At 47.1% G+C, this 56,601-nt stretch overlaps 3 protein-coding genes and 1 long non-coding RNA gene across 10 annotated transcripts; 2 read left to right on the top strand and 2 right to left on the bottom strand.

The window, feature by feature from the left end:
• Window positions 1-6,250: 6,250 nt before the first annotated feature.
• On the bottom strand, window positions 6,251-15,509 carry ARMC6 (armadillo repeat containing 6). 4 transcript variants are annotated; one of them, XM_066340136.1, is made up of 8 exons: window positions 15,383-15,509; window positions 14,489-14,645; window positions 13,987-14,069; window positions 11,814-12,384; window positions 11,207-11,352; window positions 10,867-10,998; window positions 9,812-9,949; window positions 6,251-7,396 (listed from the first exon to the last, which is right to left on the bottom strand). In XM_066340136.1, exons 2-8 carry the CDS (start codon window positions 14,607-14,609, stop codon window positions 7,184-7,186), a joined length of 1,404 nt encoding a protein of 467 aa, XP_066196233.1. In that variant the 5' UTR covers window positions 14,610-14,645; window positions 15,383-15,509; the 3' UTR covers window positions 6,251-7,183. The 4 variants fall into 4 exon arrangements, with proteins under 4 accessions (XP_066196233.1, XP_066196235.1, XP_066196237.1 ...); XM_066340138.1 differs by having other exon boundaries at window positions 14,489-14,642; window positions 15,383-15,505; XM_066340140.1 differs by lacking the exon at window positions 15,383-15,509 and adding an exon at window positions 15,090-15,206 and having other exon boundaries at window positions 14,489-14,642.
• Window positions 15,316-34,359, top strand: SUGP2 (SURP and G-patch domain containing 2). The gene is made up of 10 exons (XM_066340141.1): window positions 15,316-15,400; window positions 15,806-16,012; window positions 17,674-19,317; window positions 21,388-21,505; window positions 25,602-26,050; window positions 27,580-27,691; window positions 29,242-29,768; window positions 31,285-31,349; window positions 32,682-32,818; window positions 34,242-34,359. The coding sequence occupies exons 2-10, from the start codon at window positions 15,898-15,900 to the stop codon at window positions 34,357-34,359; spliced, it is 3,285 nt and encodes a 1,094-aa protein (XP_066196238.1). The 5' UTR covers window positions 15,316-15,400; window positions 15,806-15,897.
• Window positions 34,360-40,842: 6,483 nt separating this feature from the next.
• HOMER3 (homer scaffold protein 3) lies at window positions 40,843-56,482 on the bottom strand. Of its 3 annotated transcripts, XR_010745965.1 has the most exons (9): window positions 56,325-56,457; window positions 55,212-55,343; window positions 53,422-53,529; window positions 49,664-49,785; window positions 47,831-47,987; window positions 45,403-45,513; window positions 43,562-43,642; window positions 41,444-41,745; window positions 40,843-41,362 (listed from the first exon to the last, which is right to left on the bottom strand). XR_010745965.1 is itself a non-coding variant. In XM_066340135.1 (8 exons), exons 2-8 carry the CDS (start codon window positions 55,311-55,313, stop codon window positions 41,557-41,559), a joined length of 870 nt encoding a protein of 289 aa, XP_066196232.1. In that variant the 5' UTR covers window positions 55,314-55,343; window positions 56,325-56,482; the 3' UTR covers window positions 41,372-41,556. The 3 variants fall into 3 exon arrangements, 2 of the variants coding, with proteins under 2 accessions (XP_066196231.1, XP_066196232.1); XM_066340135.1 differs by lacking the exon at window positions 40,843-41,362 and having other exon boundaries at window positions 41,372-41,745; window positions 56,325-56,482; XM_066340134.1 differs by lacking the exons at window positions 40,843-41,362; window positions 43,562-43,642 and having other exon boundaries at window positions 41,371-41,745.
• On the top strand, window positions 48,143-49,011 carry LOC136374742 (uncharacterized). 2 transcript variants are annotated; one of them, XR_010745967.1, is made up of 4 exons: window positions 48,143-48,357; window positions 48,478-48,508; window positions 48,578-48,597; window positions 48,658-49,011. It is a non-coding gene; the product is annotated as an uncharacterized lncRNA (long non-coding RNA). The 2 variants fall into 2 exon arrangements; XR_010745966.1 differs by lacking the exon at window positions 48,143-48,357 and having other exon boundaries at window positions 48,429-48,508.
• Window positions 56,483-56,601: the final 119 nt, after the last annotated feature.

The raw sequence follows: 56,601 nt of genomic DNA on the forward strand, positions 1-56,601 counted from the left end.
GCTCTCACCTCTGCTGGGATCCGGGCTGGGGCTGGCTCCACATCCCTCTGGAATTGCACTGGACCTTCTCTCACACCATTACCCATACCAGTCACAGTCCCACGGGGGCAGGAGAGCTCCAGCTCCTGAGAGGAACCCAAAAATCCAAAGGGAAAAGGTCAAAAAGTGGGAAATGTCCCATGGGGAGGTGCAGTAACCCACCCCAGGGGGGTTTTCTGTAGGAAAAGCCTCTCCCAAGTCACAGGAAAAAAAAAAAAAAAGGGAATTTTCAGGATCCTGCTGGTTGTTTTCTGATTATATCAGAGGGTCAGGATTGGGGGGTTTTTTTTGGGGTTTTTTATTTCTTCTTTGGGATGTCTAAAGCTCCAGGGCAGAGGTTATGGGAGGAGGGATCACCTTGGAAAAACCCTACAGGAAAAACCTGTGAATTTTCTGTTTTCTCAGCCCAAATTTCAACCTCCAAAAGAGAAAAGTTAAACTTCAAAAAATAAAAAAAAATTAAACCTCCAAAAGAAATTACCCTAAAAGAAAATGGACACCCATGTGTTAAAAATGTCTATTTTATAGTTGGCTTTTCCCAAATATTAACATGACTGCTGTATGTATAATTATAATTATGCTTTATTAATGAGAGTTTAGAAAGGAAATGGATGTGTATTTTCTGATTATACCAGAGGGTTTTTTGGGTTTTTTATCTCTTCTTTGGGTGTCTAAAGCTCCAGGGCAGAGGTTATGGGAGGAGGGGTCACTTTGGAAAAACCCTGCAGGAAAAACCTATGAACTTTCTGTTATCTCAGCCCAAATTTCAACCTCCAAAAAAGAAAAATTAAACCTCAAAAAAACCCCAATTGAACCTCAAAAAAAAAAATCTAAACCTCAAAAAAAAATTTAAACCTCAAAAAAATATTTAAACCTCGAAAAAAAAATTTAAACTTCAAAAAGAAAAAAAAATTAAATCTCAAAAAAAATATTTAAACCTCAAAAAAATATTTAAACTTAAAAAAAAGCCACAAATTACCCTCAGAGGAAAATTTACCCCCGTGTCACCAGACTGAGTGGAGCCACCCACAAAATGAATCTATTCAATAAAATGATGGAAAAGACTTAAAACTGTCCAAAAGAAGAATGTTTGATCACCACCTACTGAATATTCCACAGAGCTCTCCTTAAAGACAGAAATCCCAAAAGGATGAGGTGGGCAAAAGGTGGACCTTGGGGCTTATTCCATCTCCTAATTTATCTATTTCCTTAATTTTTTAAATGAAACTTACTCATTTTTAAATATATAAGGTATATTTAAAGATAATATTTTTAATTATTATAAAAAAAGAGTAGAACTCGTTTATTCCCCACTCTTTAGGACCTGCTCAGCACCAAGCCACTGGAACAAAAAAATAAAAAGAGGAAATTTAAAACCTCTCTCTGGAAAAAAAAAAAAAACCTTCCTAATGCCAGGAATGAATCCTGGGCAGGGCCAAGGAACAAGTGGAGGTTATTTTTGGGCCCAGGGGGATCCAGTGGCTCCACGTGCCACAGAAGCCACGCTGGGGGTTGTTCTGGAGCTTTTCAGGATTCTCTTTTCTGCCCAGGATTTGTTCCTGCTGGGAGCTGGAGCCTCCTTTGGGGTGGATCAATTGTCAGGGCAGGGGGAAAACGCTGCAGGAAAAATCTGGGAGATTTCTGTTTTCTCAGTCTGAAGTTTAGCCTTTGAAAGGGGAAAGTTAAACTGCAAAAAATAAAAAATTAAAAAAAATAAACCTAAAAAAAAAAAAACACAACAAGAAAAAATAAAACAACAAACAAAAAAAAAACCCCAAAAAAAACTACCCAAAAAACCACCCAAAAAAACCAAAACAAAATACAAAACAAAAACAAAAACAAAAAAAACCCACCAAAAAACAAAACCCAAAAAAACCCCAAAAACAAAACACCCACCAAAAAAAAAAAAAAATCAAAAAAATTAACCTCAGAAGAAAACTGACACCCATGTGTTAAAAATGTCTATTTTATAGTTGGCTTTTCCCAAATATTAACAGGACTACTATAATTATAATTATGTTTTATTAATGAGAGTTTAGAAGGGGAATGGATGTGTATTTTCTGATTGTACCAGAGGGGTTTTTGGTTTTTTTTTATCTCTTCTTTGTGATGTCTAAAGCTCCAGGGCAGAGGTTATGGGAGGAGGGATCACCTTGGAAAAACCCTTCAGGAAAAATCTGTAAACTTTCTGTTTTCTCAGCCCAAACTTCAACCTCCAAAAGCCAAAAAAAAAAAAAAAAAAAAAAAGGGATAAAAAACACAGAAACCCCAAAATTCTGCCACCTGCAGCTCAGGTTTAAGGTCACCAAATGCTCAGTGGAGCAATTCCCCAGGGCTCTGAGTGACCCTACATGGGAATTTCCAACATTTCCCAACAATTCCCAACATTTCCCAACAATTCCCAGCATTTCCCAGCTCTCTTTGCACGTTCCAACCCTCAAACCAAGAGGTTCCATCCATTCCTACATCTGAAGGGAGAATTAAGAATTCAATCCCTGCTCTGAGAGGGGTTTTTTGGGGTGGGAGAGGCAGATCAGAGTTTAAAACCTGAGAGGGTTTTTTTTTTATTTGGGATTTTTTAATTTGGGGTTTTTTTGGGGTGGGAGAGGCAGATGAGTGTTTAAAACCTGAGAGGGTTTTTTTAATTTGGGGTTTTTTTGGGGTGGGAGAGGCAGATCAGAGTTCAAAACCTCCTGTGGAACCTGGGATTTGTCCCTCAGCACAGAAATGTCCCCTCGGTTTATTGTCACCTCCGGGTGGTTTAAATTAAGGAGAGAAAAAAAACAAAAAACAAAAACGGATTTTGCTTCTGGAGTTTGGCTGAGGCCAGTTTGGATCAGGAAGGGAAGAGGAGCAAAGAGACTGGCAGGGAAAGGGACACGGGGACAGGGAAAGGGACACGGGGACAGGGAAAGGGACACGGGGACAGGGAAAGGGACACGGGGACAGGGAAAGGGACACGGGGACAGGGAAAGGGACACGGGGACAGGCTGAGAACGGACACAGGGACAAGGCTGGAAAGGTGGCAGGGAAAGGGACATTGGGACAGGGAAAGGGGACACTGGGACAGGGAAAGGGGACACTGGGACAGGGAAAGGGGACACTGGGACAGACTGGGAAGGTGGCAGGGCAAGGAAAGGGACACTGGGACAGGCTGGGAAGGTGGCAAAGAAAGGAAAAGGGACACTGGGACAGGGAAAGGGGACACTGGGACAGGGAAACGGACACTGGGACAGGCTGGGAAGGGACATTGGGACAGGGACACGGGAACAGGCTGGGAAGGTGGCAAGGAAAGGAAAAGGGACACTGGGACAGGCTGGGAAGGGACATTGGGACAGGAAAAAGGACACTGGGACAGGCTGGGAAGGAACATTGGGACAGGGATAGGGACACTGGGACAAGCTGGGAAGGGACATGGGGACAGGGAAAGGGACACTGGGACAGGCTGGGAAGACACTGGGACACGTTGGGAAGGTGACAGGGCACGGAGCAGGGATGGCAAGGTGGGAGCAGGGCAGGCTGGGGCCGGGAAAGGGCGGAAAAGCAGGGAAAGCAGGGGCTGGAAAAGCAGGGAGTACGGCAGGGAATACGGGCAGGGAAAACAGGGAGAGCAGGTGGGTAAAGCAGGCACGGGAAACAGGGAAAAGGAGCAGGGGGAAAGAGCGAGGAAAACAAATGGGGGAATAATCAGGAAAAATGAGCAGGGGAAAAATGAGCAGGGGGAAAGCAGGGAAAATGAGCAGGGGAAAAGGAGCAGGGGAAAAACAGGGGAAAGGAGCAGGGGAAACACACAGGGGGAAAAGGAGCAGGGGGAAAGCAGGGAAGAGGAGTAGGTGAAAAGCAGGGAAAAGGCGCAGGGGAAAGGAGTAGGGGAAAAGCAGGGGCAAGGAGCAGGGAAAAGGAGCAGGGGAAAAGGAGCAGGGGAAAAGGAGCAGGGGAAAAGGAGCAGGGAAAAGCAGGGAAGAGGAGCAGGGGAAAAGCAGGGGAAAGGAGCAGGGGAAAAGCAGGGGAAAAGCAGGGGAAAAGCAGGGGAAAAGCAGGGGAAAAGCAGGGGAAAAGCAGGGGAAAAGCAGGGGAAAAGGAGCAGGGGGAAAAGGAGCAGGGAAAAGCAGGGAAAAGCAGGGGCAAGGAGCGGGCAGCCCTCCGCCAGCCCGGGCCGGGCCTCCCGCACCGTGCCGCAGCCCGGGGCCGACACAGCCAAGGCCGGCTCCGCTCCCCCGCGCCTCAGCCCGGCCCCGGATCCCGCCGCTCCCCCGCGCCCCGAGGCGGCCGCGACACCCGGGGGCCGCGCCACAGCCCGGTGGGCCCGGCCGGCACGGGGTGACCCCGGCAATGTCACCCGCAGCCTCGCACCGCCGCACTGCGCGCCGCTGTCCGGGCCTGCGGAGCCGGGCCAGGGCGTTGTGGCCCCGTCAGCGCCCGCGGCGGGGTCGCCCCGGGCCGGTCCCGCACTCACCGGCTCCGCTGCGCGTCCGCCGCCGCCGCCGCCGCCGCCGCCAGGCCGCCCCCGCTGCGCCGCGGCAGGCGGGGCCCGCCTCAGGGCGCGGCCAATCGGCGAGGCGGGGGCAGGCCCCTGCGCGGGGATTGGGCGAGCGGTGAGGATTGACAGCGGAGGTGGCCAATGGGATGAGGGAAGGGCGGGGGAAAGGAGAGGGGCGGGGCGCCGGTGGAAGCGGTACGGGGCGGGTGGGAGCGCTCGGTGACGGGCGGAGAGCGGCGGGGAGCGACCGGGGAGTGACCGGGGACTGACCGGGGGCCCGGCCGGGACTGACCGGGGAGTGACCGGGGGACACGGCCGGGACTGACCGGGGGGCACGGCCGGGACTGACCGGGGGGCACGGCCGGGGAGTGAACGGGGACTGACCGGGGGGCACGGCCGGAGACTGTCCGGGGAGTGACCGGGGACTGTCCGGGGACTGACCGGGGACTGACCGGGGATCCGGCCGGGACTGTCCGAGGACTGACCGGTGACCCGGCCAGGACTGACCGGGGGCCCGGCCGGGGAGTGACCGGGGACTGTCCGGGGGGCCCGGCCGGAGACTGTCCGGGGAGTGACCGGGGGGCACGGCCGGGACTGACCGGGGAGTGTCCGGGGAGTGACCGGGAGGCCCCGCCGGGGAGTGAACGGGGAGTGACCGGGGACTGTCCGGGGGTGACCGGGGATCCAGAACAGCCCCTACCGGGACTCACCGAGGTCCAGAACACCCCCGAACGGGACTCACCGGGGAGTGACCGGGGATCCAGAACAGCCCCGACCGGAGCTTGAACTCCCCCAAGGGGAGCCCGAATAGCCCCACCGGGAGCCCCACCAGCCCCGACCGGAGCTCAAAGAGCCCCACCGGGAGCCCCACCAGAGCCCCGGCGAGTGCCCAGCTCAAGGAGCGACAATCCCGCCCGGTTCCACCCTGCAGCACCGGTGCGGGGTGAGGAGATCCCGCCCGATCACACCGGGGATCCCGCCCGATCACACCGGGGATCCCGGCCGATCACACCGGAGATCCCGGCCGATCACACCGGAGATCCCGGCCCGGGGATCCCACCCGATCACACCGGGGATCCCAGCCCGGAGATCCCGCCCGATCACACCGGGGATCCCAGCCCGGGGATCCCAGCCCGGGGATCCCAGCCCGGGGATCCCAGCCCGGGGATCCCGCCCGATCACACCGGGGATCCCAGCCCGGTGTCCCGCCCGGTCCCCTCGGGGCTCACAGCCCCGGCACTGGAGGTGGGAGCTCCGCTCCGGCAGCTCCCGGTTAAATGAGAAGTTAATTAAACCCCGCGGCAAAGCCCCGGTTTGATCCTCCCCCAGCCTCTGCGGCCGCTTTCCCCCTGCCCAAACCCACCGCGAAGGCAAAGCTTGGCAGCCACAACAATCCACCTCTCCCCAAAATATGTCATTCTGCATCTTTTTCACCAGTTCTTGTCCATTTTACCGTGAAGGAGCAGGGCTTTTTCACCCACCCCGGGCTCAGAGCAGTGCACAAACCTCTCCCAGAGCAGGCAGAGAGGAGCCAGGCTCCTCTCCTCCTCCTCCTCCTCCTCCTCGGGGGTAGGAAGCTCTGAAGAACACGCTGACCTTTGCAATCTGCTGGCAGCAGGGCTGCAGGAGGTTTTTACTGACAAACTCAGGCATTTCTCACCTTGCTTTTCCTGCTACAAAAAAAACCCCTCAAACTACCAAAAGGCTCCAGGAAAGAGCCAAGCAGGCCTGGCAGGTTTGTATGGTTTATAAGGTCACCATTTCTTACAGAGAATTATCACATTTAAAAACATCCACTCACAAAAACGGCGGCGGCACGGGGAGGAAAGGCTCAGCCCCAAAACAGGGCTGCCACAAAAGCCTTGAGCTGAGACTTCAGAGCCTTTCTGGGGGCCTGCCTTGCCCACAGATCCCTTCAGTCCACCAGGTTCTTGGCCTCTTTGATACAATTAAAGCACTCCTGGATCCAGGGAAGTCCCAAGAGGTGACAAAGGTTGGGATTCCCAGGGCTTCCTGCAGCTTGGTCCCATTCTGGAATTCCCACCCCCCGTCACCAGTCCCTGCCCTGCTCCTCTCACTGAGGGACACCACGAACGTCCCTCCTGGATGCCAACAATTCCTTTGGACGTCATCCCAAATCCTCACTTCACTCGTTTCGTTGGGTTTTGTTTCCTTTTAAAATGTTCACGCCGGCGGGGAGGAAAAAAATATAAATAAATTAAAAAAAAATCCCAAACGAAGCGGCGGACATGAGAGTGGGGTCAGCAATAAAACAACAGGACAAACGTTGGGAGATTCCTCCTCCTCCAGCCCCTGAGCTGGGACAAATGGGAACTGTGGGCAGGGGAAAGCAGCTCCTGCTGTCCCCACGGGGAGTAGAGCAGCAGGAACAGCCCCACGAGGGGACCACAGTGGGGAGCAGATCATCCTCAGCCGTGAGATGACCCAGGCAATGAGCACTACACACAGTCGGTTTTGCAGCCTGTGAATGCAGAAAGCCATTTCCAGCTGTAGCTCCCGAGGAAAGAAGAAGAAAAAGAAGATGAAAATTCCCTCTCGAGCCCAGGTTTGGTTCGGATATTCCGGAAGGATCCACGCCAGCCGCTCTTCCCACGGGATTCCAGGGCTGGAGAGACGCTTTGGATCTTCCCCACGGGGTGGAATTCACTGAGCCAGGCCTCCCTTCTGGCCTGTCCACAGCTCCCTCAGCTCCACTTGGCAGCCCAGGTCCCTGAGGGCAGCCCTGGCCACGTCGTCGCAGTCCCTGTGGGCTGCCCGAGCCTCGGCGATCAGATCCTCGGCCCCCATCTCCAGGATGGGCCGGGAGAAATCCCGGCTGCGAGACACCAGGTTCCGGATCAGCATGCACGCCTGTTTCTGGGGACAGGGACAGCTGTCAGGGGGCTGGGGACAACCACGGGGGTCAGGGGGTTTGGGGACAACCACGGGGGTCAGGGAGAGAACCAAGGGGTCAGGGGGTTTAATCCGAGGGGTCAGGGGGGCTTGGAGAGAACCTCCCTGACCCCTTGCAGGGGGCTTGGTGAGAACCAGAGGGGTCAGGGGGATTGGAGGGAGCCAGAGGGGTCAGGGGGATTGGGGACAACCACGGGGATCAGGGGAATTGGAGAAAACCACGGGGATCAGGGGGTTTGGGGACAACCACGGGGATCAGGGAGAAAACCAAGGGGTCAGGGGGTTTAATCAGAGGGGTCAGAGGGATTGGAGGGAACCAGAGGGGTCAGGGGGCTGGGGACAACCACGGGGGTCAGGGGGACTGGAGAGAACCTCCCTGACCCCTTTCAGGGGGCTTGGAGAGAACCAGAGGGGTCAGGGGGCTGGGGACAACCACAGGGGTCAGGGGGTCTGGGGACAACCACGGGGGTCAGAGGGTTTAATCAGAGAGGTCAGGGGGGCTTGGAGGGAACCAGAGGGGTCAGGGGGCTGGGGACAACCACGGGGGTCAGAGGGATTGGGGACAACCACGGGGGTCAGGGGGCTGGGGACAACCACGGGGGTCAGGGGGCTGGGGACAACCACGGGGGTCAGGGGGATTGGGGACAACCACGGGGGTCAGGGGGCTGGGGACAACCACGGGGGTCAGAGGGATTGGGGACAACCACGGGGGTCAGAGGGATTGGGGACAACCACGGGGGTCAGAGGGATTGGGGACAACCACGGGGGTCAGGGGGATTGGGGACAACCACGGGGGTCAGGGGGATTGGGGACAACCACGGGGCTCAGGGGGGCTTGGAGAGAACCAGAGGGGTCAGGGGGCTGGAGGGAAGCCCAGGGATCTCGAGGGAAGGACAGGGGTCAGGAGATTTTGTAGGAAAACCCAGGGGTCACTGAATTTTTTATGGAAGCCCCAGGGGTCACTGGATCTTTTATGGAAGCCCCAGGGGTCACTGGATTTTTTATGGAAGCCCCAGGGGTCAGTAGATTTTTTATAGAAACCCCAGGGGTCAGTGGATTTTATATGGAAGCCCAGGGGTCAGGGGTTATTTTTTATGGAAGCCCAGGGGTCAGTGGATTTTTTATAGAAACCCCAGGGGTCAGGGGTTATTTTTTATGGAAGCCCAGGGGTCAGGGGATTTTCAGGGAAGCCCAGCCATGGAAGGTTTTGGCACACCCAAAGCAGATCAGCTAAAGAGCATTTCCTAACAAACCCAAATGTGAGATGCTACAGAGAGCAACCAACTGTTCCCTGGAGGAACAAAATCCATGGATGTTATTCCCTGCTGAAGTTTACTCTGGAAAGCACAAAAGTGGACACAAATCCTGCTGAAACCTGCATTCAGGTGGATTTAAAACCTAAATCAAGCTTTGCTCTGAGCAGATCAAGGTGACAAACTGGCAATGCAGGTGGTTTGTCTGATTTTGGAAAATGGATGGCACAGGCTGGGTTTGCAAAGAGCCAAACCTGCTCTTCCCAGGAGGAAAGGGAATGCCTGGAAAAAGAGTTTGCCATTCCAGAGGTTTAAAAACCTGCATTCAGGTGGATTTAAAACCTAAATTAATTTTTCTCTGAGCAGATCAGGGTGACAGACATAATCAATGCAGGTGGTTTATTTAACTCTGGAGAACAGGCTGGGTCTGGAAGGAGCCAAATCTGCTCTTCCCAGGAGGAAAGGGAATGCCTGGAAAAAGAGTTTGCCATTCCAGAGGTTTAAAAACCTGCATTCAGGTGGATTTAAAACCGAAATTAATTTAAAAACCGAAATTTCTCTGAGCAGATCAGGGTGACAAACAGGCAGGGCAGGTGGTTTATTTAACTCTGGAGAATGGATGGCACAGGCATGGGTTTGCAAAGAGCCAAACCTGCTCTTCCCAGGAGGAAAGGGAATGCCTGGAAGAGGAGTTTGGCGTTCCAGAGGTTTAAAAACCTGCATCCAGGTGGATTTAAAACCAAAATTAATTTTTCTCTGAGCAGATCAGGGTGACAAACAGGCAGGGAAGGTGGTTTATTTAACTCTGGAGAATGGATGGCACAGGCTGGGTTTGCAAAGAGCCCATTCTTGCTCTTCCCAGGAGGAAAAGGAATGCCTGGAAGAGGAGTTTGACATTCCAGAGGTTTAAAAACCTGCACCCAGGTGGTTTTAGAGACTAAATCAAGCTTTGCTCTCAGCAGATCAGGGTGACAAAGGCGCTGCACTGAGTCACCACCTCCAAAACCAAACCTACCAAAACCCACTGAAAAAAGAAAAAAAAAAAAGCCCCAAAAAATCCCCAAAAAACCCAAACCCCACAGAACAAGAGCTCCAAAAGCTGCAGTGACACGCTGAGGGGCCATACCTGCACAGCCACCTCCCGTGGGTGAGCCTTCATGGCCTGCAGAGCTGCCAGGGCCCCGCCGCCCTCCATGATGCGGCCGCAGTTCTCGGGTTTGCGCAGCGCCAGCGCGCACAGGGCGGCACAGCCCTGCTCACACACCTGCAACACAGGGACAGCACCCTCGCTGCCTGCCACACCTGCCTTCCAGACACCGAAAATGGGGGGTTTTCCCCTCTTTAGGGGGTTTGGGGTGGGTTGTTTGGAGGGTTTATCCGGTGGTGGTGTCACACTGCTCTGGAAGGTCAAAGTAAGGGGAGGGCTGGAATAAAGATCTTTATTCTCTAAGATCTTAAAAGTATTTTCAGCCTTTATGGTTCTGTGTTTTGGCCTGGCAGAGGTGTAAAAATGATCCTAGAGATGTTTCTAGCCTTTATGGTTTTGTGTTTTGGAATAAAAATGATCTTAGAGGTATTTCCAGCCTTTATGATTCTGTGTTTTGGTAAGCCAGAGGTGTAAAAATGATACTAGAATTATTTCCAGCCTTTATGATTTTGTGTTTAGGTAAGCCAGAGGTGTAAAAATGATCTTAGAATTACTTCCAGCCTTTATGATTTTGTGTTTAGGTAAGCCAGAGGTGTAAAAATGATCCTAGAGGTGTTTCTAACCTTTATGATTTTGTGTTTTGGCATGCCAGAGGTGTAAACCCATTCTGCAGCTCCAGGTGAGCTCCATACCCATCCCAAAGGAACCCCCAAGGCCCTGGGAGGTACCTGAGGGTTGCCCAGGTGGTGTTTCACACAAACACCTATCCTACAGCTCCAGGTGAGCTCCACGCCCATCCCAAGGGAATCCCCAAGGCCCTGGGAGGTACCTGAGGGTTGCCCAGGTGCTGGCTCACACAAATACAGATCCTACAGCTCCAGGTGAGCTCCATGCCCATCCCAAAGGAATCCCAAAGGAATTCCTGGGAGGTACCTGAGGGTTGCCCAGGTAGTGTTTCACACAAACACCTATCCTACAGCTCCAGGTGAGCTCCACGCCCATCCCAAAGGAATCCCCAAGGCCCTGGGAGGTACCTGAGGGTTGCCCAGGTGCTGGCTGATGGCCAGCACGATCAGGTCGGTGGCCCCGGCGTCCACGATGGCGTCCTTGACGTCGTCATTGCCGGCCACGGCGCGGATGGCACCCAGCACCTGCCTCACCACCTCCTGCCCCGGGGGGAAAAACACCATCACAGGTCAAAGCCACAGCTCAAAAAGCACCACGACATCTGTCTGAACAATAAAGCCATTCCTCGCTTTTTTAAAATTATTATTATTAAACCTATTTCTTAACGTTTACCAAAAAAGCGAACTCTGGGTTTTTTTTTTTTTCACACAATTCCTGAACAATTCCCAGGTAATCCCCACTGCTCACCGGGTGCTCCATGCAGTCAGCCAGCAGGGTCACCATGAAATTTAAGCCTCCCAGGTCCACGATCTCCTGGCAGAACTCGTTCCTGACCGAGAGGCGGGACAGGGTGGCACAGAGCTCGCTGAGGACCCCCGAGTTATCCCTGAAGGCTGAGGAGGACAGGGGACACCAAAATCCATTAAAGTGGTCTGCTTTGGTTTATTCAACAGGAAAAAAATCAAATAAGAAAGTAAACAGGAGATGAAGATAGGGAATTAAATAGGAATCAGCGTGTTTTGTTTTGTGTGTTAAAACAGGAGAGGTGACAGCTGCTCACTCTGCTTCTAGCCAGTCTTCTCTGGGTAAGAAGCACCTCAGCAGAGACAACAGACCCCTAAAACTATAAAATCCTTCCTGAATACAGTGAAGAACTGCTCTGATAACCTGACTGCTCCACTGGGGCACATTTCATGGACAGAATTAAACCCCATTGGGAACGACAAACTCCTGGATCACCTCCGAGGTGAATTCCAGTTACAAATCACAACAAGAGAAGAAACCACAAGGAGAGAAGAAATCCCGAGCGACTCCCCCATTAACACCAACATCCCCGGAGGGGGTTCATTCTTACCTTTGGCAGCTTCAATGAGGACTCTCAGCCCGTCGTTCTCCAGCACGATCATCTTGGCGTGGTCATGGGCGTGACCGAAGGGCACTCGGATGTCATCGTCAAAAGTCATCACCCTGAGGGCCGAGGCCGCCGTTTTCACCACATCTGCGCTGTCGCCGTGCTGGATGATGGCCCCGGTGAGGAGAGGGAGGATCCCAGCCTTGACAAAGCCCTGCCTGTTCTGCTCGTGCTTGAGGCAGGCGTGCCTCACGCAGCGGATCCCGGCCAGCGTCATCTCGGCGTCGTCCCGCCTCTCCCGCAGGTTCTGCAGCACCAGCTCCTGCCCGGCGCCGTCCAGCAGGTCCGGCTGCCCGTCCAGCAGGGCAGAGAGCGTGGAGAAGGCTTGGAGCAGTAAATCCCGGTCTCCTGCAGCCAGCTGGCAGGCCGAGAACACCACGGGGTAGGCGCCGTTCTGGGCGGCCAGGTAGCGGAAGGCGAGCTGCTCCTTGCACTGGGCGGAGAAGGTGGAGAGGTGCTCGGGCAGCTCAGCCACGTCTGCCTCTGCCACGGCTCTGCTCAGGGAATCCAGGGTCTGTGGGACACACCAGGGGTCAGTTCTGCACCTGAACTGTGCAGGAATCTGTTTATTTTTAAGTTAAAAATCAGTTTGGTTTTATAGGAGCGAGCTGCTCCTTGCACTGAGTGGAGAAGGTGGAGAGGTGCTCAGGCAGCTGGGCCACATCTGGCTGTGCCATGTCCCTGCTCAGGGAATCCAGGGTCTGTGGGACACACCAGGGGTCAGTTCTGCACCTGAACTGTGCAGGATTAAGAGCAATCTGTGTATTTTTTAGGTGGAAAATCAGTTAGGTGCTGCTCCTTGCACTGGGCGGAGAAGGTGGAGAGGTGCTCGGGCAGCTCAGCCACGTCTGCCTCTGCCACGGCTCTGCTCAGGGAATCCAGGCTCTGTGGGACACACCAGGGGTTAGTTCTGCACCTGAACCGTGCAGGAATCAGTTTATTTTTAAGTTAAAAATCAGTTTGGTTTTATAGGAGCGAGCTGCTCCTTGCACTGAGCGGAGAAGGTGGAGAGGTGCTCGGGCAGCTGGGCCACATCTGGCTGTGCCATGTCCCTGCTCAGGGAATCCAGGGTCTGTGGGACACATCAAGGGTCAGTTCTGCACCTGAACTGTGCAGGAATAAGAGCAATCTGTGTATTTTTTAGGTGGAAAATCAGTTTGGTTTTACAGGAGTAAGCTGCTCCTTGCACTGAGCGGAGAAGGTGGAGAGGTGCTCGGGCAGCTGGGCCACATCTGGCTGTGCTATTCCCTGCTCAGGGAATCCAGGGTCTGTGGGACACATCAAGGGTCAGTTCTGCACCTGAACAGTGCAGGAGTAAGAGCAATCTGTGTATTTTTTAGGTGGAAAATCAGTCTGGTGTTACAGGAGTGAGCTGCTCCTTGCACTGTGCTGTGAACACCAAGAGCTGCTTGGGCAGCTCAGCCACATCTGGCTGTGCTATTCCCTGCTCAGGGAATCCAGGGTCTGTGGGACACACCAGGGGTTAGTTCTGCACCTGAACTGTGCAGGAATCTGTGTATTTTTAAGTTAAAATCAGTTTGGTGTTAGGGGAGGAATGGTTGTGCTGAAGCGTTTGGGCTTCACGCACAGAACCCTTGGAGGGACATTGTCCCTCTGTCACCACTGGCACCTCCAGTGGCCACCAGTCTGACCAGCAGCAGGTGAACTGGGTCCAACCAGCACGTTCCAGCTCTGCAGGGGCCCACAGCCACACTGGGCTGGTAAATGGAGCTGATCCTCACCTTGTCCCCAACCCGGAGCACTGAGTGCCACATCCTGTCATTCCTTGGGACACCTCCACGGATGGAGACCCCAAACCTCCCTGGGCAGCCCCTTCCACCCTTTCCATGAGGAAATCCCTCCTGATGTCCCACCTGAGCCTCCCCTGGCACACCTTGAGGCTCCTGTCCTGCCCTTGGGAGCAGAGCCCCAGCCTCATCTCACTCCTCCCCTGCAAAAGCACAAAAACCTCTTGGTCTTTTTTTTATATTTGCAGAATAAATGGGATTAACTGCTTGAAGAGCTCCCAGGGAAATGGGGCAGAGGCAGAAGTTGGCCTAGTACTTATATTATTATTATATAACCTTGATCTTTCATTATCAATGTGTGCTCTTACCAGCAGGATCTGATGCTTCTGTCTCTGCCCGTTCTCAGAGGCAGGAGGTCGCACAGCTTTCACAATATTGCTCAGGTCCACACCTAAAAGGGGAAATAAAACCAAGTTTAATATTGGCCCCAGGGCGATTAGAGTCAAATAAACAGTGTCAGTTCCAGTCCTAGGGAAAAGCTGCCAAGTGAACCACAGAGAACAAAGATGAACTTGTAAAGATGCTGAAAAGTTCAATTCTGACTGAAAGGTCAAATTCAGCCTGGAACAAAGCTAGATGTCAGTTGAGTGAAGGGGGGGAAAAGAAGGAAATTAATTTCACTGACCAAATTTCGCCCTCCAGCCTCCCTCTAAGCAGTTTTTTGCAGTCATAATTAATCCACAAAACCAGGTCAGCATTAACGGTGTCTCTGTGTTCCACTTCACAAAGGCTCCTTTCCAATGCTGCATGATCCACCTTTGCCTTTAAACCTCCGGATTTGTCAAACCCCAGCAGCAAAAAGCACAATACCTTGGGACTCGAACTGCTGCACAGCTTCTCTCACGGCCTCCTCCGGATCCATCTCGAACTCGGTGATGTTCTCCTGCACGGCATCGTCAAACGTCTCCTGGGCGATCTGTTTGGACCCCATTTTCCCGGGATGGGCTGGATCCAGCCCCGTGCCCTGCTGCCGAGAGAAAAAGCTGCTCGTTTCGGTGCAAAACCTTCTAAACTCGCCCACCAGGAACAAAGGGAAGGGCTCGTCCTTCCTCAAGACAAAACCTCAGAGCTCTGATCAAAACTATACAGGCCGGTTTTCTATCTAGTGAGGAAAAATAGGGCAAATAAGAGGGATAAGGAGACGTTTCAGGGTTAAGATGGGGTTTCGGGACCTGTCACCGTGGCGGGGCTCTCGGTGCAGCACGGAGGCACCGTGCCCCTCACGGCGCTCAGCCCGCCCTGCCCCGCTTCCCCCGGGCCCGGCGCATCCCACACGGCCTCAGCAGGCCCCGCCAGCCTGCGGGACCGCACCGCGCGGCTCCCAGCGACGCGGAGAGCGCCCCGAAGGAAGGCGGCGGTACCGGAGGAGCCCCGGGCCGCACCCACGACCCCGCTCCCCCTCACGACCCACCCGGGCTCCCGCCGGCCGCCCCCGGCGGACAAAAGGCGAGGGCGGGACGGCCCCACTCGGCCACCGTACTCCGGCCCCGCCCCTCTGCGCATGCGCCGCCGCCCCAGTTCGCGCCGCTCGCCCTCACGCCGAGCGAAAAAGAACGCGGGGCGCCGCAGCGCGCATGCGCAACGCTCCCGCGCCCGGCCGCTCCCACGCACGCCCAGTACGCGCAGCGTGCCCGGGCGCGCCCGCAGGGCAGCTGCCGCTCCCTTAGAACGGGAAGCCGCTCCCCTCGCACCCGTCCCGCTTACCGGCAGCGCGCTCGCACCGTTAGTACCGCCCCGCGCCCGCACCGCCGGCAGGGGACGAGGCAGCTCCGCGCGGCGCAAGCGCGGCGGGGCTCGGGGGCGTGGTTAACGCGTGAGGGGGCGTGGTCATCGTGAGGGCGGGGCGTGATCAGAGCGATGCGGGGCGTGGCCTAAAGGGGGCGTGACCACCCGCGGTCTCGGTGAGGCCCGGGAGCGGCGGGAGGGGGCGTGGCCATTAGCGGGAGGAGGCGTGGTTACGGTAAAGGGGGCGTGTCCAGCGGGAGGCCCCGGTGTGGCGGGAGGCGGCGGCGGGCCCGGGGCCGCCTCAGTGAGGGCGGACCGGATCGGAGCTCCGCTTGCAGCTCCTCCTCCCGGCTCTAGGCGGGGGGGCGGCGGGGAAAACGTGAATCTCCCCCTCGGCTCAAGGCTTCGCCTCCCCTCAGGCCGCGGCGGGACCCCGGGCCCGCGTCAGGCCGCGCCGCGTCCGCGGGCTCCGTGAGGGGAGGCGGCGAGGGAAGATGGCATCCCGGAGGATCAGCCGCGAGACGTTCGAGGCCGTGGTGCAGGACAAAGTTAAACGGTACCGCATGGAGCGGAGCGATGCCGCGGGGGACTCCATCCATCATTTCAAAGGTAAGCGATGACGGGAGCAGCCTGCCGTCAGCATCGCCTGCCATTTGTGTGCCTGCTGCTGACGGCTTTCTACAGCCGCTTTAATTTCGTTTTATTGTTTTATTATTTTTTTTTTTAATGGAAGAACAGCTGGAGGAAGGAGTGACACCGTAATGAGGGGAGGGAGAAAAAATAAAAATGGGAATTCAGACAAAGGAATTGTGTTCTGCCTCAGAGAGTGGGTCCGATTTCAGCCAGGGATGGATTGCTGCAGGATGGGATTCTGGCCGTGGCTGAGAAGTTAAATAAATGGAAGATAAATAAATGTGAAATAAGTGTTGGAGCCTTTGGGTCTTTGTGGTTGGTGTTATTTATTTTAGGGGGAAAAATAAAAAAGCTGGAAGCAGGGCGCTGACCTCATGGACATAACACCAAACGTGGTCCCCAAATTCTTTCACCTCCTAAATTTGGGATATAAAGTGTCCATCCAGAGGCTTGGGTTACATTTACAAAGATGGACATTCACAGGAGAGCTTTAAAACCAAATCTGTTCTTTTTGAGGGTTGTGTGAACCCTGAAGAAATAATTTATATTAAACACTTCCATTATTCCCCCCCCCCCCAAAGCATTCTTTGCTTTCTGAATTAAACTGCTGGGATAAGGGCAATGAGAAAAACTAGAATTTCCTGCAATAATGAGATAATTGGGGTTGAGTTTGGAGCAGATCCGAGTTTCTGCCCAGCTCTGCAGTTCCTCCTGGAGATCCTGGTCTGGGTGACAAAGTGGACACTGCCCAAAGCTTGGAGTCCATGGCCTTGGAGGTCTTTGATAATTTTAATTCTGGCAAAGCTGAAAACTCAGAGGTCTTTGTGCCTCAGGGACTCCAGGAGAAGGTCCAGAGTTGAGAAAGGGGCGAGCAAAGAAAAATTGGTTTAGAGATCTTGAGCTTCTCTAGAAGGTCCAGACTCGAGAAAGAGAACAGCCAAGAAAAATTGATTTAGGGGAGAACTTGAACTATGGAAGACCAAGATTTGAGAAAATGAGGAGAAAATTTTGATTTAGGGGAGAATTTGAGCTTCTGTAGATGCTCAAGATTTGAGAAAAGTAAGAGAAAAAACTTGATTTAGGGGAGATCTTGAGTTTCTGTAGATGCTCAAGACTTGAGAAAGGGAGGAGCCAAGAAAAATTTGACTTAGAGATTTTGAGCTTCTGTAGAAAGTCCAGACTTGAGAAAGAGAACACACAAAAAAAATTTGATTTAGGGGAGAACTTGAGCTTCAATGGAAGACCAAGAATTGAGAAAACAGAAGCAAAATTTTGGTTTAGGGGAGAATTTGAGCTTCTGTAGAAGATGAAGACATGAGAAAATGAGGAACAAAAATTTGATTTAGGGGAGATCTTGAGCTTCTGTGGAAGATCCTGACTTGAGAAAGAGAACAGCCAAGAAAAATTGATTTAGGGGAGGTCTTGAGCTTCTGTGGAAGATCCAGACTTGAGAAAAGGAGGAGAAATCAATAAAATTTGATTTAGGGGAGACCTTGAGCTCCACAATGTCTGTAGGGGTTGGGACACAGGGATGGGGAATACCCCAAAGTCAACCACGTGGCTTCCCATCAGCAATTCGGACATTTTGACCCTTTTAAAACCTCGGGAATGTTTTTTGTTTCTTTCCTTTTCCCCAGCTCACCCCAGGCCTCCTCCTCGGCCCCGCTACAGCGACGGCAGATTCCCTCACGCCAACTCCCAGCACCAGGAGTGGAACCAGGAACCCCGGGAGGATTATCCTGGAGAAAACTACCCTGGGGAGAATTATCCGGGGGAGAATTATCCGGGGGAAAACTTCCCTGGCCCTTCCTACAGACCCGCCAGCCCTTTGCTCCGCAAGGAGAATTATTTCCACGGACAATTCGCCCGCCGGGAGCGGGAATTCGGCCGGGATTTCGGCCGTCCTGCTCCCCAAAACAGGGAGTTTGGGCGTGGAGCTGCCCCAAACAGGGAATATGGGCATCACCCAGCTCCTCCCAGCCGGGAATACGGACAGCAGGAGCGGGAATACGGACAGCAGGAGCGGGAATACGGGCGGGATTACGGCCACGAGCAGGATTACGGCCCCACCCAGGATTGTTGGGAGGCCCACGAGCCCGAGTTTGGCTCCTCGGATGTTTTAGGGGATTTCAGGTCGCCTGGGCTGATGGAGGAGGAGTACGGAGGGGTGGAAAACCAGGAGTACGAGGGGGAGTTTGGGGACGGCGAGTTCCGGCCGCCGCTGCGCCGGGGAGGAGGAGTGGGCAGGGGGAGAGTGCTGAGGGGAAAACGCCTCACCAGGGGGGTGGCGAAACCCAAAATCTTCAAAGGAGACCTCAAGAGCCCCCTGAAGAAGTGGAACATGAAGAAACCACAGCCAGGCCTGGATCCCAAAGCTCTGGATCAAGCCCTGGATGTCGCCAACCAGAGGCCGGTGCCCCTCCAACAACAACAACAACAACACCAACAGCACCCCAAGCTTCCCCCACACCCTCTGGCAGCACAGAGACCCATCCTGAGGCTGCCCAAACCCACCCAAACCTTCAGGAACCTCAGCTTCGACCTGGTGGACAAGTCTGACATCTTCTCCACCTTCGGCGTGGAGATCATCAAGTGGGCTGGCTTCCACGCCATCAAGAACGACGCCGAGTTCTCCAGGCTCTTCGGGGCCCTCTTCGAGCTGGAAACCGAGACCTGTGCCAAGATGTTGGCCTCCTTCAAGTGCTCCCTGAGGCCGGAGCACAGGGATTATTGCTTCTTCACCATCAAGAGCCTCCAGCACGCCGCCCTCAAGACGCCCAAGGTGGACAACGAGTTCTTGAACATGCTGCTGGACAAAGGGGCGGTGAAGACCAAGAACTGCTTCTTCGAGATCATCAAACCTTTCGACAAGTACATCATGAGGCTGCAGGACAGGCTCCTCAAAGGGGTCACCCCTCTGCTGATGGCCTGCAACGCCTACGAGCTGAGCGTCAAAACCAACGGCTTCGGCAACGCGCGGGACATGGCCAACGCCTTCGAGACCACCGTGTCCCTGTGCAGGAAATCCCTGGCTCTGCTGGGCCAGACTTTCGCCCTGGCCTCTGTTTTCAGGCAGGAGAAGATCCTGGAGGCCGTGGGGCTGCAGGAGATGGCGCCGGCGCCCACGGCGTTCCCGAATTTCGACGATTCCACCCTGTTTGGGAGGGAGTACATCGAGAACCTGAAGGCTTGGCTGGAGAAGAGTGGCTACCCCATCCAGATGAAGAGGACGGAGGTGGAGGGCACGGAGCAGAGCAAAGGAGCCTCCCCCGACAGCAAAGGTGATGGCACGGGTTTGGCAGGGCGGGATTGGGGTTTTGTGGTGTCCTTAGGGCAGGAATTCCTGATTCTGGGAGGGTCAGGGGCATCCAGACGGGAATGGGACAGGGAGGGAATTCCAGGGGGATCCAAATCAGGGTTGGAAAAAGAAGAGAATTCCAGGGGAATACACATCAGGGATGGGGCAGGGAGGGAATTCCAGGGGGATCCAAATCAGGAATGGGGCAGGGAGAGAATTCCAGGGGGATCCACATCAGGAATGGGGCAGAGAGGGAATTCCAGGGGAATCTAAATCAGGAATGGGGCAGAGAAGGAATTCCAGGGCAGTCCAGTCGGAACTGGGGCAGGGAAGGAATTCCAGGGGAATCCAGACAGGAATGGGGCAAGGAAGGAATTCCAGGGGGATCCAAACCAAGGTTGGAAAAGGGAGAAATTCCAAGGGGATCTGAGTCAGGGCTGGAATTCCAGATAAATCCCACTTAACGCTGGAGCAGGGAGGGAATTCCAGGGGAATCCAAACCGGGGCTGGGACAGAGCAGGAATTCCAGTGAAACACCAAATATCAATTGTGCAAAAACACACACACACAAAAAAAATCCCTAAAAACTGTATTTTTTTATGAAAACACACCAACCCCCCCCCAAAAAAACACCAACAAAAAAACCCAATATCTCACTATTATGAGACGGGTTTTGGGGGGAGGGGTTAATTTATTTTGAATTTTATTTTTATTTTTTTTAAATTTATTTAAAATTTATTTTTAAAACAATTTTTTTTTAAAAAAAGGTATTTAAAATTTATTTTCAATTTTAAAATTTATTTTCAATTTTAAAAATTTTAATTTCCAATTTTTAAACTTTTAAAATTTTTTTAATTTTCAATTTTTTAATTTATTTTTAAATTTTTAATTTTATTTTATTTTTTATTTTTAAAATTTTAATTTTCAAATTTTAAAATATATTTCTAATTTTTAAATTTTTAATTTTAATTTTTTAAATTTATTTTCAATTTTCAAATTTCAAATTTATTTTTAATTTTTAAAATTTCAATTTTTAAAATTTCTTTTCAATTTTTAAAATTTCAATTTTAAAATTTCTTTTCAATTTTTAAAAATTTTAATTTTCATTTTTTAAAATATCTTTTCAAATTTTAAAATTTCAATTTTCAACTTTCTTTTCAAATTTTAAAATCTCAATTTTTAAAATTTATTTTCAATTTTTAAAATCTCGATTTTTTAAATTTATTTTCAATTTTTCAATTTTTAGTTTTTAAAATTTTTTTTCAATTTTTCAATTTTTCATTTTTTAAAATGTCAATTTTCAATTTTTCAGACTCAAATTTTCAATTTTTCAAATTTCGTTTCAAATTTTCAAATTCCAATTTTCAAATTTCTTTTCAGTTTTTAAAATTTCGATTTTTAAATTTATTTTCAACTTTTAAAATTTCAATTTTCAATTTTTTTAATTTTCTTTTCCATTTTTAAAATTTTCATTTTCACTTTTAAAACTTATTCTTAATTTTCAAATTTAATTTTCGATTTTTAAAATTTTCATTTTCACTTTTAAACGTTATTCTCAATTTTCAAATTCAATTTTCGATTTTTAAAATTTTCGTTTTCACTTTTAAATGTTATTCTCATCAAATTTGATTTTCGATTTTTAAAATTTTCGTTTTCACTTTTAAAAGTTATTCTCAATTTTTTAAAATTTCTTTTCCATTTTTAAAATTTTCATTTTCACTTTTAAACGTTATTCTTAATTTTTTAAATTTCTTTTCCATTTTTAAAATTTCTTGTCCATTTTTAAAATTTTCATTTTCACTTTTAAAAGTCATTCTCAATTTTTTTAAATTTCTTTTCCATTTTTAAAATTTTCCTTTTCACTTTTAAAAGTTATTCTCAACTTTCAAATTTAATTTTCCATTTTTAAAATTTTCATTTTCACTTTTAAACGCTCTTCTCAACTCTCAAATTTAATTCCAATTTTTTTTTTTTAATTTTCCAATTTCTTTTTTTCATTTTTAAAAAACATTTTTAACCTTTTAATTTTATTTTCTCTCTCTGTGCCCCGCAGCCCCGCAGCGCGCCGACCGGAGCGCGGCGGCCACCATCGAGCGCCTGGTCAGTGACATCGTGGCGGGGACATTGTCTGCCCAGGACAGGAAGGCTCAGGAGCAGAGCCCCGAGTACTGGTGCGTGTCTGAAAAACCAGATTCGCCTGTTTTTGGGGTAGATTTTAATAAATAGGTTTAATTAAAGGTCAGCCAATTAGCAGGAAGGATTGGCGTTCAGCCGAGTGCACACTCTGCTGTTTCACAGGGTTCTTTAAATCCCCTTTTTGTTGTAGCAATCCGTTGAATATTCCTATTTTTCCATGAACCAGTTTCCATATTCCAGGGACTGTTTTCCGTGGGTTTGCCTTTTTAGAGCAGGTTTGGTTTTTGGCTGTGTCTTCATCATCACCTTCATCATCACCTTCATCATCAACATCATCACCCTCATAATCACCTACATCATCACCTTCATCATCACCCTCATCATCGCCTTCGTTATCACCTTCCTCATCACCTCCATCATCACCTTCATCATCACCTCCATTATCACCTTCATCACCCTCATCATCACCATCATTATCACCTTCATCATCACCTCCATCATCACCTCCATCATCACCTCCATCATCACCTCCATCCTCACCTTCATCATCACCTTCATCCTCACCTTCATCATCACCTTCATCACCTTAATAATCACCCTCATCATCACCTCCATCATCACCTTCATCATCACCCTCATCATCACCTTCACCATCACCTCCATAATCACCTTCATCCTCACCTCCGTCATCATCTTCATCATCACCTCCATTATCACCTTCATCACCCTCATCATCACCATCATTATCACCTTCATCATCACCTCCATCATCACCTTCATCATCACCTTCATCATCACCTCCATCATCACCTTCATCATCACCTTCATCATCACCTTCATCATCACCTTCACCATCACCTTCCTCACCTTCCTCATCACCGTCATCATCACCTTCATCATCACCTCCATCATCACCTCCATCCTCACCTTCATCATCACCTTCATCATCATCTTCACCATCACCTTCATCATCAACATCATCATCACCTCCATCATCACCTTCATCATAACCTTCATCATCACCTTCATCATCACCTCCATCATCACCATCATCATCACCTCCATCATCATCTTCATCATCACCTCCATGATCACCTTCATCATCATCTTCATCATCACCATCACCTCCATTATCACCTTCATCACCTTCATCATCACCATCATAATCACCCTCATCATCACCCTCACCATCACCTTCACCATCACCTTCTCCATCACCTTCACCATCACCTTCATCATCACCTTCCTCATCCCCTCCATCCTCACCCTCACCATCACCTCCAGTTTGGGCCTTGCTCTATAATTTTCCGATGGTAGAAGCTGATATTTGGTGTATCAAGAGCAGAGTCTTCACACGTCCCTGGGTGTTCTCCCACCAAACAATTTAAACATATTTTATCGCTTCTACCACTCTGCCTAATTTTCTTTACTAACAGCAGAAATAAAAACTTACATCCTTGGCACAAAGTTATTAATCCTAGAGCACACATCTTGAGAAAAACCGAGTTTATAAAAGGCGTTTATAACAGGGGGGGAAATTGGGGAACATTGAATTTAAAACTTTGTCTTTTCACTCCAGGGCAAAGATCAAACTTGGGGTGTGTTTAATCAGCCTTTTGGTGGGGGTTTGTTGGGGTTTTGTTGGTTTTGGGGGATTTTTTTGGTGGTTTTTGGTTTTTTGGTGGGTTTTGGGGGATTTTTTGGTGTTTTTTGGGCGTTTTTTGGAGATTTTTTTCTTGGTTTTTGGGGATATTTTTTTCTTAGTTTCTTGGGGGTTGGGGTTGTTTTTTTGTTGTTGTTTTTTGGGGAGGGTTTGCTCTTTTTTGGGAGGTTTTCCTGTTGGTTTTTGGGGGGTTTTGTTGATCTTTTGTTGGTTTTGGGGGTTTTTCTAATGTTTTTTTTTGTTTGTTTTTCTGTTGTTTTCCGGTGTTTTTTGTCGCTTTTTTGTCATTTTTTGGGTGAGGAGGATGTTTTTCCTGGAGCTCATTACCCCTAGAAAAAACAATCCCTTCAATTTGTTGCTTTTGATGTGCCAATAACGGCCCTTTGTCAGTTCCCAATTCGAGGCCTTTGAAAGAAATTTGCATTTTAGGAGCAAAAATTCAGGTGGTGGAGACAAAATCCCAGGAAAAAAAAAGCTGGAAAAAAAAGGGGGAGACATCTCCAGGTGTCATCTGCTGAGATGAGCTGATTAATTACCCAAATCGTTCCATTATTTATTTCCTTGGCACATTTTCCTCGCTGTTTGTTGCTCCCAGAAAATTCAGTTTGTTCTCAGCCTGGTGTTCAACGCCTGGGAAAGCAACAACCAAAAAAATCCCAAATAAATAAAAAAAATACAAAATACAACAAAATCTCCAAAATATAAAAAAACCCAACTTCAAAGTCCACAAAAAGCCAAAACCACAAAAAAAAAAAAAAAAGAGAAAAAACCACAAAAACAAAACCCCAAAAACACAAACAACAACAACAAAAAAAAAAAACACCAAAAAACCCCCAAACAAAACCAAAAGCTCCCAAACCCAGAAAAACAAAACCCCAAAAACACAAACAAAAAACTACAAAAAAACCCCCCAAAAACCAAACCAAAAAACCCCAAAACAAAACCAAAAACACCTCCAAAACCACAAAAACAAAAGCCAAAACCACAAAGAAACCCCCCAAAAAGCTACAAAAAAAAGAACCCACAAGCCAAAAAAAAAAACCCGAAACAAAAATCTCCACAAACCACAAAAAACCAAAAGCCAAAAAAACCACCCCCACCCCAAACCCACAAAAAACCCCCAAACAAAAACTTCAAAACCACCTAAAAACCCCCCAAACAAACCAAAACCCACCCACAAACAAACGCTGGAATCCTGAGGGTTTTTTTTGTTTTGCTTTTAAAAATGAAGATTTCTGTTAAAAAATGGTGATTTCCAGCTGATTTTTCCTTTCCTGTGTGTATTTGCCCCAGAATTTCCAGCTGATCTTTATTTTCTCTATTTTTCCAGGATTTCCAGCTGATATTTCCTTTCTTTTCTCTATTTCTGCAGAATTTCCAGCTGACTTTTTCTTTATTTTTGGCACTTTCCAAGATTTACACCTGATCTTGATTTTCTCTATTTCCCCAGCATTTCCAGCTGATTTTCCCTTTCTTTTCCCTATTTCCCAGAATTTCCAACTGATCTTTATTTTTTATATTTCCCCAGGATTTCCAGCTGATTTCCCCTTCCTTTTCTCTATTTTTCCAGCTGATTTTCCCTTTATTTTCTCTATTTCCCCAGAATTTCCAGCTGATTTTCCCTTTGTTTTCCCTGTTTTTCCAGCTGATTTCCTCTTCCTTTTCTCCATTTCCCCAGCTGATTTCCCCTTTATTTTCTGGATTCCACCAGCGTTTCCAGCTGATTTTCCCTTTCTTTTCCCTGTTTTTCCAGCTGATGTCCCCTGATTTTCCCTATTTCCCCAGCATTTCCAGCTGATTTCCCCTTTCTTTCCTCCATTTCCCCAGCTGATTTCCCCTTTATTTTCTCTATTACCCCAGCTGATTTTCCCTTTGTTTTCCCTGTTTTTCCAGCTGATTTCCCTTTGATTTTCTCCATTTCCCCAGCTGATTTCCCCTTGATTTTCTGGATTCCCCCAGCGTTTCCAGCTGATTTTCCCTTTGTTTTCCCCGTTTTTCCAGCTGATTTCCCCTTCATTTCCTCCATTTCCCCAGCTGATGTCCCCTTCCTTTTCTCTATTTCCCAGCTGATTTCCCCCTGATTTTCTCCATTTCCCCAGCTGATTTCCCCTTCATTTTCTCTATTTCCCCAGAATTTCCAGCTGATTGCCCCTTTGTTTTCTCTATTTTTGCAGCTGATTTCCTCTTCCTTTTCTCCATTTCCCCAGCTGATGTCCCCCTGATTTTCTCTATTTCCCCAGCTGATTTCCTCTTTATTTTCTGGATCCCCCCAGCGTTTCCAGCTGATGTCCCCTTTCTTTCCCCTGTTTTTCCAGCTGATGTCCCCCGATTTCCTCCATGTCCCCAGCTGATGTCCCCTTTGTTTTCCCTGTTTTTCCAGCTGATGTCCCCTTTCTCCATGTCCCCAGCTGATGTCCCCTTTCTCCATGTCCCCAGCTGATGTCCCCTCCTTGCCCGTGTCCCCGCAGGTTCCTGTCGGATGAGGCCAGCCTGGAGTACAAATATTTCCAGCTGAAGCTGTCGGAGGCTCAGAGGAGGAACCCCAACCCCACCCCAGAATCCCTCAGGGCTTTTCTCTACGCCAAGAGAGCGGCCAGCATCAAAAAGAAACTCTTCAGGAGGAAGCAAAAACCCAAAATTCCCGTTTTTCTCCGCGCTTCCAAAGGCAAGAAGACGAAGAAAACGACGCCGAGCTCCCGGACCAAACAGTCAGACAAAGGGAAAAAGGAGAAAAATCCCCCAGGTTTGACCAAAAAGGAGATTTCTGAGCCCAAATCGGAGTTGCTGGGGCAGGAATTGTCACCTTTGGGTGTCACTTGTGTCCCCCAGGGTGGCCCCAGCGCGGAGGGAGATGTTGGTGCTCCTGGGGAATTGTCAGCAGCACCAGCAGAGGTTTGCTCAGCTCAGTTTGGTGATGGTGAGTGAAGGGCTTTGGAAGGGGAGGGAAAAAAATAAATTAAAATTGAACATTTTGGTCCAGAAAAAAAAAAAAAAAAATTAAATTGGATCCAGGAAAAAAAGAAATTATTAAAATTTAAATTTTAACCAGAAAAAAAAAAAGTGGAATTCATTGAAATTTTATTTTAAAATGAATTTAAGTTGTAGCCAGAAAAAAAAAAAAAGGTAAAATTTAAATTGTGTCCAGAAAAAAGAATTAGTTAAGATTTAAATTTTATACAGAAAAAAAATAAAAAGTGGAATTCATTAAAATTTTATTTTAAAATGAATTTAAGTTGTAGCCAGAAAACAAAAAAAAGGTAAAATTTAAATTGTGTCCAGAAAAAAAAAATCAATTAAAATTTAAATTTTATCCAGGAAAAAAAAAGTGGAATTCATTGAAATTTTATTTTAAAATGAATTTAAGTTGTAGCCAGAAAACAAAAAACAAGGTACAATTTAAATTGTATCCAGAAAAACTAATTTAAATGGTATCCAGAAAAATAAGGTAAAATTTAAATTGTATCCAGAAAAAACAAATTTTAATTGTATCTGGAAAAAAAACCCTAAAAGTTAAATTTTATTCAGAAAAAGAATTTAAATTGCATCCAGAAAAACGAATTTCAATCCTAAACGGATTTAAATTACGGGTTTAGGAAAAACCCCAGAATTAAAATTTCATCAAAAAAACTCCCCAAAATCCATCTCACAAAAAATGTAACCCATATCTAGAAAAAAACCTATATAAATCCCATTTTTACATACCTACTATTAAAAAAAAAAAACAACTATATATTTCTATATCTATTTAAATATATATTTATAGTTATATAAATAAATATATTAATTATTATTTAATATATTTATTTATAGACTTTATATATAAATATAATTTTTAGATAAAACATATAAATATATAAAATATAATATTATGTTTCTATATAATATTTAAATATATAAATATTTTATGTATACATAATAAATATAAACATATAAAATATAATGTTGTATTTTATATACTATTTAAATATATAACTATTAAATATATATACATAATAAATACAAACATATAAAAATATAATGTTGTATTTTTATACTATTTAAATACATAAATATTAAATATATATACATAATAAATAGAAACCTATAAAATATAATATTATATTTTTGTCTAATATTTAAATATAGAAATATTACACATACATAATAAATATAAACCTATAAAAACATAATATTGTATTTTTACATGACATTCAAATATACAGATATATAAATATATAAAAACACAATATTACATAACATTTATTTATAAAACAGAACTACCACATCAATTATAATTATTTAATATATTTATTAAATATATTAATAAAACTTTTCATTTATTAAATAGATTTTAATATATATTAAATATATTTATAAATATTAATATACTTAATAATATAATTTATTAAATATATTAATATTTTTTTAAAAAAATTTAAAAATCTATATATTTTTTTAATTTTGAAGTGGATGCCAAAACGCTGGAGACAGCAGAGAAACTGGCCAGGTTGGTGGCTCAGGTGGGACCCGACATTGAGCAGTTCAGCATCGACAACAGCGCCGACACCCCCGACCTCTGGTGGGTCCTGGGGGGAGATTTACACGATTTTATCATGGAAATGTTTAATTTGGGGTGGGTTTGGAGAGAAGGATTTTCAGTGGGGATGAGTGGTGGTGATTCTGGGGGGTTTAAAGGGGAAAAAATGGGTTTACGGGAAATTTCTCGGGGGGAAATAAAGAATTTATGTGAAATTTCTTGGGGGAAAAAATGGATTTATTTGAAATATCTCAGGACAAAAATTGAGTAATGTTGATTCTGAATGGTTTAAGGGGGAAAAAATGGGTTTACGGGAAATTTGTCGGGGGAAAAATGGATTTATGTGAAATTTATTAGGGCAAAAATTGAGTAATGTTGATTCTGAAAGGTTTAAGGGGGAAAAATGGGTTTACGGGAAATTTGTCGGGGGAAAAATGGATTTATCTGAAATTTATTCGGGCAAAAATTGAGTAATGTTGATTCTGAATGGTTTAAGGGGGAAAAAATGGGTTTATGGGAAATTTGTCGGGGGAAAATGGATTTATGTGAAATTTATCAGGGCAAAATTTGAGTAATGTTAATTCTGAAAGGTTTAAGGGGGAAAAAATGGGTTTATGAGAAATTTCTCGGGGGAAAATGGATTTATGTGAAATTTCTCGAGGATGAAATGGATTTATTTGAAGTTTCTCGGGGGGAAAAAAAAGAATTTATGTGAAATTTCTCAGGGCAAAAATTGAGTAATGTTGATTCTGAAAGGTTTAAGGGGGAAAAAATGGGTTTATGGAGAATTTGTCGGGGGAAAATGGATTTATTTGAAATTTCTCGGGGCAAAATGGATTCATTTGAAATTTCTCAGAGAAAAGAGTGAATTTATTTGAAATTTCTCAGGGGAAAATGGATTTATTTGAAATTTCTCAGGGAAAGAATGAATTTATTTGAAATTTCTCGGGGAAAAAGAATGAATTTATGTGAAATTTCTCAGGGGAAAAAAATGGATTTATGTGAAATGTTTAAGGGAAAAAAGGGATTTTTTACCTTATTTCTGTGGATTTTTTAACTTAGTTCCCTTAGATTTTTTGACCTTAATTTTCCTGGATTTTTTGACCTTATTCCCCTGGATTTTGGACCTAATTTCTCTGGATTTCTGACCTTATTTCTGTGGATTTTTTACCTTCATTTCCTTGGACTTTTGACCTTATTTCCTCTGGATTTTGAACCTTATTTCCTCTGGATTTTGAACTTTATTTTCCCTGGATTTTGAACCTTATTTCCTCTGGATTTTGAACCTTATTTCCTCTGGATTTTGAACCTTATTTTCCATGGATTTTTTGCCCTCATTTCTCTGGATTTTGAACCTTATTTCCTCTGGATTTTGAACTTTATTTCCTCTGGATTTTGACCCTTATTTCCCCTGGATTTCCGACCACACTCCCCTCAATTTTTTTATTATTCCCTCCAAAATTTTAACCAGTTCCCATTATTTTCGACCTCACCTTCCCCACATTTCTGCCCACATTCCCCTCAATTTTTTCACCCTCATTCCCCCTTTCATTCAAATAATTATTATTTCTTTACCTCCTTTCCCCCTGCAGGTTCCTCCAGGACCAAAACAGCTCCGCTTTTAAATTCTACCGGATGAAAGTCCACGAGCTCTGTCCTTCCATCACCTTCAACCCCGGGGCTGCAGGACCCCCCAAACCCCCAGGGACAACCCTGGACTCTGCAGAAGATGAAGAAGCAGAAGATGAAGAAGAAGAAGATGAAGAAGATGAAGAAGAAGAAACCGAATTTGAAACCTCCCAACCGCTGGGAAATGATGTTGATGATGAGGATGATGATGATGATGAGGACGAAGCAGCAGGTAGAAGGGTGGCAAACCTAGAGGAAGATTTGCTTCCCAGAGCAGGAGAGGAGGAGGAGGAGGAGGAGGAGGAGGAGGAGATGGCAGGAGGTGAAGTGCAGAGCCCCTCTGATGGTGCTGTCCCAAATCTGTCGACACAGGCACCGCCAGCCCCGGCCCCCGGCGCGCCCTTCCCGCGGAAAAGGATCAGCAGCAAGTCCCTCAAAGTGGGCATGATCCCGGCCTCCAAAAGGATCTGCCTCATTGAGGAGCCCAAAGGTGGGTGGGAAACAAAATCCTTCACTTTTGTGTAGAAAAAAGAGAGAATTTGGGCAAAAATCCCAAATTTTTAGGGATTTTTTTGCTGGCGATCGCTAAAAAAGTATGGGTTTTTTTCACATGAAAATGGACACAAATTTGACCTTAAATCTCAATTCAAGCAGCAAAGGAGAAGCTGAATCGAGGAGCTTAAAGGTGGGTGAGCATCAAAATAATTCAGTTTTATATTAAAATATGAGATTTGGGGCAAAAACCCCGATTTTTGAGGTGTTTTTTGCCTTAAAAGCATCGCGTTTCTCTCATACAACATTGAGCAGTCAGTCCCTCAGAGTGGGGATGACCCCGGCCTCCAAAAGGATCTGCCTCATTGAGGAGCCCAAAGGTGGGTGGGCATTGAAATATTTCAGTTTTGTGGTGAAATAAAACAGATTTGGGGAAAAAATCCCAAATTTTTAGGGATTTTTTTGCTGGCGATCGCTAAAAAATTGCGGGTTTTTTCACACGAAAATGGACACAAATTTGACCTTAAATCTCGATTCAAGCGGCAAAGGAGAAGCTGAATCGAGGAGCCTAAAGGTAGGTGAGCACCAAAATAATTCAGTTTTATATTAAAAAAAGAGATTTGGGAAAAAACCCACAGGTTTTGCCTCTTAAAAGCGTCGCGTTTCTCTCATACAACATTGAGCAGCCAGTCCCTCAGAGTGGGGATGATCCCGGCCTCCAAAAGGATCTGCCTCATTGAGGAGCCCAAAGGTGGGTGGGAAACAAAATCCTTCACTTTTGTATTAAAATAGAAGAAGATTTGGGCCAAAAATCCCAAATTTTTAGGTGTTTTCATGCCGACGATCGCTCAAAAATTGCGGTTTTTTTCGCACAAAAATGGACACAAATTTGACCTTAAATCTCGATCCAAGCGGCAAAGGAAAAGCTGAATCGAGGAGCCTAAAGGTGGGTGAGCACCAAAATAATTCAGTTTTATATTAAAAGAAGAGATTTGGGGAAAAAATCCCAAATTTTAGGGATTTTGTTGCCGGCGATCGCTAAAAAATTGCGGTTTTTTTTCGCGTGGAAATGGACACAAATTTGAATTTCCAACTGAATTTTGTCTATATTTTTTTTAATTAATTCCGATCTTTCTTTTCAGCTCTTTTTTTCTTCTTTTTATTTCTTCCTTCTGTTTTAAGTCCAGCCTTAAATTGAGTTAAATTTCATTTTTTTGGAGATTTTTTAGCCTTGATTTGGTTGGTTTTTTTAGTGGGAATAATTTGAATTTCCAGCTGAATTTTGTATTTGTTTTATTTTTATTAATTAATTTTTTAAAATTTATTTTTATTAATTTTTTTAATTTACTCTTTTTAATTAATTTTTAATTTTAATTAATTCCTTTTACTTCTAACTTATGTTTTAAGTCAAGCCTTTAAATGAAGTTAAATTTCAATTTTTGGGAGGTTTTTTTAGCCTTGGTTTGGAGGGGTTTTTAGTGGAATAATTTGAATTTTGTGTTTGTTTTTTGCAGTGCATGAACCCGTCAGGATCGCTTACGACAGACCCCGGGGCTGCCCTGTCACAAAGAAGAAAAAGGTCCAAAAAATTTAAAATTTTTTGCCATAAAATTGAACCAAAAATGAGGAATTTTGAAAGGAAAAAGAAAAAAAAAAAGTTGGGAAAAAATTCAGATTTTTCCGGCTGAAGTTGTGGCTCTTCTTCAAAAATTTTCTTCGTTTTTTTTGCATCGAAATTAAAGTTTTTTAAAGGATTTTTTTTTAAAAAAAAATATTTTTTTAAGGATTTCTTTTAAAAAAAGCTCATTCAAAAGAAGGAAATGCCTTTAAAAATTCCTTAAAAAAAAAAAGAAGAAAATTAATTTAAAAAAACAGGAAATTCCTTTAAAAAAAAACTTCCTTGGAAAGATGGAAATTCCTTTTTAAAAAATAATTTAAAAATTCATTTTAAAAAAGGAAGTTCCTTTAAAAAATCCTTTAAAAAATAAGAAAATTCCTTCAAAAGGAAGGAAATTCCTTTAAAAAATTCTTTAAAAATTTCCTTAAAAAATCACTTTAAAAATCCCTTTAAAAGAAGGAAAAAATCCTTTAAAAATCCCTTTAAAAAAAAGGGAAATTCCTGTTAAAAAGTTCAATTTACACCCGGCCGGATGTGGATTTCAACCATTTCACCTTATAAAAAATCCAATATATAAATTCCCTTTTTTAAAAAAAAAAATCCTTGAAAAAGAAGGAAAATTCCTTTTAAACTTCCTTGAGAAACAAGGAGATTCCTTTTTAAAAAAAAATCCTCGAGAAAGAAAGAAATTCCTTTTAAAATTCCTTTAAAAGGCAGAAAATCCTTTAAAAAAATTCCTTTAAAAGATGGAAATTCCTTTCAAAAAATTCATTTAAAAAAGAAGGAAATTACTTTTAAAATCCCTTTAAAAGAAGGGAAAAATCCTTTAAAAATTCATCTTATAAAGGGAAATTCCTGTTAAAAAAATTCAATTTACAGCCGGCCGGATGCGGATTTCAACCATTTAACCTTATAAAAAATTCAATTTATAAACTTTATTTTTTTCCCTTTATTTTTTCCTGTAGAAACCCAAAGATCTGGAGTTTTCCCAGAAGAGGCTGAGCCCCAGGAACGTGGGCTTCCAGATGCTGCAGAGGATGGGCTGGCAGGAAATTCCCTTTATTTAAAAAAATCTCTTAAAAAAAAAAAAAATCCTTTTTAAAAATCTTTTTAAAATTCCTTGAATAATTCCTTTAAAAGAAGGGAAAAATCCTTTAAAAATTCATCTTAAAAAGGGAAATTCCTGTTAAAAAAATTCAATTTACGCCCGTCCGGATGCGGATTTCAACCATTTCACCTTATAAAAAATCCAATATATAAATTTAATTTTTTCCCCTTTATTTTTTCCTGCAGAAACCCAAAGATCTGGAGTTTTCCCAGAAGAGGCTGAGCCCCAGGAACGTGGGCTTCCAGATGCTGCAGAGGATGGGCTGGCAGGAGGGCCACGGCCTGGGCTCCAGGGGAAGGGGCATCCGAGAGCCCGTGCACCTGTAAGGGGAAAAAAAGGGGGAAAAAAGGGGAAATTTAGGGGGTTTTATAGGGGAAATAAAGGGGTTTTTATAGGGGAAATTAAGGTTTTTTTAATGGGGAATTTAGAGGTTTTTATAGGGGAAATAAGGGGGTTTTATAGGGGAAATAAAAGGGATTTTATAGGGGAAATAAAGGGGGTTTAATAGGGGAAATAAGGGGATTTTAATGGGGGAATTTAGATGTTTTAATGGGGAAAAAAAAGGGGGTTTATAGGGGAAATTTTGGGGGTTTTATAGGGGAAATAAAGAATTTTTTAATGGGGAATTTAGGAGTTTTTATAGGGGAAATAAAGGGGGTTTAATAGGGGAAATAAGGGGTTTTTAATGGGGGAATTTAGGGGGTTTTATAGGGGAAATAAAGGGGGGTTTATAGGGGAAATAAGGGGTTTTTAATGGGGGAATTTAAGGGTTTTAATAGGGGAAATAAAGGGGGTTTTATAGGGGAAATTAAGGTTTTTTTAATGGGGAATTTAGAGGTTTTTATAGGGGAAATAAGGAGCTTTTAATAGGGGAAATAAGGGGGTTTTATAGGGGAAATAAAAGGGGTTTTATAGGGGAAATAAAGGGGGTTTAATAGGGGAAATAAGGGGATTTTAATGGGGGAATTTAGATGTTTTAATGGGGGAAAAAAAGGGAGTTTATAGGGGAAATTTTGGGGGTTTTATAGGGGAAATAAAGAATTTTTTAATGGGGAATTTAGGAGTTTTTATAGGGGAAATAAAGGGGGTTTAATAGGGGAAATAAGGGGTTTTTAATGGGGGAATTTACTGGGTTTTATAGGGGAAATAAAGGGGGGTTTATAGGGGAAATAAGGGGTTTTTAATGGGGGAATTTAAGGGTTTTAATAGGGGAAATAAAGGGGTTTTAATAGGGGAAATAAGGGGGTTTTATAGGGGAAATAAAAGGGGTTTTATAGGGGAAATAAAGGGGGTTTAATAGGGGAAATAAGGGGATTTTAATGGGGGAATTTAGATGTTTTAATGGGGAAAAAAAAAGGGGGTTTATAGGGGAAATTTTGGGGGTTTTATAGGGGAAATAAAGAATTTTTTAATGGGGAATTTAGGAGTTTTTATAGGGGAAATAAAGGGGGTTTTAATGGGGGAATTTCGGGGTTTTAATGGGGGAATTTAGGGGGTTTTATAGGGGAAATAAAGGGGGGTTTATAGGGGAAATAAAGGGTTTTTATTGAGGGAATTTAAGAGTTTTTAATGGAAAAATAAGGGGTTTTAAATGGAAAAATAAGGGGGTTTAATGGGAGAAATAGAGTTTTTAATAGGGGAAATTTAGGGGGTTTTAATGGGGGAATTTAGGGGGTTTTAATGAAGGAATTTAGGGGTTTTAATGGGATTTTTTGGTTGTAAAAATTCCATTTTTTCCTCCCCAGGGGCACGACTTCAGCCGGGGAAGGTTTGGGAGTGGAAGAGGAGAATCAGGAGGACGCTTTTGACGTTTTCCGGCAGAGAATGATCCAGATGTATCGGCAGAAAAGGGCCAATAAATAGGTAAGGGGCTGGAATTCCATCTCCAGGGGGGGAAATTGGGATTTGGGGGAAAAAATTGGGATTTTGGAGAAAAAATTGGGATTTTAGGGGGGGAAAAATTGGGAATTTAGTGGGAAAATCGGAATTTCAGAAGAAAAAATTGGAATTTTGGGGGGAAAAATTGGAATTTTGGGGGGAAAAAAATCTGAATTTTGGGGGGAAAATCAGAATTTTAGGGGAAAAATCAGAATTTGAGGGGGAAAAATCGGAATTTTAGGGGGAAAATTGGAATTATCTCGGGGTTTTGGGGATGTTTTTTGGGGTTTGTCAATCTGGAGGTGCTGAATGACCAAAAGAAGTCTTAATTTTTTTCTTCTCTTTTTCTTCTCTCCTCTCTTTATTCCTCTTTTTCCATCTTTTTCTCTTTTATTCTCTTTTTTCCTCTTTTCCTCTCCTTTTCCCCTCTTTTATTCTCTTTTTTCCTCTCTTTCCTCTCCTTTTTTCCCTCTATTATTCTCTTTTTTTTTCCTCTTTTTCCCCTCTCTTTCCTTTTTCCCCTCTTCTATTCTCTTTTTTTTTCCTCTTTTCCCCTCTTTTATTCTCTTTTTTTTTTCTCTTTTTCCCTCTCTTTCCTCGCCTTTTTTCCCTCTTTTATTCTCCTTTTTTTTCTCTTTTTTCCTCTCTTTCTGTCCTTTTTTCCTATTTTTTTCCTCTTTTTCTCTCATTTTTCCCTCTTTTATTCTCTTTTTTCCTCTCTTTCCTCTCCTTTTTTCCCTCTATTATTCTCTTTTTTTTTCCTCTTTTTCCCCTCTCTTTCCTTTTTCCCCTCTTCTATTCTCTTTTTTTTCCTCTTTTCCCCTCTTTTATTCTCCTTTTTTTTCCTCTTTTTCCCTCTCTTTCCTCTCATTTTCCCCTCTTTTATTCTCTTTTTTTATTCCTCTTTTTCCCTCTCTTTCCTCTCCTTTTTCCCTCTTTTATTCTCTTTTTTTCCCTCTCTTTCCTCTCCTTTTTTCCCTCTTTTATTCTCCTTTTTTTTCCTCTTTTTTCCTCTCTTTCTGTCCTTTTTTTCCTATTTTTTTCCTCTTTTCCTCTCCTTTTTCCCCTCTTTTATTCTCTTTTTTTTTCCTCTTTTTCCCTCTCTTTCCTCTCATTTTTCCCTCTTTTATTCTCTTTTTCCCTCTCTTTCCTCTCCTTTTCCCCCTCTTTTATTCTCCTTTTTTTTCCTATTTTTTCCTCCCTTTCTGTCCTTTTTTTCCTATTTTTTTCCTCTTTTCCTCACCTTTTCCCCTCTTTTATTCTCTTTTTTCCTCTCTTTCCTCTCCTTTTTTCCCTCTATTATCCTCTTTTTTTTTCCTCTTTTTCCCCTCTCTTTCCTTTTTCCCCTCTTCTATTCTCTTTTTTTTTCCTCTTTTCCCCTCTTTTATTCTCTTTTTTTTTTCTCTTTTTCCCTCTCTTTCCTCGCCTTTTTTCCCTCTTTTATTCTCCTTTTTTTCCTCTTTTTTCCTCTCTTTCTGTCCTTTTTTCCTATTTTTTTCCTCTTTTTCTCTCATTTTTCCCTCTTTTATTCTCTTTTTTCCTCTCTTTCCTCGCCTTTTTCCCCTCTTTTATTCTCCTTTTTTTTCCTCTTTTTTCCTCTCTTTCCTCTCCTTTTTCCCCTCTTTTGTTCTCCTTTTTTTTCCTCTTTTTTCCTCTCTTTCCTCTCCTTTTTCCCCTCTTTTGTTCTCCTTTTTTTTCCTCTTTTTTCCTCTCTTTCCTCTCATTTTTCCCTCTTTTATTCTCTTTTTTTATCCTCTTTTTCCCTCTCTTTCCTCTCCTTTTTTCCCTCTTTTATTCTCTTTTTTTCCTCTTTTTTCCTCTCTTTCCTCTCATTTTTCCCTCTTTTATTCTCTTTTTCCCTCTCTTTCCTCTCCTTTTCCCCCTCTTTTATTCTCCTTTTTTTTCCTATTTTTTCCTCCCTTTCTGTCCTTTTTTTCCTATTTTTTTCCTCTTTTCCTCTCCTTTTCCCCTCTTTTATTCTCTTTTTTCCTCTCTTTCCTCTCCTTTTTCCCCCTTTTCCCCTCTCTCCCCTCCCAGCTCTCCAGCCTGGTTTCCCCTCGTTCTCTCGCTGGTTTTCAGTGGGATTTTCCTCCCCAGCCCAGAAGATTTTCCCTCCCCAGCCCGGGGCAGCCACTCCCCACCCACAGAAGGAAAAATAAATCCAAGTTTTTTCCCCCATTTTAGTGCAAGTCCAACCTTTGGTAGAAACATTCCAATCGTCATCTGCAATAAAATGTAGAGCTGGAGAATTCCTGCCTCTCGCTGCTTTTATTCCAATTTTTTTAAATTTTATTTTATCTGCACCTTTAATTTTAATTTCATTTGATTTTTTTAATTATTTTATTTTGTTTTAATCGTTCTGATCATTTCCCGCTGGGATTTTCGATCCTTGTGGCCATTGGGAAAGAGATCTGCACCTTTCATTCTAATTCGATTTTATTTTTAATTCTTTTATTTTATTTTAATTGTTCTGATCAGTCCTTCTTTTGGGGAGGAGCCAAAATCCTTTGAGATGGGAATTCCTCACCACAAAAAAAAAAAAATCTGAATTAATTTTTAAATTTTAATATCAATTATATCTTATATTTATAGTTATAACTCTAGATATAAATATCAATTATATCTTATATATATATAGTTATAACTTGAGATATTACACATAATTTATAAATTATTTCTATGACTTATATATTTTTTTTTAAATCATAAATTACTCCAGCAGGAGGGTTTTTTGGGGCCATTTTCCACCTCCCCACACTGAATTCCCTGAGAATTCCCTGGGAATTCCATGGGAATGGGTATAAATATTATCCAAATATTTTTATGGCATAAATATCAACTATATCTTACATTTATAATTATAACTCTAGATATAAATATCAATTATATCTTATAGTTACAACTCTAGATATAAATATCAGTTATATCTTATATTTACAGTTATAACTCTAGATATAAATATCAATTATATCTTGTATTTATAATTATAACTCTAGATATAAATATCAATTATATCTTATAGTTACAACTCTAGATATAAATACCAGTTATATCTTATATTTATAATTATAACTCTAGATAGAAATATCAATTATATCTTATATTTACAGTTATAACTCTAGATATAAATATCAATTATATTTATAATTATAACTCTAGATATAATATATAATTTCTAGATTATTTCTATTACTTATATATATATTTTAAATCATAAATTACTCCAGCAGGAGGTTTTTTGGGGCCATTTTCCACCTCCCCACACTGAATTCCCTGAGAATTCCCTGGGAATTCCACGGGAATGTTTTCCAGGGCTGTCACATGCTCTTTCTGCCCTAAAAATAGCCCTGTGCTGGCAGGAGGCAGCAGCTGCTCCCCTCATTAATGACATGATTTAATTAATTAACGAGCCGCCCCCAGGAACAAAAAACTATCCTCTGCCTCCAGCCAGGAGCTGCTCCCAGAAAAACCTGGGGGATAACCACACCAAAATTCTGGGTTTTGTGGCATTTCCTGTCCAAAATTCTACCAAAATTCTGGGTTTGTGGCATTCCCGTCCCCATTTCCACCAAAGTTCTGGTTTTTGTGGCATTTCCCGTCCCCATTTCCACCAAAGTTCTGGTTTTTGTGGCATTTCCCGTCCCCATTTCCACCAAAGTTCTGGTTTTTGTGGGATTTCCTGTCCCCATTTCCACCAAAACTCCATTTCTGTGGCATTCCCCATCCCCATTTCCACCAAAATTCGGAGGTTTGTAGCATTTCCCATCCCCATTTCCACCAAAATTCTGGTTTTTGTGGCATTCCCCATCCCCATTTCCAACAAAACTCTATTTCTTTGGCATTTCCTGTACCCATTTCCACCAAAACTCCATTTTTGTGTCATTCCCCATCCCAATTTCCTCCAAAATTCTGGTTTTTGTGTCATTCCCCATCCCCATTTCCACCAAAACTCTGATTTTTATGGCATTTCCTTCCCCATTTCCACCAAAACCCCATTTCTTTTGCATTTCCTTCCCCATTTCCACCAAAATTCTGGGGGTTTTTTGTGTTTTTAGACCTCCTCGTGTGACTTTTACACCTCCTCCTGTGATTTTTGCCCCTCCTCACATCATTTCAGACCTCTCAGGCAGGATCAGGCTGAGCTGGAGCCCTCGGGGGTTCTTCAGATGGAGCAGGAACCAGCAGGAAAAAATCCGATTTTGTGCCTCTGAGCAGCTCCTGGCCCCAGAAACACGGAATTCCCTGGAATTCTGGAGCTCCTGGAGGGTGTGCACCCATGGGAGAGGTGACCCAGCCAGGTGTGACACCCACAGGGACACAGGTGTGGCACCCACAGGGAGCCAGGTGTGACACCCACAGGGACCCAGGTGAGGCCAGCATTGAAGGATCTGAAGGAATTCCACCTCAGCTGGTGGACAGCACCAAGGATTTATTTTATTTTATTTTATTTTATTTTATTTTATTTTATTTTATTTTATTTTATTTTATTTTCCCAAATTCCTCCCTTTTTCCTGCTGCCAGCCCAGGGGCAGAGATCCAAACCAACCCCACCTTTCTGGGAGTTGATCTCTACCCCAAAAAAATCAAAATTTTTACCTCCTCAATTCCTTTTTTTTTGTTTTGTTTTGTTTTCAGTCCTTTAAATCCTCTGGAATAAAAAAGTGACCCCAGCAGCTCAGACAGTTGGGAGAACTCTTCATGCAGCAGAAACGAAAATAAAAATGAAAACCAAGGGGTGGAAAAGCAACCCCAGAGCAGGAGGAGAGGAGCTGCAGGTCTGGGAATTCTCCTGGGAAAGGGAGGGAAGGAATCCTGCCCCGCTCCAGCACGTTCCTGAGGGGCCAGAGCAGGTCCTGCCCAGGAAATTCCCAGGATTTCTGCTGCCTGCGCCCCAGTTAGAGCAGCAAAGAGGAGAAAAAACCCTAAAAACCCAACCCCAAAGCACATCCATTTTTGGGTCCATTTTTTGACCCTTCTGTGACCATTTTATGACCATTTTGTGACTATTTTTGACCATTTTGTGACCATTTTTGACCATTCTGTGACCATTTTATGACCATTTTGGGTCCATTTTTTGACCATTCTGTGACCATTTTGTGTCCATTTTGTGACTATTTTTGACCATTTTGTGACCATTTTTGACCATTCTGTGACCTTTTTATGACCATTTTCTGGCCCATTTGTGGTCCATTTTGTGACCATTTTGGGTCCATTTTGTGTCCATTTTGTGACCATTTTGAGTCCACTTTGGGACCATCTTGGGTTCATTTTATGTCCATTTTGTGCCCATTTTGGATCCATTTTGTGCCCATTTTTGACCATTCTGTGCCCATTCTGTGCCCCCCTTGGCTGTAGCCCTGCCCAGGCTCTTGTCCTGCCCAAGGTGTGTCCTAAAGCCCTTTTAATAAATCTCTCCTTTATTCTCCAGCCCTGTGCAAACCAAAACCTATAAAAGTGTGAGGCCTCGTGACCTGTGACCCATTTTGGGACCATTTTGTGCCCATTTTTGGTCCATTTTGGGTTAATTTTGTGTCCATTTTCTGCCCATTTTAAGTCCATTTTATGACCATTTTGTGCCCATTTTTATGACCAGTTTGGGTCCATTTTGGGACTATTTTGGGACCATCTTGGGACCATTTAGGGTTCATTTTGTGTCCATTTTGTGCTCATTTTTTGATCATTTTGGGTCTATTTTGTGACCATTTTATGACCATTTTGTGCCCATTTTATGACCATTTTGTGCCCATTTTTTGACCATTTTGTGACCATTTTTTTTACCATTTTGTGCCCATTTTTTGACCTTTTTTTTACCATTTTGTGCCCATTTTGTGCCCATTTTGTGCCCATCACTCCCCAGGCCCCTCAGGCCACCAGCGTGTCCCCACCTCCTCCTGCTCTCCTTGACCCCCCCTGGGCCGTGTCCCTGTCACACGGAGCAGGGACATCCCTGGGGGATGATAGAAAAGGAGAGAAAAAAAAGGAAAAAAAAAAAAAAAAAAAGAGAGAAAAAAACCTCACCAAACCCCAAGAGCAGCTTCTCAATTGCTCCATTTAATTTCAATTCAATTCCAAATTTCAATCCAGCCCAGCAGCAGCTCGGTGCCCTGAGGGGATGTCCCATGTCCCCAATTCACTGTCCCCACTTGGGACCATTTATGACCATTTTATGACAATTTCATGACCATTTCATGACCATTCAGCTCCTCCAGAGGCTTTAAAACCCCACAGGAATTTTTCTCCTCCTCCTGCCCCCCATTTTGGGATGCTCCTGACCCTGGATCCCGCTGGGGACACCCAGGGGTGGGGAAGAGGAAAAAAGGCGAGTGATTTCCTAAAAAAAAAAAAAACTACAGAAAAAACCCTGCCCGAGGCTGCTGAGCCCCTCGGGAAATGTAAAAACCTCGGGGACACGGGGACAGGGCGGGCACAGCTGGCACAGCTGGCACCTCTGGGCTGTGCCACGGCCAGGGAGGTCAGCCGGGGGTCCAGGAGCTCCATGGAGAGGGTTTGGGGGCTCAGGAGGGTTTGGGGGTTCTGCAGCTCCCTGGAGAGGGTTTGGGGGGTCAGGAATTCCCTGGAGAGGGTTTGGGGGTTCAGGAGAGTTTGGGGGTCCAGGAGCTCCCTGGAGAGGGTTTAGGGGTTCAGAGCTCTCCCTGGAGAGGGTTTTGGGGCTCCAGGAGTTACCTAGAGAAAATTTGGGAGCTCAGGAGCTCCCTGGAGAGGGTTTGGGGGTTCAGAGCTCCCTGGAGAAGATTTGGGGGTTCAGGAGGGTTTGGGGGTTCAGGATCGCCCTGGAGACGATTTGGGGGTGCAGGATCTGCCTGGAGAGGGTTTGGGGGCTCGAGTCCTCAGTGCCGTGCTCTGGGGCTCGCTGGGCAGTGAGTGGCTGATGTCCCCTGAGGTCCCTTAGGGTCCCCTGGGGTCTGGTCCCCTCTGTCCAGACAGCTGCTGGTGGGGTGACAAATCCCTCTGGGTGCCCTCAGGAGCTCTTTGGGTGCCACAGGAGATCTTTGGGTGCTCACAGAAGATCTCTGGGTGCCTCAGGAGCTCTCTGGGTGCCTCAGGAGACCTTTGGGTGCCCTCAGGAACTCTCTGGGTGCCCTCAGGAGCTCTCTGGGTGCCACAGGAGACCTTTGGGTGCCCTCAGGAGCTGTGGGTGCCCACTCCCAGCCCTGCTCCCCCTCAGTTGCTCTCCACCAGCTTGGCCAGGCCCTGCCTGAGCTCGCTGAGCTCGAAGATCTTCACGTCCATGATCTCGGCCACCCTGGTGACCTCCCCGTGCAGCTTGTCCCTGTGCGCCCCGCTCCGCGCCAGGCTCTGCTCGGCCGCCTGCAGCCGCTGCTCCAGCTCGGCATTGCGCGCCTCCAGCTCCTGGGGGACAGCAGGGACAGCTGGGGACAGCCACAGAGACCCTGGGGACAGCCACACACAGCCTGGGGACAGCAGGGACAGCAGGGACAGCTGGGGACAGCCTGGGGACAGCCACACACAGCCTGGGGACAGCCATAGACAGCCTGGGGACAGCCACACACAGCCTGGGGACAGCCCGGGGACAGCAGGGACAGCTGGGGACAGCCACAGAGACCCTGGGGACAGCCACACACAGCCTGGGGACAGCCACACACAGCCTGGGGACAGCAGGGACAGCTGGGGACAGCCGGGGACAGCCTGGGGACAGCCTGGGGACAGCCACACACAGCCTGGGGACAGCAGGGACAGCTGGGGACAGCCGGGGACAGCCTGGGGACAGCCTGGGGACAGCCACACACAGCCTGGGGACAGCAGGGACAGCTGGGGACAGCCGGGGACAGCCGGGGACAGCCTGGGGACAGCCACAGACACCCTGGGGACAGCCTGGGGACAGCCACACACAGCCTGGGGACAGCCACAGACAGCCACACACAGCCTGGGGACAGCCACACACAGCCTGGGGACAGCAGGGACAGCTGGGGACAGCTGGGGACAGCTACAGAGACCCTGGGGACAGCCACACACAGCCTGGGGACAGCCTGGGGACAGCCAGAGACAGCCTGGGGACAGCCACACACAGCCTGGGGACAGCAGGGACAGCTGGGGACAGCAGGGACAGCTGGGGACAGCCTGGGACAGCCTGGGGACAGCCACACACAGCCTGGGGACAGCCTGGGGAGAGCCACAGAGACCCTGGGGACAGCCTGGGGACAGCAGGGACAGCCGGGGACAGCCACACACAGCCTGGGGACAGCTACAGAGACCCTGGGGACAGCCACACACAGCCTGGGGACAGCAGGGACAGCCTGGGGACAGCTGGGGACAGCTACAGTGACCCTGGGGACAGCCACACACAGCCTGGGGACAGCAGGGACAGCTGGGGACAGCCTGGGGACAGCAGGGACAGCCGGGGACAGCCACACACAGCCTGGGGACAGCCAGAGACACCCTGGGGACAGCCACACACAGCCACAGAGACCCTGGGGACAGCCACACACAGCCTGGGGACAGCCTGGGGACAGCCTTGGGACAGTCACACACAGTCTGCGGAGAGCCACAGAGACCCTGGGGACAGCCACAGTGATCCTGGGGACAGCTACAGTGACCCTGGGGACAGCCACAGACAGCCACAGAGACCCTGGGGACAGCCACAGAGACCCTGAGGACAGCCACAGTGACCGTGGGGACAGCCACACACAGCCTGGGGACAGCCACAGCCAGCCTAGGGTCACCCCGGGGACAGCCACGGGGACAGCGCCCTGGGCTGAGACACCCATAGACACCCTGGGGACAGCCACACACAGCCTGGGGACAGCCACAGTGACCCCGGGGACAGCCACGGCCACCCCAGGGACACCTACAGCCACCACCCCAGCGGGAATCCGGGGATCCCGAGGGCAGAGGACAGGAGGGGACAGGACACAATGGGACAGGACATGATGGGACAGGAGGGGACACGATGGGACAGGACAGGACAGGACAGGACAGAACAGGAGAGGACAGGAGAGGACAGGACCCCCCAGGCCCTGCCCCACGCCCACCTCGGGGACAGCTGGCCGTGTCACCACTGCTGGCCGGGTGTGTCACACCCCAGAGGGACACCGGCAGGGTGGCAGCACGCAGGCACACACAGCGCTGTCCCCTCACCCTGGCAGCCCCTCTGTGGCCCTGGGGACACATGTGGGAGCTGAGGTGACCTCCCAGGTGTCACCTTTACCTGCAGCTTCTGCAGCGTCTCCTGGCGCTCGCCCTCGGCCTCCCAGCGGCCGCACCTCTGGCTCCTCAGCAGCTGGATCTCCTGGGCACAGCGGGAGCGTGTCACCTTCCTGTCCCCTCGGTGGGCCTTTGGTGGCTTTCAGACCCCTCAGGACGCCTGGAGGGGCCTTCAATTGTTTTTTTTTTCTATTTTTCAAATCCCACGCCGCTGTTGGAACCTTGAGATTTTTTACCTTTTCTATTTTTCAAACCCTTTCCTGCTGCTGATGCTTTTAGCTTTTACCTTTTCCATTTTTCAAACTCTGTTCTGCTGGTGGTGGCCTAAAATTTCGACTTTTCCATTTTTTTCAGATCCTGTGCTGCTCCTGATGCCTTAAGATTTTGGCTTTTTCAAACCCTGTTCTGCTGTTGATGCTTTAGCTTTTACCTTTTCCATTTTTTTTTTCAAATCCTGCTCTGCTGTTGATGCTTTTTTACCTTTTCCATTTTTCAAATCTTGTTCTGCTGGTGGCGCCTTAAGCTTTTACCTTTCCAGTTTTTCAAATCCTGCACTGCTGTCGGTGCCCTAAAATTTTGACTTTTCCATTTATTTCAAATCCTCTACTGCTGTTGGTGGCCTAAAATTTTGGCTTTTCCATTTTTTTTCAGATCTTGTTCTGCTGTTAATGCTTTAAGATTTTACCTTTTCCATTTTTCAAATCTTGTTCTGCCGTTGGTGGCCTAAAATCTTGCCTTTCCTATTTTTCAAATCCTGTTCTGCTGGTGGTGCCTTAAGCTTTTACCTTTCCGATTTTTCAGATCCTGTGCTGCTGATAGTGCCCTAAAATTTTGACTTTCCCATTTATTTCAAACCCTGTTCTGCTGTTGATGCTTTAAGCTTTTACCTTTTTCCATTTTTCAAACCCTCTTCTGCTGTTGATGCCTTAAATTTTACCTTTTCCATTTTTCAAACCCTGCCCTGCTGGTGGTGGCCTAAAATTTTACCTTTTCCATTTATTTCATGCCATTGGTGCCTCAAGATTTTGGCTTTTCCCATTTTCAAATATTATTCTGCTGTTGGTTGGTGGCCTGAAATTCCCAGTTTTATGTTTTTTCAGAACCCATACTGCTGGTGATGCCTAAAATTTTACCTTTCCTATTTTTCAAACCCTGTCCTGCTGTTGATACCTTAAATTTTACCTTTTCCATTTTTCAAACCCTCTTCTGCTGTTGGTGGCCTAAAATTTTGACTTTCCCATTTTTCAAACCCTGTCCTGCTGTTGATGCTTTAAGATTTTACCTTTTCCATTTTTCAAACCCTGTTCTGCTGGTGGTGCCTTAAGCTTTTACCTTTTCCATTTATTTCAAATCCTCTACTGCTGTTGGTGGCCTAAAATTTTGGCTTTTCCATTTTTTTTTCAGATCTTGTTCTGCTGTTAATGCTTTAAGACTTTACCTTTTCCATTTTTCAAATCTTGTTCTGCCGTTGGTGGCCTAAAATTTTGCCTTTCCTATTTTTCAAACCCTGTCCTGCTGTTGATGCTTTAAGATTTTTACCTTTCCCATTTGTCAAACCCTGTTCTGCTGTAGGTGCCCTAAAATTTTGGCTTTTCCATTTATTTCAAATCCTCTACTGCTGTTGATGCTTTAAGCTTTTACCTTTTCCATTTTTTTTCAAATCCTGCACTGCCACTGGTGCCCTAAAATTTTGACTTTTCCATTCATTTCCAACCCCTTACTGCCTCTCGACCCCTCAAGATTTTACCCCTTCCATTTTCCAAATATTTTTTTTTCCCTGCCCGTCGGTGCCTTTAGGGTTTTGTGCTTTTCTGGGTTTTTTTTTCCCCACTCTCAGAGCCTCACCTCGTCTTTAGCCTTGAGCAGCAGCTCCAGCTCCTCCAGGGTTTGGCTCAGCTCCTCCTTGTTGTTCTCACTGGAGGAGTCGTGTGTGCCCTGGGACTCCAGCTCTGCCACCTGCAAGGTGGATAAAAAATATTATTTTTTTTATCCCCTAGATAAAAAAAATTCATTTTTTCTGCTCTGCCTGGGTCGCTCCCAGAAACATTTTACGGCTAAAAAAAAATAAAAATAAATTCTGATTTCTCAAACTGCTGCAGCTCAGCAGCTGAGCTGGAAAGGTTTGCTCGGGTAAAAATAAAATAATAAAATAAAAATCCAGCTGGGTGGTTTGGATTATTCATGAGGAGGATTCATTTTTTAGAAGCTGGTCGAGAGAGGCTGCGGCAGCTTCTGCTGGGGCTGCTCCAGGCTCTGCAAACATCTCCAGAGCAGATCCTGGCCCTGGAGCTCCCGGGGTCACGAATCCCCAAAACAATCCCCAAAAACAATCCGATTTGGGGATAAAACTGAGATTTTTCATTGAGTTATGGCTCCTTCTGTGGCCAGAATCCTCAAAAACAATCAGATTTAGGGATAAAACTGAGATTTTTTCATTGAGTTATGGCTCCTTCTGTGGCCAGAATCCCCCAAAATGTTGAGATTTAGGGATAATCCCCAAAACCGCTCAGATTTAGGGACAAAAACGGAGATTTTTCACTGAGTTACAGCTCCTTCTGTGGCCAGAATCCACCTCAGATTTGGGGATAAAACTGAGATTTTTCACTGAGTTATGATTCCTTCTGTGGCCAGAATCCCCAAAAACGCTCAGATTTAGGGATAAAACTGAGATTTTTCACTGAGTTATGATTCCTTCTGTGGCCAGAATCCCCAAAAACGCTCAGATTTAGGGATAAAACTGAGATTTTTCATTAAGTTACGGTTCCTTTTGTGGCCAGAATCCCCAAAAACGCTCAGTTTTAGGCATAAAAACTGAAATTTTTCACTGAGTTATAATTCCTTCTGTGCCCAGAATTCCCAAAAATGCTCAGATTTAGGGACAAAAACTGAGATTTTTCACTGAGTTGTAATTCCTCCTGTGATCCTGCCGAGGCTCCCCAAATCCTCTCTGCCACAGGGAATCCTGAGAGATGGATTTTGGGCATCTCGAGGGATAAATTTTGGGAACCAGGGAATCCCTAGGGACAGATGTCCACATCCATCTGTCATCAGGGCACGAGCAGCCATTAATTGCTGTTAATTGCTGTTAATTGCTGTTAATTGCTCCCAGCCCCTGCTGCCTCCCAAAGGCTCCATCTCCACGTGGGAAAAACCCCGAGGTCTTCCCCAAAGAAAGCCCAACTCTCCAGAAAAACCTTTCCCCAGCCCTGCAGGGCTCTGTCCCCAGCAGTGCCACCCGTGGGACTGTCACCCCTGTCCCCATCCCCACGGCCGGGCCGGGACGCCCCTGTCCTTATGGGATAAAGGATCCCGTTATCCCGGGGGAACAAGGGCTCCTTGGAGCTCTCGGCTCCATCCTTCCTGCTGCCAAACACCGCCCTGAGCTGAACACAGCCCGCTGCAGGGGAATCCTCGGGGACAGGGAATTCTGCCCGCCTGGAAATTCTAGATATTGTGGGTTTATTGCCAGGGGTTTGGGTAAAAAGGGTCCTGCCTTCAGCCACCAGGGAAATCCCAAAGAGAGAGGGAGAGAGAACAGCGGGTGAGAGCTGAGAGAGGAGTGAGAGAGCAAAGGGCAGGGGGAGAGCGAGGGGGAGAGGTGAGAGGTGAGAGTAAGAGGTAAGAGTAATAGTTAAGAGAGTTAAGAGCTCAGAGCAGTGGGAAGGAGAGGAGGAAGAGTTAAGAGAGCGAATCATGTCCTTGTCACAATCCATTCTATCTCCTTTTGTGATGAATATTCTAATTTTCAGTGACCGACCAACACAAGACACAAAATCCTATAGAATCTACACCCGGCCTATAACACTACTATATCACCGTACTGTGTTCTATTTTAAACTCTGAAAACTCCTCTTTAGACTTTTCTGTTTTGCTGCATTGACCTTTGGCTCCCTCAGCCAGCACAAAGGGATTGTTCAACCCAAAGGGATTCTCCTTCAGGCCGTTGTTTTCAGGTTCTGGAGTAACCAAGACTCAGCATCCTACAACTCAAAATCAGCTTTCATTTCTATTTCCATTGTGGGTTTCATATTTTCAGAATCTTTTGCTAAGCAATCATATTTATAAGGTTTCCCTGATTCATCTTCCCCAACCATTTGGAGGAATTCCTTTCGGGAAATCAGGAAGAGAAGCTGAAATTCCCTGACTCCACCCTTTGGGTTTTCCCTGCGGGGACTCCTCGGTGTCACTGTCCCCAGCACATTTCCCCGCGAGGCTCCTGCCAGGAGTGGTGGCTTTGGTGGGAACAGGGGCTCCAGGGGCTCCAGGGGCTCACCCTCTGGCGCAGGGATTCCGTCTCCTCCTGGTACGCCGACAGCTGCTTCTTCCACTGGTCCACGCTGGCGTTGGCCTCGTGCAGGGCGGCCACCAGCCGGCTGTTGTTGTCCTGCAGGCTGAAGAACTCGGCCTCCCACTGCACCTCGCTCACCGAGCTGGGGACAGGGGACAGGGGGACACGCTCGGGAGGGGCTCGGGGGGGTCAGGGGGGACAGGAGGGGGTCAGAAGAGGTTCAGGAGAGGTTCAGGGAGGGTTTAGGAGGTTCAGGAGGGCTTTAGGAGAGGTTCAGGAGGTTCGTGAGAGGTTCAGGAGAGGTTCAGGAGAGGTTCAGGAGAGGTTCAGGAGAGGTTCAGGAGAGGTTCAGGAGAGGTTCAGGAGAGGTTCAGGAGAGGTTCAGGAGAGGTTCAGGAGATTCAGGAGAGGTTCAGGAGGTGTAGGAGGTTCAGGAGAGGTTCAGGAGAGGCTCAAGAGATGTTTAGGAGGCTCAGGAGAGGCTCAGGGGGTTCAGGAGAGGCTCAGGGGAGGTTCAGTCGGTTCTGGAGGTTCAGGAGAGGTTCAGGAGGCTCAGGAGGGGTTTAGGAGGCTCAGGAGAGGCTCAAGAGAGGTTTAGGAGGTTCAGCAGAAGTTCAGGAGAGGTTCAGGAGGTTCAGGAGAGGTTTAGGAGGTTCAGGAGAGGTTCAGGAGGCTTGGGAGAGGTTTAGAAGGTTCAGGATGTTCAGAAGAGGTTCAGGAGGTCCAGGAGAGGTTTAAGAGGTTCAGGAGGGGTTCAGGAAGCTCAGGAGAGATTCAGGATGTTCAGGAGAGGTTCAGGGTATTCAGGAGAGGTTCAGGAGGTTCAGGAGAGGTTTAGGAGGTTCAGGAAACCACGGGGGATTTAGGGCACAGATCCTCCTCTTTCACCTCCTTCTTCACAGGTTTGGGTGTTCTTGTCACTGGGTGGAAGGACCTGCCCTTTATCCCCGGAGAACATTTCGTTTTTTGGACCTGAAGCTGCACAAACCACGCCGGGGATAACGGGGTGGGGCTGCCCTAAAGGGGCTCTGGGATCGTGAATCCATTTCAAAACCCCCCCGAGAGCAGAGTTTGCTTGGAATAAATCCCGAGCTCGGGAGGAGGTAACAAAAGACACTCGGCTTTGGATTTTAAAAACACTCCAAGCGTTCAGCCGGGAGCCCGAGAGGGGCAGAATCCAGCCTCTCGGTCCTTTGAAGAGACAGGAACAGCAAAGGATAACTTTTCCCACTGGGAAACGGGGGAAAATTCACCCAAAACGGGGTTTTGTGGGAATACACAAGTCTGAGAGTAAGACAGAGTTAATGAGCGTAATTAGTCCGGTGACCAGGATGTGGCAAGGACAAACAGGACTTTGAGTTTATGAGAAGATGGGATTAAAACCTGTTTAAGGGAAAAGATTCAATCGACTCCCTGTGATAAAGATGTAAAATGCGTGAGTTGCTTGTACGATCTTCTAACCTAATTATTGTTGCTTTTATGATCTTCTAACCTAATTATTGTAGTAGAAATTATTAACCTCGCTGAAGTGGTGTATAAGACTTGGAAAAGGTGACTAAAATCGGGTTCAGATCATGAATCAACCTTCCCTCTCTCCATCAAGGGTTTGAGCGGCGACCCCCAGGGAATTCAAAGAGCAGAAATAATCCGGATTTCCCCGTCAATCACTGACAGGGTTTGAGCGGGATTCAAAGAGCAGAAATAATCAGGATTATTGGGGGTGACGAACCCCCAAATCCTGCCGGAGAGGAGGGAGTTTGGGGGCCAGGAGAGAGTTTGGGGGCCAGGAGAGAGTTTGGGGGCCAGGAGCAGCCTCACCCCTCCGACAGCATCTTCTTGAGCCTCTCCTTCTCCGTGCTGATCTCCACGTCGGCGCTCTGGCTGCGGAAGAGTTTGTCCTCGCCCGGGCCGTTGGAGCTGATGACGGGGCTGGGGATCACCTTGGGGACAAAGGGACAGGCTGGTCACCGCCAGGAGCCGGGCCACCACCGGCCCTGTGGCCACAAAGGGGGCCTGGACACACGGGGACAGCACAGGGACAGCTGGGGACAGCACAGGGACAGCTGGGGACACAGGGGGCATAGGGGACATGGGGGACACAGGGGACACTGGGGGCACAGGGGGCACAGGGGATATAGGGGACACAAGGGACACGGAGGACACAGGGGACACAGGGGACACGGGGGGCACAGGGGACACAGGGGACACAGGGGGCACAGAGGACACAGGGGATATAGGGGGCACAGGGACACGGGGGACACTGGGGACACAGGAGACACAAGGGGCACAGGGGGCACAACGGACACAGGGGACACGGGGGGCACAGGGGACACAAGGGACACAGGGGACACAGATTACACAGGGGGCACAGGGGACACAGGGGACAACACAAGGGGCACAGGGGACACAGGGGGCACAGGGGACACAGGGGATATAGGGGACACAAGGGACACGGAGGACACAGGGGACACAGGGGACACAGGGGACATGGGGGACACAGGGGACACAGGGACACGGCCCCTCAGAGCACACGGGTGGCTCTGGGAGGTTTCTCCTGGGCAGGGAGGTCGGTGCTTTGCTCTGCCAGCAGTGCCACCACCTCCCTGTCCCTGTCCCTGCCCCTGTGTGTCCCTGTCCCTGTCCCTTTGTGTCCCTGTCCCTGTCCCACACTGGCCTGGGCAGTGATCCCAGCAGAGAAGGGGACAGATCCCAACAGAGCAGGGGACACCAGATCCCAGAGCAGGGGACACCAGATCCCAGTTCAGGAGGTGACAGATCCCAGTGCAAAGGACACCAGATCCCACAACAGGTGGCACCAGATCCCAGTTCAGGTGACACCAGATCCCAGTGCAGGGGACATCAGCTCCCAGTGCAGGTGACACCGGACCCCAGGGCAGGTGACGGATCCCAGTTCAAGTGACAGATCCCAGTTCAGGAAGGGACAGACCTCAGGACAGGTGACACCAGACCCCAGGGCAGGTGACAGACCCCAGTGCAGGAGGGGACAGACCTCAGGACAGGTGACACCGGACCCCAGGGCAGGTGACAGACCCCAGGGCAGGTGAGAGACCCCAGTTCAGGTGACACCAGCTCCCAGTGCAGGTGACAGATCCCAGTGCAGGAGGGGACAGACCTCAGGGCAGGTGACACCAGCTCCCAGTGCAGGTGACAGACCCCAGTTCAGGTGACAGCAGCTCCCAGAGCAGTGTCCCCACAGCTCCCACCCCCGTGTCCCCTCCCGGACAGGGAATTCCGCAGCCCTCAGCTCCCCGGGGACATGCCATCGGTGTCACCTCCTGTCACAGCAGTCCCGTGGCCGGCCCTCAGCTGCTCCGGGGGCCCTCCCGGGGGTTCAGGATTCCTGAGGGGACTTTGTCCCTGTCCCTCGGAGCGCTGGGGAGGTTCCAGCTGCCACTGGGACACCTCCGGGACAACCAGCCCTGTCACCGCTCAGGGGACGGTGACACCCGTGTCCCAAAGGTGCAGGAGAAGGGACAACCTCTGCCACCTCAGGAACTGAGCCAGGAAAAGGGCAGGAATTTCATTTTTGGGGTGAAACAGTGAAAATTCGGGGATGCTCCACTCTTGTGCCTTTTTTTGTGTCCCTTTTCTCCCCGGGGACACAGCCCGGGACCGGGGCCGCGAAATGGGACGGGTCAGGTCCTAAAAGAGCCGCTCTTCTGGGAATTCCGGGGCCAGGGGACGGGAGGGAGCCTGGTGTCACCGCGGCCGACAGCTCGGCTCCGGCTGCAGCCTCAGCATCAATAATTCACGGCTGGAATCCGCCGCTGCGGCTCTGCGCGGCTCAGCCGGAGCCGGGGCAGGGCAGCAAAATCCTTTAAACAGGGAATTTTCTGTGAGCAGGGGCAGGGCAGCAGGGTTTGGTTTATTCTAAAATCCTTTAAACAGGGAATTTTCTGGGAACAGGGGCAGGAGGGTTTGGGGCTCCAAAATCCTTTAAACAGGGAATTTTCTGGGAACAGGGGCAGGAGGGTTCAGGGCTCCAAAATCCTTTAAACAGGGAATTTTCTGGGAACAGGAGCAGGGCAGCAGGGTTTGGGGCTCCAAAATCCTTTAAACAGGGAATTTTCTGGGAACAGGGGCAGGAGGGATGGGTTGGTTTATTCTAAAATCCTTTAAACAGGGAATTTTCTGTGAACGGGGGCAGGAGCGGAGGGTTTGGGGCTCTAAAATCCTTTTCATAGAGAATTTTCTGTGAACAGGAGCAGGAGGGTTTGGGGCTCTAAAATCCTTTAAACAGGGAATTTTCTGGGAACAGGGGCAGGAGGGGTGGTGGGCTGCAGCCCTGTCCCATGTCTGAGAGGTTTTTGTTTTATAAAATTCTATTATTTCCCAGGGAATTTTCTAGGAACAGGGGCAGGAGGGTTTGGTTTATTCTAAAATCCTTTAAACAGGGAATTTTCTGGGAACAGGAGAAATGTTTTTGTAGCTGGAACTTTGTTGTTCATTCCTTTCCCTCGGAGGGACTTTTGGTGTCCCTCTGCTCTGACCAATGTGACAACAGAGGTTTGTCTTTGTGTCACCGATGGAATTGTCCGTGTGAAATGGTAAAAAAGGGAGACACAGCCCAAAAAATAACGGAGTGGGGGACAGGCTGTGCCCGTGTCACTGTCACTGTCACCAGGCTGGGACAGGGACAGGGACAGGGACAGGGACAGGGACAGGGACAGGGACAGGGACAGGCTCAGCTTTAGCTCTGCTGAGGGAAACCAGAATGAGCAGAGCGAGGCTCGGGTGTGTCCCTGAGCTGGGGGTGACTGTCCCCAACCCCTGTGCCACATCCCTGGGCTGGGTGTGACTGTCCCCAACCCCTGCGCCATGTCCCTGAGCTGGGTGTGGCTGTCCCTGAGCTGGGTGTGACTGTCCCCACCCTCTGGGGCCATGTCCCTGAGTTTATCTCTTTTCCCCATTTTCCTCCCTTTTTATCCATTTTCCTCTCTTTTTCTCCTTTTTTCCCATTTTCCTCCCTTTTTATCTCTTTTTCCCATTTTCCTCACTTTTTATCCATTTTCCTCTCTTTTTATCTCTTTTTCCCATTTTCCTCACTTTTTCCCGTTTTCCTCATTTTATCCCATTTTCCTCCCTTTTCCCCACTTTTTCTCCTTTTTTCCCATTTTCCTCATTTTTCCCCATTTTCCTCACTTTTTCTCCCTTTTCCCCATTTCACTCCCTTTTCTCCATTTTCCTCCCCTTTTATCCCTTTTTCCCATTTTCCTCCCTTTTTCTCCCTTTTTCCCATTTTCCTCATTTTATCCCATTTTCCTCCCTTTTTATCCCTTTTTCCCATCTTCCTCACTTTTTCTCCCTTTTTCCCATTTTCCTCACTTTTTATCCATTTTCCTCCCTTTTTCTCCTTTTTCCCATTTTCCTCCCTTTTTCTCCCTTTTTCCCGTTTTCCTCGCTTTTTCTCCCTTTTTCCCATTTTCCTCCCTTTTTATCCCTTTTCCCCATTTCCCTCCCTTTTCTCCATTTTCCTCCCTTTTTCTCCTTTTTCCCATTTTCCCCTTTTCCCCGTTTTCCCCCTTTCCCCGTCCCCCTCCCTGTCCGGGCGGTACCTGCTGGGAGCTGATGCTCAGGGCGGGGTTGGTCAGCTCTGTTTTATCCTGGGACTTCTCCCTGGCCAAACGAGCCGCTTCCTTCACCTCCTGGAATTTCTCTGCGAACTGCAGGGGAAGGGAAAAGCCAAAGTCACCGTGGGGCCGAGGGTCCTGAGCCCCTCCTCTGCCTGCCTTTAAATCGCTTTTTATCATCTCTAAAACAGTAAAAATTCAGGGAAACACACCCAAATTTGGGACTCGGGGCTGTGGGCTCAGCAGCTGCGTTTAAATCGATTTTTATCCTCTCTAAAACAGTAAAAATTCAGGGAATAACCACCCAAATTTGGGACTCGGGGCTGTGGGTTCAGCAGCTTCATTTAAATCGATTTTTATCATCTCTAAAACAGTAAAAATTCAGGGAATAACCCTCAAATTTGGCACTCAGAGCTCAGGGTTCAGGACAGAAACAGCAACTACATTTAAATAGCTTTTAAATTTCTCTCAAACAGTAAAAATTCAGGGACTAACCCCCCAAAAACCAAAAAAAAAAAAAACCCAAAACCAAAAAAACCCCAACCCTCCAAAACCCCCCCCAAAAAAACCCAAACCAAAAAAGAACCCCCCAAAAACAAACAAACAAAAAAAAACCCCAAAACCCAAACAAAATAACCCCAAAATCTCCAAAAAAACCCCAAAAAAACCCCAAAACCCCCCAAAAAACCCCAACCCACCCAACCAAAACCCCAAAACCACGATCATTTCAGATCTTTGCTGATACCCAACAGCTGTAAAATCCCAAACAGCCTTCGGAGGGACCCCAAAATCTCCATCTGCGGGGTTTGGGGGGTCCCCGGTGTTATAAACGCCTTTTATAAACTCGGTTTTTCTCAAGATGCGTGCTCTAGGATTAATAACTTTGTGCCAAGGATGTAAGTTTTTATTTCTGCTGTTGGTAAAGAAAATTAGGCAGAGCGGCAGAAGCGATAAAATATGTTTAAACTGTTTGGTGGGAGAACACCCAGGGACGTGTGAAGACTCTGCTCTTGATACACCAAATATCAGCTTCTACCATCGGAAAATTATAGAGCAAGGCCCAAACTGGAGGTGATGGTGAGGGTGAGGATGGAGGGGATGAGGAAGGTGATGGTGGAGGTGATTATGAGGGTGATGAAGGTGATGATGATGGTGATGATGAAGACACAGCCAAAAACCAAACCTGCTCTAAAAAGGCAAACCCACGGAAAACAGCCCCTGGAATATGGAAACTGGTTCATGGAAAAATAGGAATATTCAATGATACAACAAAAAGGGGATTTAAAGAACCCTGTGAAACAGCAGAGTGTGCACTCGGCTCAACGCCAATCCTTACCTGCTAATTGGCTGATCTTTTATTAAAACCTATTTCTTAAAATCTACCCCAAAAAAGGTGAATCTCGTTTTTCACACCTGGGGCTCTCACCTGGCACAGGTGTGCCCTGTCTCACCTGGCACAGGTGTGGCACTCTCACCTGGCACAAGTGTGCCCGCTCTCACCTGGCACAAGTGTGCCCGCTCTCACCTGGCACAGGTAATGCTCGGGGCTCTCACCTGGCACAGGTGTGCCCTGTCTCACCTGGCACAGGTGTGCCCACTCTCACCTGGCACAGGTGTGGCACTCTCACCTGGCACAGGTGTGCCCTGTCTCACCTGGCACAGGTGTGGCGCTCTCACCTGGCACAGGTGTGGCACTCTCACCTGGCACAGGTAATGCTCAGTCTCACCTGGCACAGGTGTGGCACTCTCACCTGGCACAGGTGTGGCACTCTCACCTGGCACAGGTGCTGCTCGGAGGCGAAGCCCAGCCCGTAGACGGTGTTGGCCCTGCTGTCCGCCCACTGCCCGAATTTCTGGGAGGTTTTGGTGAAGGTCATGTTGGGGGTGATGGTGCTGTTGATGATGGCCTGAGGACAGAGGACACAGGCGTCAGGGAGGGGCCGGGTGGGGGTTAATTGGGGGGTTAATTGGGGGTTAATTGGGGGTTAATCGGGGGGTTAATCGGGGAGACCGTCAGGGGATCAATCAGGGAATCAGGGAATTAATCAGGAAATCAATCAAGGGATCAATCAGAGAATCAGGGATTTAATCAGGGGATCAATCAGGGAATCAATCAAAGAATCACAGAATCAGTCAGGGAATCAATCAGGGAATCAGTCAGGGAATCAGAGAATCAGGGAATCAGGAAATTAATCAAGGAATTAATCAATCAGGGAATCAATCAGGGAATTAGAGAATCAGTGAATCAGGGAATCAGGAAATTATTCAAGGAGATAATCAGTCAGGGAATCAGGGAATCAGTCAGGGGATCAATCAGGGAATCAGGGAATTAATCAGGAAATCGATCAGGGGATCAATCAGGGAATCAGGGAATTAATCAGGAAATCGATCAGGGGATCAACCAGGGAATCAGAGAATCGGAATAGATCAGAATCAGGGAATCAGGGAAAAATCAGGGAATCAATCAGAGAATCAATCAGGGAATCAGTCAGGGAATCAGTCAGGGAATCAATCAGGAAATCAGAGAATCAGGAAATCAGAGAATCAGGGAATCAGGGAATCAGTCAGGGGATCAGTCAGGGAATCAGAGAATCGGGGGATCAACCAGAAGCAGGGAATCAGGGAATTAATTAGGGAATCAATCAGAGAATCAGGGAATCAGTCAGGGGATCAATCAGAGAATCAGGGAATCAATCAGGGGATCAGAGGATCAGAATCAGAATAAGCTGTTTTTTGGGGGGAAAGGTGCCTTTGTGGGGGAACATCTGGGGATGCAAACATCTGGATTTTCGGAGGACAATTGCTTTTTGAGCGAAACAGCCGCTTTTACGAGCCAACAGCTGGATTTTTGCTGGAGAAAAAAAAAACCAAACTATTTTTTTCCCCACCTTGGTGCCCCCCACGCTGATGATCCTGTAGACATTCCGGGTGGCATCGTAGAAGTAGGAGACGGTGAGGGCGTGTTTTCCGGCCGGGATCCAGTTCCTCTTGGTGGCAGGGTCGATCTGGAACACGTGAGCCCTGGTGCTGAAGATGGGCTGTTCCCTGCAGGGACAGGGGAAAACGAGGGGTCAGTCAGGGGGCAGAAAATGGGGGTCAGGTGTAACGGGAAATTATTGGTGAGGGTTCCCCGGGCGCAAAAATGGGCGAAAAAATTGGAATAAA

Source organism: Sylvia atricapilla, unplaced genomic scaffold (genome assembly GCF_009819655.1).
Source record: "Sylvia atricapilla isolate bSylAtr1 unplaced genomic scaffold, bSylAtr1.pri scaffold_117_arrow_ctg1, whole genome shotgun sequence".
NCBI classification, from domain to species: Eukaryota; Metazoa; Chordata; class Aves; order Passeriformes; family Sylviidae; genus Sylvia; species Sylvia atricapilla.

Coding starts and splice junctions, on each gene's coding strand:
- SUGP2 (XM_066340141.1), top strand. CDS start 15,898: ATGGCATCCCGGAGGATCAGCCGCGAGACGTTCGAGGCCGTGGTGCAG. Junction 21,506..25,601: donor GAGCAGAGCCCCGAGTACTG/GTGCGTGTCTGA, acceptor GTGTCCCCGCAG/GTTCCTGTCGGATGAGGCCA. Junction 27,692..29,241: donor GCCGACACCCCCGACCTCTG/GTGGGTCCTGGG, acceptor TTCCCCCTGCAG/GTTCCTCCAGGACCAAAACA.
- HOMER3 (XM_066340135.1), bottom strand. CDS start 55,313: ATGACCTTCACCAAAACCTCCCAGAAATTCGGGCAGTGGGCGGACAGC. Junction 53,530..55,211: donor CCGAGCAGCACCTGTGCCAG/GTGAGAGTGCCA, acceptor CTTCCCCTGCAG/TTCGCAGAGAAATTCCAGGA. Junction 41,746..43,561: donor AGACGCTGCAGAAGCTGCAG/GTAAAGGTGACA, acceptor GCTGTCCCCCAG/GAGCTGGAGGCGCGCAATGC.
- ARMC6 (XM_066340136.1), bottom strand. CDS start 14,609: ATGGGGTCCAAACAGATCGCCCAGGAGACGTTTGACGATGCCGTGCAG. Junction 14,070..14,488: donor GCAGCAGTTCGAGTCCCAAG/GTATTGTGCTTT, acceptor TTCCCCTTTTAG/GTGTGGACCTGAGCAATATT. Junction 9,950..10,866: donor AGCACCTGGGCAACCCTCAG/GTACCTCCCAGG, acceptor CCTGTGTTGCAG/GTGTGTGAGCAGGGCTGTGC.